The sequence below is a fragment of the Haemaphysalis longicornis genome, unplaced genomic scaffold (genome assembly GCF_048455015.1).
Source record: "Haemaphysalis longicornis isolate Haplotype H1 unplaced genomic scaffold, Haemaphysalis longicornis Haplotype H1 scaffold_13, whole genome shotgun sequence".
NCBI lineage: Eukaryota > Metazoa > Arthropoda > Arachnida > Ixodida > Ixodidae > Haemaphysalis > Haemaphysalis longicornis.
Genome location: NW_027526233.1, coordinates 79,304,195 through 79,376,283, shown reverse-complemented (window position 1 = coordinate 79,376,283; position 72,089 = coordinate 79,304,195). Strand labels below are relative to the sequence as shown.

General features: G+C 47.3%; 1 protein-coding gene and 1 pseudogene across 1 annotated transcript; one reads left to right on the top strand and one right to left on the bottom strand.

Moving 5' to 3' along the window:
- The first annotated feature begins 24,476 nt into the window (after positions 1-24,476).
- Positions 24,477-25,875, top strand: LOC144163906 (uncharacterized; annotated as a pseudogene).
- Positions 25,876-42,264: 16,389 nt separating this feature from the next.
- Positions 42,265-56,269, bottom strand: LOC144163905 (uncharacterized). The gene is made up of 3 exons (XM_077694571.1): positions 54,971-56,269; positions 42,980-43,239; positions 42,265-42,574 (listed from the first exon to the last, which is right to left on the bottom strand). Exons 1-3 carry the CDS (start codon positions 56,267-56,269, stop codon positions 42,265-42,267), a joined length of 1,869 nt encoding a protein of 622 aa, XP_077550697.1.
- Positions 56,270-72,089: the final 15,820 nt, after the last annotated feature.

Genomic DNA, 72,089 nt, shown 5'->3' with positions numbered 1-72,089 from the left:
ACTGTTTCGTCTTAACGTCACTAGCCCAGAATAATCTTCTCTCATCTACAAAGTTCTGGATGTAAATCAACGGTTCCAGAACACTCGCTCCGAAAGGAAAAAGCCTGGAGAGGAGACGCCACGGCATTCCGATCGTCGACGCTCGCCTGCGCACGTCACTTTGCTGACTGCTGCTTCGCCGCCTGTATTCTTTTAGTTGTTAAGAGAGAAAAAGTTCGCTCCAATAAGCTTGTTTTCCTCGAAGACAACTGCGTCGGCTTTGGCTTCGTGACAATACTCTTGACAACGTGTGCGACATCCTGCATGCTAATCAGCGAAGTGTAATGTATGTTCACGAAACACATCTCAATTCCAAACGTACAAATTTCTTGAATAGTTACCTTGTATACCAAAAGGACCCGAATGGCTGCACACACTCTTCTGGGGGTGTGGCCATAATCGCCCGGAAAAGCTTTAGCATGCCACGCTGTCACTCTGAACACTATCCTTGGGGCTGTAGCAATTGTAACAATAATATTTAATAGGTTGATAACGGTCTTCTCCATATACATTTCTCTTGCTATTGCACTTTCGATCTCTGAATTCTAGGCAATGGTCGATCAGTTGCCAAACTATACATCCTAACAGGCGACCTTAACGCTCAAAATTCTCCTTGGGGCTCCACCAGAACTGATGCCAGAGGTCGCCTGATAGAGGAATTTCTTACATCTCCATAAGCATGCCTCTTCAACCAAAAACAGCCTACATACTATAACTTAGGACAGAACACATAGGTTCCGCAGTTTTATTGGTTCCACAGTTCTCTTTCCATGTCTTGAATGGGCGTGGGCAAGGACCCATATTGTAGCGACCACTTCCCCACCTCACTAACATATAAAGGTCAAACCCCATGCAGTCCTTCTTCCCAAAACAGGTTCAATGAGGAAAGAGCTAACTAGAATACATTTACAGAGACATCCTAACTACATCACATATCCATAGGACACCTACACGTTGAAGAAGCTACCCAACTTTTCACTGCGCACATCCTCGACGCCGCCGCAAAGTCCATTCCCCAAGCCTCTGGTGCCCCGCGCAATAAGAGGAGGCCGTGGTGGAATGAGGACTGTAGGCGGGCTCGAAAGGCCCACAACAAGGCCTTGGGTATCCTTCGACGGTACCCCACGTGGGTTAATCTCCTCTTGATCAAACGGGCCAAGATCAAACGGGAACACCTCTTGATCAAGGTGTTCAGAAAACGTCTGCGCCGTGAGGCAAAAAGACAGAGTGTGCACTCATTCAAACATCAATAAACTCATACACCGACACTCGCAAAGTCTGGACACTAATACGATCACTCAAAGGACAACAGACACACAGCCTGCCCCTGGTTAGTACAACAGGGGACACACTGGAACACCAGGCTAACACGCTCGCCAAAACACTTCCCACACATGTCTAGCTCAGCACATTCAACTAATACGTTCATGCCACACAAAACATCTGCAGAGAAAAAGCCTTTACATGACAAAGACAAATCCAAAACTTCTTACAACTTTGAATTCACACTCTATGAGTTGAGGGCTGCCCTGAGCACGTGGAATATTTCAGATCCAGGCGCAGATAAGATTATATATACCATAATATAACACGTAGAACCAGACACTCTTGGGACACTCCTACACATATACGACAAAATATGGCTCTCGGGGCAGCTGCCAAGGTCTTGGAGGGAGGCCAGTTTAGTGACCTTCCTGAAAGAAGGAAAGGACACTTCCTCTCCCTCTAGCTATCGACCCATTGCCCTGACCAGCTGCCTGTGCAAGTTTCTCGAGAAGATGATAAATAGAAATCTCGTGTACTTCTTAGAGCACAATGGTCTTCTCGAGAACTGCCACGCTGGCTTCAGGGCGGAACATCCACCAACGATCAAATGGTTGCGTTGGAATAATATATAAAGGATGCCTTCGTTCACAAACAGATCTGTCTTACGGTGTTTTTTGACATAGAGAAGGCCTATGACACCACATGACGTTACGGCATACTTAAAGGAGCCATGAAGAGAAAACACAAGTTTGGTTCATACAAAAGATTGCCTCGTTAGAATCATGCTGACACCACTTTTAACGAAAGCTTCGCTCAAATAGGCTTTATAATTAGGAAAAAAGGGAATGCCCATGCTCAATTCCCGGATCAGAACCTATGATGTCATTCCAACCAGGTCTGCGATTGGCGGAGGCCGGCACAAGCAGACGCAAATTCGGTAAAGCTTAGAAGCTAGCCGAATGAGCGATTTGCGCGTAAATTAAGGGCACATTCTTCACAAAGCAATAAGAATGGTGGGACAAACAGTGGAAGTTACGAAAGCACATGCAAACATAGAAGTACTGCTGCGTACGGCTGTTGGTACTGCGCGCACAATGCTTGGTTTAGCTGCACACGACTGCGGGGCTTGGGGTTGTCTCAGACGACACTGGCCGATTGACGCAAGGAACGGGGTCTTACGTGACCGTATATGTCGAGCGAGCACTGTTTCAGGGAACTACTATTTTCTCCCAGAACAAGAACAAGCCAGGTTTAAATACAGTCAAAAACAAGCCAAAGGCTTGCCATGGTATGGTGGCGCCATCTAGGTTCAGGAGACTTAAAGAAACGCGGAAACGCCACCGTAGGTTACCTTGAGGCCGGCACTACCGTACAGGGTGGAGACACCCTTTGAATGGTCCCGTGCCGCCGCAATTGGGCCAACGTTCTCAACGCAATGTTCTTGTCGTTTCCCCGATACCTACCAACCCGAAACAGATAAGATGATTCAAACTTCGCCAGTAAACCACGTTGCGGCGATAATTTTAGCGCGGTTTTGACACAATGACTTGATTCGGCGGCGAGCGGTCGACCCAAAATGGCGGCGCCAGCGTATGCGTGTCTGTGCCTTGTACGGAGGAAGCGTGAATCAGGGCACTCTAGGCTGCAGATCTCCTGTGATGTCATTGCAGACCCCGAAAACGAACGATTTAGGGGAAATTCAAAAAGTTAGCTTATATTCAATTATTTCTCAGTTAATAAAGCATCTTTTGTATTATGACAAGTGCTGGGGGCACTACAAAAGACGAAATCTTTCCAATAAAAAAAACTTGCATTTTCTTTTCATGGCTCCTTTAAGGACCTCAAGTCGTTCGGTTTTTTCGGTAATATGTTAAACACCCTTATTCGTTGCTTGTCGCAGAGAACCTTTCGGGTGAGTCGGTAGTGCACTCTCAAAGGTTCACGTGCAAGAAAATGGCGTGCCGCAACTTGGAGGAGTGTTGAGCTGCACACTTTTCATACGTAAGATGAACTCTCTTGGAAACGCAATGCCACCTACAATCTCTTATTCCATGTATGTAGAGGACGTGCAGATATCCTTTAAATCGTGTAACATGTCCATCTGCAAACGTCAAGTCCAGCTTGGTGCCAACAAACTTTACAGCTGGGCAGAGAAGAATGGTTTTCAACGGAATCCTACAAAAAGGTCCTGCTTTGTGTTCTCCAGGAAGCCTGCGGTCCATCCGTACCCAGACATTACTCTTAATGGCGTGTCGCTTCCTGTGAACACGGAGTACAAGTTTTTATTTTTGTGTTAGAGCACAAACTCACGTTCATTCCGCACATCACGGAACTCAATCATAAATGTCTCAACACCGCGAATATTCTTGAGGTTCTCTCCCAACAATCCTATGGTTCCGACAAAGAACTCCTGCTGCACTTGTATACTGCTTTGGTTGTGTCTTGTTTGGACTATGGCAGTGTGGTGTATAGGTCTGCAACTAAAACAGCGTTACGAATGCTTGGCCCAGTGATACACTTGGGTCTTCTTCTCGCTTCGGGTGCTTTTCGCACAAGCCCTGTCGAGAATCTGTATGTCGAGTGTAATATGTGGAGCCTTGAGAACCAACGAACGTACATAAACTTGCTTTACGCTATTAAAATTTCATTGCTGAGTAACCATCCTTTATATCCTGTCTTTAACAATACATCCACATCTATGCTGTTTGTAAATCGGCCATCCGTTCCTCTGACCTTTTCACCTAAAGTGAGAGAGCGAGCCTCGGATCTCAGCGCTTCGTTTTTAGGAGTGTAAAGGTCATCCTTTTCAAATATTTTACACCTTGGGGAGTTCGCCCTGTGTCCTGTGACCTGTCTTTTATGAAACTTGACAACAATCGAGTACTGCGAGCTGCAAAACTGTCGCACTTTCTGCCTGTGCAGTTTAAATACCCACGTGGAGAATTTTGCAGTCACGCTTCCAAAACCTCCACTATGCTCTCCTGCGCAGCTCATGGTCCGTATGTTGAATGCAGCCAGAACCGTTAGAGTGCACACAACAATTTTTGCTGCAGAAGCGTGCGGAATTATGCTGATTGTATGACACATTCTTGAAAATCAGATTCCCAATTCCATCATCTATACAGATTCCTTGCGTATTGTTCGGGCAGTATCATCTCACAAGCCCCCCCAAAACCCCATAGTTAATCTTGCATTTAACACTATCACGTCGGTGTATACGCAAAAACATGAGCTGTTCCTCTGCTGGGTATCGGGACACACTGGAATCTCTGGGAACAAGTTGGCAGACGAGAGGGCTGCTGCTGCTGCACTCAGGAACACTGTAGACATAACTGTACCATATACAGACCTCGAGCCACACTTATGACAACACTTGCGTAGAACATGGCAAACACACTGGAGTGAACAGACAGATAACAAGTTACATGTTATAAAACCACGGTTGGGAACATACACCATTGACACACGCAGCAGACACACGGGAATCGCTTTGGCCAGGCTACCGATAGGGCACACACATGGAACGCACTCGTACCTGCTCACAGGATCTTCAAGACCTAGTGCATCAGATGCCGAGAGGCGCTATCCGTAGTTCACATACTCAATCATTGCACAGCACTTCACACAACACGACGCAAACACATCCCACAACTATTCAGACTACACGTCCCACTATACACAGCGTTTTTCTTGTCTGACTATCCCATGTTTTCTATAAAGTGTGTTTTGAAATATTTAGAAGAAGTAAAATTTTTAGATTTCATTTCATACCACGCATGATCACTCCCTGGCCCTATACACCAGCCTTGCTCATGGTAGTTTTCTGATTTTACTTCTGATTTTTCTTACATATCTTAGTGTTTACGGTTTCACCTCTCATATATAACCATTGTTTTGGCGCTCTTTGCCCTAGTTGGCCTTGTGCCATTAACATCCAACCATCATCATCACCATGAATAAACAGAGCACGCTGCAGATACACAGCTTCTACCACGCAGCCATAACGAAAGCCAATTTGTGACTGTAATAAAAATCGTTTCCAAGATTGAATTCAATATTTGTCGACAAAAGTGGGCAGAAGCTACCCACATTGATTAGACTGTCTATTTACTGTATATAAACTTCCTAGCAAAAGCCTACCAACTTTTTCTCAACCACTGGCCGCCGTGTTTGACCTGGAGCGTTTCTGTATAATTTATACAGAAAGTTTTGTGTAGACTTTAATCTCAATAGCTATTACTAAACGAAGCGTTATTGACAGGTTATTCAAAACGTGATGCAGTGGAAAAGCCGACCATTTGTATATCGTGCTGTCAATACAGCCTAACTGAACGTCGCTATTCTTTCTCTCTAAAAGATCTTGTAGTGGCAGCAAAAATGAAAAAAAAGGAAACAGCAAGAGGTTAGTTTAATGCGGTTCTTCTAGGGATAAGCGTTCACATTTTACGGAGACATACATTCATACCCTCACTTTCTGAAATGTAACATAACAACACAACTCCACCTGATTAACGTACTCCAGCCGAAAAACCACAAACACAATTACGCACATCTTCACCGCACGTTCAATAGCAGTGCACTTCATATATCTATATAGCCGCCAACCACGGGATGCCGATGCCGCGGTGAGGCATGCCTCTCATTGCATGTTTAGAAAACTGCGCGTTTTTATTTCCAAAATACAATAGCGGGAAACACTGGGACATAAACGATTGCACGTATCTTCTTGTTTACGTTTTAGTTGGAAGTTGTAGCCTAACAAAACGGAAAACTCCCATGAGTTGCAAGAAAGCGCGGCGCCGGAACGGGCGCCGCTTTATGGCTGCCTCGTGTTTCGTACCTGCCTCCGGAGGTACGCAAAGAGGGATGGGCGCCGGTTGCGGTTGGTCGAGAGCGGCCAAAGCATCTTTGCCGGCCGGATTAGGTTAGCATAGCGGGTGATTTTCGATTATCGCCGTTGTTAGAGACGCGTCCAGCAGTCTGTCAAGAAATACGTACGCGCATATTTCGCTCCTTTCAACATATTTCGCTCCTTTCATAACACAGTGACGAGCGGTTGCGAGTGGTTGCTGCCACTGGCCCTGCGCTTGTACGGAACCGCTGATTAGCCATGTTCATCACCATGAAGAGTGAAAGCAAGCGGGTCGTGAAGGGCCGCCGCCCGTGTGGCTGTGTGGTGAACTGGTTGTTCCGAGGGAGAAACTGCACGGCTGGAGGTGCGAACATGGAAAGTTGCTCCCTTTTGAGACTTTTTTTCCTTGGAGTGCAGAAGTTTGCAGATACATGCAGAGAGAGAGGGAGAGAGAGATACGTGTGTGTGTATGTGCGTGTGTGTGTGGGCGCGCGTGCGTGCGTGTGTGTGTTTGTGTGTTTAAAACCTGGTTCAAACAAAGTAACGTGTTTTGGTTAAATTCAAGTAAATAGCTTGTCCCCAAATATTGTGAGCCTGTCCAGATATTTAGAAAAAAACCAATGCGAAATAATTCAAATCAACTCTAGAACGGACGAATCATATGTTCGCTTGAAATTCAACTTGCAACAAAGCGTTTCTAAACATTTTCAGGGGTCATCCTACAGAAGCTCTTCAATAGACAAATGCAAACCTACATTCGGTAGGCTTTCTATATACAACCATCAACAGACAAATATGAACGAAAATTAAGTAGACTTTCGATATACAACACTCAAAGACGAGTGTCAACATACATTCACTAGACTTTTTAAAGACAACTGTCAATAGAGTGTAAGAGAGTGGAGAATAGCAATAAAGTTGGTAGGATGTCTACAGAACGTCTACAGATAGTAAAGAAGCATTTTTGTAAGGGGAAGAAGGTACTGTACGCCTTACAAGCTGAAGGAAATATCCACACGAACTATGCGAGTCTCCCAAACCTCCTAATAAGGCTATTGGGACGCTGCGGAACAATTAATGCTTTGGGCAAAGAAAAAACATTCCCCTTAAACATGTCAGCAACAATGAAAGAAATAGAAGACAGCCGTTTTATTTACTACTGTGCGATGCCCGTGAGAAGTCATTAGCTTTGTGCGTAGCATTACACTGTTGAGTCTTCATAAGAGCGCCTGAAAATACGTTAGGGAAATATCTGCATTTTGAACACTTATCGAGGAGCTCTCAACACTGAACCTTGCAAATAGGCTAGAAAGGACGAGTCACACACGATCATCTGACCGATGCTCTGAAGAAAGTTGGTCCCTTGCTCCTCGTGTGTTGCAAACTTGTGCGGGATGCAGATTGAAAATATTCAGAGCCTTCAGAAGCTGTAAAAATACCTGATTTGCTGGAAATACACTTTTTAATTCGCTCAAGCATCAAAGCGGACAGGGTCTAGCACAGGCACTGCTGCCCCTCACATGTGGTCGACAGCGGCGCGAGTGTCGCAGCGGCGCTGGTGCAGCTTACGACAGCGGTGCGAGTCCCTAAGCCGACGTCAGAGCCAGGGGGCGCCACTCAAACATCTCACCGCTAATACCCGAGTTCGCAGGCACGTGAAAAGTTGCTTCCAAAGTGATGTCAGGCTAACGCATACTGGCGTCGGCATCCACAGAGGGTGCAGGCGTCATTTTCTTTCTACAGACGCCTACGCAGGCCGTTTCACTAAATAGGCCTTTTATGATTTGCATTAAAACATTTGTTGTTGGTTGTACTATGCGCACCCGTATTTGTGCGGGAGCGCAGTTTCCCCATACTGCCTTCATCATTTAACTCGATATTGGAGCGCAGCTGTTTGCAGCTAGACTTTCTATATATTTCTATCTCCTTGTCAATACAATTCATAAATAGTACGCCCCAGGCGCGTGAACACTTGCACTCTTCACCTAATCACATTTTTCGGACACTCAAGCGTTATTCCTCGAGCAGTAAAGAATGATGGTTCTGCTCCCATGTTCCTATAACAACCCCCAATAGACATCTTATGCTCATGCCATCTAAGTCCACTTGAACTTACCCTCCCTCTTATCCCCCTTTCCCCAGCAGGCCTACAACCCCCTTCCGAAGAAAGTAGTTTGTCTCTCTCTTTGTCCTTCTGTGTGTCTGTGTGTCTGTCTGTCTGTCTGTCTGTCTGTCTGTCTGTATGTCGGTCTGCCTGCCTGTCTCTGAGCTCAAGGCATTGGATGCTCGAAGCCCTCCATATTGCATGCGCTAGGACTCCACAGCAGCAGATGAAGTCGAACGAAGATTACAATAGCATAAAGAGGAAAGCAGCAAGGCGAGCGAACAAACCGGCAGCTGAATCCACTTTCGCAGTCCGCTTTCCCAATACACGGCGGTAGGAAACAACAGCGGGGCAGCGGGATAGTGGCTGATCCAAGAAATTTGAAAGCCTCAGGTGAAGCGAATCGCCAAGCTAACCGTGTCAAGCGCCCTTTGAGAACACATTTCCAAGGAAAATCGCTACGGTTTAGCCGGTTGGATAAAAATCATGAGATAGTGCTCTCGCTGCGCGTCTCCTCTGTAAGGAGATTTGGTAGCAGCTGTAATTAAGCCTGGACGGATGTCGCTGGGAAGCCTTGCTTTCTGTTTGGTCGGTACGGCCCTTTAGCATTCTTTTTTGCCGTGTCAGAGCTGTACGCTACACATATCCGTAAACAAACTACCGAAGCCACCCAAGAACTTGCTGTGTGAAAGGAGTTTATTAAAAACGACATGTCAGGGCCCAGAAAACAAAAAAATTCAATCAGTTCAAAGCAGTTCGGGCATTCAACACACTACAAACAAATTTCTGTGGTGGAATGGCTTGGTACTGTGAAATCAATTCACACAAGACTTGAAGCACCTCAAAAATATTGCGCAATCACTCTTTCGATGCTCATGTGATACAGACATTGTATTTTAAACCTGGGTACAATTAAAAACGTTATAAAAGGAACGTTTGGCTGTGTCTCCACAAACAAAGAGAAACCTTCTGTAAATTTACGGTCTAAAACATTGATTGCTTTCGTGTATTATTTTTTCAAAAGTGCCACTGCTCCGAAGTCTTTATTATATTTTACAACTGCGCTAAAACTTTGTATTTCTGTTAGCACAGGAACAGACTAATCAAAATTAATAAAAAACATTACACGGTTCAAGATTTGGTTTACGTAAATTTCAGGTTTTGAAACTGTGAGTACTGAAATAATACCTAGACTTTACTATAGACTAGCTCTTGTGCACGTCTTGCCATTTTACATTTTGGTTTTTTTCACAACTGTTGGAAATTGTTACCGTCTGCGCCCACAGGGGTTGTGCCGTGCATGCGGATGGGCTGTGTGAACCATTGGCAAAATGTGCACCGGCTGATGCACGGAATAGGGACTGTACGCCGGAATGTAACCAGACGGTACTTTTCGGCGGTGGCTTCGCCAGTACTCATCGAGCCTGATTGGAGCTTTTTCTATCATTTTTCCAGTGTAGATAAATACACAGTTTTCGTAGTCGTGACTGAGTTCGTCGCATGGAATTAATGAATGAATGAAACTTGCTACGATTTCTTGCGGGTGCAGGTCCCTATTGGTTCATGACACCCAACGTTGCCTGTCGTGGCATCCTAGGTGGCGGCATAGTCATCTGCTTCGTGATTGAGTCATTGTCGGGGACTTGTTGGTCTCCCTTGCGACGACCTTCCAGGTGGTACTTGACGAATGCGGGGAGGTCGGTTTCGTCTTCTAGTGGCGAAAGCGCTATGGTGATTTCTTCTCCTTGTCCTTTCTTGCAACTGCCGACTAGGTGACACTAATGCAGCATTCCCTGGCATTTCGAGCATTTTTTGAGTGGTTGTCCTGAGTAAATGGCATTTCATGTCGCGGTTAGAAGTGTTTCCATTTGCGCTTGTTTCAGTAAGACCTTTTCTTTGGTTAGGTGTTTGTGTGTGTGCATGGTATAAGGTAGCCGTCCGGGAGGTGCCGTAAATGTTTTAATGTTTTTCGCATTTGTTGGATGGGATATCTCTGGTTTTTTTTGCGGCTAAAGTCATCCCAGATTCCGGTTTTGCGGGCGAGTCTTGTTTGTTCTTTCTTTATTCGAGCTGGCGGCAAGATCAGGTACCCAGTAGAGTGGGCTGGTTCCTTGTATCTTTTCATGAAGCGTGTCTGCTGCTGGGGGTATTCGATTCAAAGTTTCAAAGTTTATTTCATAAATACAATAATGCACGATTACACAATGTAAGTATACAAGAGGAGGTCCCAAGGTTCAAACCGCGGGGGGGACCAACCATGCTTCTGCAACAAAAAAAGCGAGCATGTAAGAAGACATAGTTGGAAGTTAGCAATCCATTAGGACATAACGGTAAAAAAATTCTGTGGCGATTGAGAAACACCTCAAAAACAAACAGTAGCAAAGTATACATACACTTTGGCTCAAATCTATGTACCACACCAAGCAAACGAAAGAAAACCATAAAAAAAGAAAAATAAAGAAAAAGAAATTAAGTACAACACATTTTCTTTAGAAATAATTTATACATGTGAATACGAAAACAAACAAAACCGAGAGACCAGAAGTGTTCTTGACAAACAAAACCTGTAATATTGGCTTAGTAGAGTTCCATTTATTCCAATAAATGCATGCGTAAATATTTTTAAAGAAGAACAGGTATTTGGAGTGTCCAAGTCAGTGATTAAAGTGTTCCAAAGGCTTGTTGCGGAAAAAGGGATAGTTTGTTTTCCATAGCTCATTCGTACTTTGGTCAATACAAGGCTATTTTGAGACGCAAAAAATGTATTCTTGAGGTTGAACAATAAATGAGGAGGGAACATGTCGAGTATAAGGTCATTATTTAAGGCACAGAATAAAGTGCATATAATTTAGAAAGCGGAAGGATATAAAGTTGATGAAATTTAGGTGACGACGGTGATAGACGGGGCGAGTAAGTAATAATACCCATGACCTGTTTTTGAATCTTTTCTAACGAGCTAACATGAACGCCTGAACATTGTGCGCTTCCCCACGATGAAATGCAATAAAGTTACTTTGAATCAACGCAAAATACTGACATTTAAGAGTTCGCACGTTAAAGAAATGCCTTTCCATTCGAAGGGAACATAATCCATAAGCAATTTTTTCGCAGGTAGAGACGACATGAATTTTAAATGCGTGTCTATAATGATACCAACGAAAGAAACTATAATGATAGCAAGGAAAGAAGAATCGAAATCGTTTGAGAATAGATATACAATGATGAGATGGCCGGCATTTTTTTTTCAGCGGAATAGAAGGGTACGAAAAGGTGCGAGGGGGTTGCCACGACCAGATCCCCGGGACAGGAAAGTTGTCCTAAGCAAACCTTCAGACGAAACAAAGACTCTTCCTGAAATCCGAAAAGAAGCTGTTATACGAACGACCCACCGTCATGAATGGGAAATAATTTTCGGTACCAAACTCAACCCGTCCACTAGGTAGCCGCTATGAGGTCTGGCCGGTAGGCACTGCTACCGCAAGGCGAACACGAAGTCATCATGCGACCGCACAACGACCTACACCGAAATGACGTCGGAACGGCAGCACCGGCGATGGCGCTCAGCGAAACGGCGGAAGCACCAGAAGAAATTCCAAGTGCCAGGACAGTAATCAATGAGCCAAACCATAATACCGCCATTGCGAGTACACCACACGCTGAAGCGGCCTTGTACCTGAAAACCTTCGAGCTGTCCACATCAATGTGCAAAAGTGTGAAATATCAGCCTATCTGGAGAGTCCAAGAAACCCAAGTAATGGAGTTATTCTCCAAATTGAACAAGGGATCAAAGAGGAAAAGCTGCTAGAGCAGATACGGGCGGACAGATACAACGTCACCCAAGCGAGGATTTCATCACAAGCGAAGGCGATACTCCTCCCCAAACCATCTGCTACTGGGGTGCATGCATTGGATGCTCCCCTACATAAGACACACTCTTGTATGTAGCGTGTGCTGAGGATGGGACTCAGGGCGGACGTCTGCACGAAATCACCAGCGGGAGCACGCGGTGACTGCGGAGAAAAACGTAACCCGCAACAGCTGTACACAAGCGAATGCGCCATCTGTAAGGGAGAACACTAAACAGGGTCGAAGGCTTGTAACCGGCGATAAAGAGCGTGTGCAAAACCGAAATGAGCCAGTGATAATGTTGCTTCAACTACGCGCACCAGGAAAACAGGAGTGGTAAAAAAAACCTGATAACCGCACGGTCCATGTCTAAAATAAGAATATTATCCAACACATCAACCTTTACAGAACCAAAAAGGACGGCCCAGGTCGGGCAGAAATCAAACTCAAAAGCGAACTGCAGCTAACCAAACACATAAAAATAAGGAAACCCTCAGAAACGTGAACTTGGGGCGCAGGTTATGGCTAAACCAAACCATCTCCAACCGCAAGCCATTACGGCAACCCTGCCTTCCTCATCCCAATTCACTCAATCCATAGAAATACCACTTGTTGCCCAACCTTATACACAAGCTGTGCCAACCTTATCTCTACAAACACAACACATACAAATCTCGCTCCATACCCAACCACAAATGTTCTTAAGCGTTTCTGGCACAGTCTTTACGTGTTCAGAGGGCAAATCCAACAGTTTTCCCACCTGTACAGACGCATTATGGGCAAACCAAATGAGCATGATGACCACAAAAGTAACCAACTCTTATTCGTGAAAGAAAACACCACGAAAACCGAAACGAATTCTCATGCCAGGCAAAGGTAAAAAACTAAAGGGGATAAAGATGTTCCACATACGGCCGGGTAATTGCAGGGGCATTAAACAAACACAAACAGCATCTCCTTTATGCCCAAACAAACCCCACACCCACAGGCGTTACCTCCTTACAGGAAAGCAATGCCGAAAACAACAACGGTTTCAAGTCTTTTCCGGGGACAGATAACACCAAAGCAACTACTTTCGTACAGAAAAAGCACACAGCACCTGAGCACAATATTGACGCAACAGGTATCGCCAACTCAGCAATCGAAATGATTCCTGGGAACAAATCCCAACAGTAAAGATTGTTAATGTTCGGTTACCCGAAGTCTGGTGCAGATCAGGAACCGAATCACCCTGGCTCCGGTTGATTTGACAGGAGGCTCGCAGGGTGATGGTGTTGAAGTTCTTGGAAATGGTACCTAATTGACGAAGTCGAGGCGCTTGTATTCGATAAAGGGAAACGAAGAGTTTATTTACATCTTTTGCATTAGAGTATCTGGATACATGAGTGACGAAAGGAAAAGACTTCGAACTGTAGTTTGAAGTTAGCTATAAGTGCGTACAAATCGCTCCAGCTTCTGAAAGTTTGTCTAACTCTGCTATGCTAGGAGCGCACACAAATCGCTAGAGAAACGACGGCCGAGACTCTGTCCCTGCGGCGGGACCCGTTGTTCGATGCACAGCTGCAGCTTAAACTTCCGGCGTGATCCACAAGTCCCCCTCTCGCTTAGGGGCTCACAAATCACAAACTAGCTACAGCGGTCGAGGCTCCTTGTCTCACCGGGAACTGCGTAGCTGAGAGCTCAGACAAGAACGCTGTTTTGCGGCCAAGTTCGGCCTTATAACACTTCAGTATTACGCTCTCTCGGGCACACCCCTTTTGCGTTCCTACCCATGATGGGAGGGTCCGAATTCACGTACGAAGCTGTCACTAAATCTGAATATTCGAAAATGGGCTACCATCTTCGGGCCGAGGGCCTGTACGCGAAAGAGCAAGCATGCGGCGGTGAGTACAGATGCCTTCGAAGGGAGGAGATGAAGGGCAGCGGCTACCGAAAAGAAGCCGTTCTCACGGTGGCACGCAACAAAGGAATCTCGCGGAGAAGCCGCCGCCACCGAGGGGTCGGACAACGAGAATTAGCCCTTCGTTGTCCGCTACGCGCCGAATCCCCGGAACTTGGCGGCACTTCCTGCCTTCGCAAAGGCGATTATTCCCGCGGCATTTCTCCATCTAGACAAGCCGTCTCCCGAACACACCGCAGCAAATTCACGAGGGCCACAGTGTCGTGTAGGCAGTGCTGTGCCGCTGGACCAAGTGGAGGGAATCTACCCATTCATACGCGAGGCCGGGGTGCCTAGCCACTGACCTCATGAGTAGACCTTATACCAACCAACTACTTCGATACTTTTTTAGCCCTGCAGTTATAACAAATACAATATACACCAATTACCCAAGGCTACAGCCAAAATAGCAAATTAAGACTCATAATTGTAGTGGGGGACTTCAATGCGGCACATCCCCAAGGGGGTACCCCAAAGAATACATTACAAAAGGAAGACATGAAGCGCCGAGTCTGCTCAATGTAACGCTGCGTACCGATTCCCAATACCCAGCCAGAATGGGAACAAGTATAACGAGGGAAACCTGTCCAGATCTAATCTTAACTAAAAACGTAACTGAGGTCATCTGGGAAAACGAGGAGTAAAACCTCTGTAGCGACCATCACATACTAATCAGTAGCATAAAAGAAACATTACCTAAACTAAAGATCAGAATTAACAAAATAACCGCTGCGACGCTGTCCGTAAGGATAGATCTACCGAAGGTCAACTCATTCAGGATATACCGGAGTGGACAATGAAAAAAACTCGGATGTAAAAAGCACACGAGGGACATCGTGCGTAGGGAAGACATCTGTGATATTATGGCAGGTTCAGGGGAGTAGTTGGAGTGGCTAAATAGTTACGAGACAAGGGGCCAAGATGCGACCGTGGAAGCCTTTATGCCTGAAAACAAATAGATGGAAAAGTAATGAGGGCGACGCTGTCCGTAAGGATAGATCCAAAGATAGCCAACGCATTCAGGATATACAGGATTGGAGAATGAAAAAAAGTGGGATGCAAAAAGCACGCGAGAGAGATCATCCGTAGGGAAGAAATCTGTGATATTATGGTAGGTACAGGGCAGTAGTTGCAGTGGTTAAAGAGTGACGAGACAGGTGACCATCATGCGACCGCGGTCATCTTTACGCCAGAAAACAAATACCTGGAAAAGGAATCAGGAAAAAACGGATAAAGAAGTCTATACGTCCCTCGTAGCGTGAGACCACACGTTGGCAGCAAGAAGAGTTAGAGTCAAAACCCCACGGGAAATTCGACAAGGAAAGTTCTCGCAGTTTTCGTGGCGGTGGGCTGAAGTACAAGCTGCCGTCGAAGGCGACTGCCGCTGGAAGTTTTTATCGTTGATGCGGCGCGGCCCAGGTATCCGAGCACAGTCATGGCGCCGTGATCACGCCGCCGTTGATTAGCCCGAAAAAGCTTGTCGGCTGGGAACACGGGCACTGATTTTAGTAGCGCTCCCGCAATCCAGGCGACAGCCGCTAGAACTCAGTGCATTCGAAGGATCGGCGTACCCGCAGTACGGTCGGTGCTGCTGTTCCGACAGGGTACCTCGGGGTAGACGATCCGCCAGTTCCTCTAGATCGCTTTTCAATTATTCTCCGAACCCTGTGACTTGTTCATCTTCTTCTTTGCCTCTCTTGTCTCGAGACCCCTTCGAATCTTCGCTTCTTTCTCTTCACTCACAGCCACCCGCGCACTTGCTGCGTCTTTTTCCAGTGATTTCTTCTTGTTTCCCTCGCTCGGGGCACCCTATAACAACATCCCATGAGTTGACAAACGACCACTTGATCTCTGGTATGCATGCTGGAACCTAAAAGAAAGTTGGAAAAGGTAACGACCCTACAGGGAGCTCAAAATTAAATTATAATGGTGAAGATAACAGCGGAAGCGATTCAACACGTGAGAGAACTAAACACACAAAACTGGGCAAATGTCTGTAACACTCTAGAAGGTACGCTGTACATGTCCCGAACATTGGCACTGCTTAAACTACTAGCCGGCCCAGCACCGAGCACCAAGCAACAAAAAACGTAATGGAAATAAGATTATACATCATTTCCCGCGAACACACGAAGAACTAAAAATACCACTAAGAGAGAACTATCTCCGAAACTTCACGCAGACTGTGCCGCAAACCTGCACGTACAGCGGCGTCTCCAACCCAACCGTTTACGGGCCAATTACGAAAACGGATATCAGGAAGGCCCTTACTAATTTAACAAAGTGTACTACCCACTGCAACTACGGAACATCTTACAAATTCCCTAAAAGCGTAGTCTAGAGATATAAAGGATTAAGTACTAAGTACTACAATAGCCGCTGACTAAGTACTACAATAGCCACTGGGAGGAAGGAACTCTTCAACCCTAATGGCAGAACACGGCAATGATACTTCTACCCAACAGGGTAAAAGATTGTCGTAGGGAACATGAGGACATGTTAGGTCCCTGTTTAAAAAAATAATGGAAACACTTTGCCCTGGATAAACTGCAGAAGTACTTAGCGACCAAACACCTTTTTCACCATAACATACGGTTTTATGCGAAAGTTGTCAACGCAGTACATTTCACTATAAATGATAGAAGAAGTTCTAAATGCAGCTTTTTTTGCAAATCAAACGGTGATCATGCCCCTACATTTAAAATAGCAATTTTGAAAATGTCACCCACCAAGCAGTTCTATCCAACCTTAAAGTCCTAAGCTGCGCCGTTAGAATGTTTAATTATGTGCTTGTTTTCGAATGGGAACGGAGGGCCAGAACAGGAATTGGGGGAATACGCAAATACACAAAGCACCGAATACAGGCACACCAAGAGCTCGATGATTTTTCCGATTCTCATCACCGTAGCAATGCACAATTTTCCAGAAAGCCTAAGCAAAATACCTAATAACGGACATGCGATGTACGGCGATGATATTGTTACGAAAGACGATGAAGAGGATAATGCAGCGTGGTTTGTGATCCCAGCCTACTACGACGAAGAAGAGCTGTGGGTGCGGGCTGCCTGCGTGGGCTCAGGCTTTGCCGCCAGGTAAATGAGCTGTAAATACATCGTTCCACTGTCTCATCGTTCATGTCGTCTGTATTGCCACCACCAAAATGTTACGTGGCGGCAGGACAATGATGAGGGGAAATATGGGCGATGAAGAAGTGATGTATTTACAAGACGTTGCCGCAGGGCGATGCCATCTATTTACTTGCGGCCATGATCACTCGGGCCAGCCTCACCCTGTTCGTCGTCTTCTGTGACGGGTTATGGTGCTATGGGGGCATTGATAGGTGTTCCGTGACATCCCCCCCTCCCCGGCGGAGGACGACCTCCCGGTCGAGGCCAGGGCAACGACAGGGCGGCGACGCGAATGAGCAAAGCGATAAGAACATGTACAATGAAGTCCTTGCCGTCACTGATGATGGTGATGGTCGCGATGAGCACCGGCCCCGGAACAGCTGTGACCACCGCCGTCCCCACGAGGCAGCGTCCAAAGCTTTCGGAGAAGCGCCGGATATCTGGGGGGGGGGACGTCGTCGTCTATACGTCTGGTCGTGGCAGGTCAGTTCGTCAGGTGTCTGCGGGGCATGGGCAGGGGACATGGGGCTGAGGAATGTCGCGTCCGTGGCTCACCGGGGCTGGGGCGGGCCGACGCTTTCCAAGAGCCAGGATGAGATCGCTTCATGAGCCGAGACGGGGTGAATCTCGGGGCCGGGGTGGGAGTGAAACCCGCACCCTCCACCAAAATGTTACGTGGCGGCAGGACAATGATGACGCGAACCATTGGGACGATGAAGTGATGTATTTACAAGATGTTTCCGCAGACCGATGCGATCTATTTACAAGCGGCCATGATCGTTCGGGCCAGCCGCACCCTTTTCGTCGTCTTCGGTGATGGTTTATGGCGCCATGGGGCATTGATAGGTTTTCCGTGAAAATATAACCATGTGGATAACCACGTTGTCCGGCGGAGAAAAGGAAGAACTAAAAATAGCAGACACGGCCCTGCGAAAGCTTGCCTGCAGTGTGCTAGGTGTAATAATCAGAGTTGCTCCAAATTCTAGAAAAAGAAACCCCAGGGAGCGTATACGCACCGCTATCTCCCATGAAAATCAACCTACACTGGAAACATATCCAAAAAATAAAGACCCTAAATGCTGGCGATGAGACAACAGCCGGACAATCATTTTGCAACAGCGTTCAACCATTTTATAAAACCAATAGAACAAGCACTACGATTGATTAACCAAGTAACCAACAGAAGGAAGCGTAGGAAAGAAAAGGGCATTGTAAAAATTGTCACCGCTGTCATAATTTTCGAGTAGCATACGCAGCATCATCCCTATGTTTACCAGAAAGATAATCAAAACCGCGCTAGGACTTCCCCAATTGACGTAAAAGCAGAAATTTAATGAACTATCAGCAATGTGGTCGAAGAAATAATAGAGGCGAATAGAATCGGCCAGCTTCAAAGGGTAAAGGGAACCTGTATCGCTTACCCATTACTACTGGAAATGTATTTTGAGATAAAGCCTATTGTCCCAGAAATCTCCTCCCCCACGTAATATTAAAATCCGTTTATTATCACCGAAACTACGCGCGATGAGACATCGCGCATAAAGCGGCAACTCCACGCACGCGTTCGCTCGCAAGATTCGGCGCGCTGGCGCGCTCATGCGTTCAGGGCGCCTGTGAAGGGGGAGGGTGAGCAACCACATGAGAGGCGCGCGAACGCTCACCGCGCAGGGGTGTCCACTGCGACTTCACTGGCTGCCATCGCACGTGAACATCACGGGCAACGAGGTTGCAGACGCCTTGGCCAAAGGTGCTGCTCGCCAGGCAGGGGTTCCAGCCTCCCGGGATGTGGTGTCATTTGACGCTGCAAGGACTATCCTGGCACGAGTGGTGGAGGCCAAGCATCCAGATGCCCGAGTAGTCAGTGGGCAAGCCCCACGGGTCTTGCCCGGACGCATTAGCAGAGACGCCCGGTCGCTCCTTCTTCGCCTGCGGCTCAATTGCTGCAACGTGGGAGCGCGCTTGCACCACCAAGGCCGCCGAGCATCCCCCACCTGCGCCGACTGCCCAGAGCCCGAGACGCTAGAGCACTTGCTGTGCTCTTGCCCGCAGCACGACACCGCAAGGACACAACTCCGGGCCGAACTCCAGCGACTCGGTGCCCCAAGCCACAAGCTAGAAGACTTCCTGTTCCCCACGGGACCGGACGCCATCCGACGGGAGGTCTTCCAGCACCTAGTCAACTTCCTGGTTACAACAGGACTAGCACTGCGTTTGTAGCCATCGAGTCATGGACTAAACGAACGTGATATAGACTATCTCCCACTCTCCTAACGCTCTCCTCTTCCCCATTCTGTCTTCCTATCCTTTGAAGCCCCAATCCCCTTCCCTGGACTGGGTCGTATGAGGGTGAACTCCCCGTTGAGTTCAACAATATCCCCAGGCCTTTTCTCTTCCCTCCTTTGTTAATAAATCACCACCACCACCACCGTGCTCGACCGGCGCAGCCCAATGTCGCTAGACCACACTGGCCTGAACTGCCTGGTTATAGACACAAATGCGCACTACCAACAGGCCGCAAAATAGTTACTAAAACGCATTAAAGCATTTCTTTTTTATTTTGAGACACAGAAAAAACTGTTTCTTGTCGATGCGAACTATTGCCACGACATGACATACACACACAGCAGCCGAGCCTAGTCACGAGTCAAGAATTCGAGCCGAACCGGCAGTTTTGTTTACTTGGTAGCGCATTGTTTCGACATCGCCCCCTCTGGTTTTGCTTGCCGCTCTTTCCTAGCCGGCTTCCGATTATCCTGCTTTATCGAGGGAAAATGGTAGAAACGCTGACTCGCAGCCATCCGTTCCTGCTAGCTACGCGAGTAGCGAAGGCAATCGTCAGAAGGGCGACAGCGAAGGCAACGAGAGCACCGATGCTGGGTGCGGCCTGTCTTCTTGGCGCGAAAACAGGAAGGCCTGTACCACACAGCCATGAGTAGCGTGTTGCTATTTCGCAACGCATTAATGCTTAGCCCTATTATTATAGGCATCGTTATCAGAGTAGGTTAGTCACAACGGAAATTTTTGATAGTGTTTTCTGAGAGCTGTATGGCGTCATGACCAACAGTAGGGTGTACACGTTGTAAGCGCTCGCTTCTCGTCTGTTGTCGGCGCTTTGTTTGCGCGAGCGAAGCATTCCGCCGCATTGCAACCCGCAGCTAGCGTGTTCCTTTTCGCACGAAAGAGGTTAACCAATGTGTGCAGCGCTAAGAAAACGTTTATTGCGCTTGATATAAATTAAAATAAAATTCCAGAGTGCTCTAGATGCCCCATTTTATACACCAGAGTTTGTAGCGGCGAAATGAGCAAGCTCCCTTAAAGATAGTACCTGTGCATCGTGTAAATGCATGATAAATCATCTGCCCTTTTCATAGGCTATTGGAGCTGGCTCACACAGTGTACACCCGACCAATGTTTCACCAATATCACGGGAGCGTCGACCGTTCCGCCGATCAGCGCCGTATGCTGGGTTATACGACAAATTCGGCGAGAGTAACCGCATGCGCACTAAGCGAAGGCCGCTGCTGCAGCCGTCTGCTAGGCTTTTCTAAGAGCCGACAGCCACCCCATACTGCTCTTACCACTCGCTTTCACTTGCCCTCTTCGCCCCGTTAACGGCGGGTTGGGGGGCAGTGTGATAAGTGAATAAAATAATCGGGGGTGGTTGTCTGCTCTTGGAACAGCCCATTACAAGACGATAGCAGCGGCCTTTGCTTAATGCGCATGCGGTTACTCTCGCCGTGTTTGTCGTATCACTCCATCATACGGCGCTGATCGACGGAGCGGTCGACGCTCCCGTGATATTCGTAAAAAATTGCGCGGGTGTACAAGTAACGCAAATGGTTTTCATCTTCAACAGTACAGTTTCCTTCTCCCTACAGATGCGTCGAATGCGGGAAGGCGACGTGCAGTTTTTTTTAATTTTACCGCATTACAGCCACGCTGTTCGACAAGTTGCTGGGCTTTGTTTCAGCGGACTTGACACGGCAGCAGTTCATACGAGAGCCCCTAGAGTAAGGCGAAAGGCTTGCAATAACCTTGAGGTTGGTACAGGTTGCCTTCTGACGCTGATGCAAGAACATAAACATGTCAGTGGACAGATCATAGATGCATACGTCAGCTTATAAAAATGGCTTTTGCATTTGAAATGGCAAAATGGGCGTTGCAATTATTCATGCTTTCTCCCATTGGCCAAGTCTTCAAAAGGTTTCACAATAGAGGCTATTCGGTGTCAGAAAGCAATGTTGCCATTTCCTGGTTACCTAAAGAGGAAATCCTGTTCAGAGTTTGCATGTTATCAAACACCTTTGTTGCACCTGTGCTGGCCATGTATTGTGAATCGGATGAGAAATTACTTTTTCTCTGTGTTGCAGCTACCTGGCTTCAGGGCAGTACATCTGCAACGTGGCCCTCGCCTACTGTGTCGGCGTTGAAACTGCATGGAGAAGCATTTACGTGACGTGTAGAGCCATTTGGGCTCGCCTCAAGGACCACTTTATGAAGGTGGGGAACATCAGAGCCTGTATCAAATTTTCTTTCAGTGAATGGTACACTTCCTATCTGCAGTACCAGCAATTCCTTCGAAGGCTCGGTGTTTAAATGAAAAAAAATTTATTATTAACAGTGCCTAAGGCAATTGTGATTAGCAAATACAATATACCCCTATGGGCTTTGAAAGCCTGCTGAACTATGTCTGTTTGATTACTCTGGTTTTCAAAATGCAGTAATCACAGCTTTGTGTTGTCGAAATAAAGTTAAATTTATGATCTACGCCGACGATACCACTTTTAGAGACTCTGGTTCTAATTTAGATCGGATAATTTTAAAATGCAATGAACTTCTCAATAAGATATCATTGTGGTCCAAAATAAATAAACTCAAAATTAATCCCAATAAAACCAAGGCCATCATATTCCGTGCTAAAAACAAACAAGTTTCCTCGTCTTACCACCTTAGTTATGAACATCAGCCTGTGGAAATTGTCAGTGACCACAAAATTCTAGGGGTATATTTTTCTTCAAACTTGAATTGGGACACTCACATTGATTCTCTTAGTAAAAAGTTATCTGCAGTGACAGGGGTACTGTCGCGCTGCTGTAGTATTCTTCCGCAGCAAGCAAAGCTTCAAATTTACTATGCTTTATTTTACTCACACATAAATTACTGCAACCTGGTTTGGGCTACCACAACTAAAAGAAATATCAATAGGATTGTCACTATACAAAAAAGAATTATACGACATATATCAAATCTTAAACGTACCGACACGACAAAAGAGGCATTTCGAGTGAATAATGTACTTCGCGCCGATAAAATGTATGAGTTTCGATTATTACAGATCTTTAATTGCTCCTCACCTCAAATCGTTAATTACCTGTCATCTCTTGCATCATTACAACATTACTCATCGACTGTTAAAACACGCTGCACCGATATATGGGCTATACCACATTTTCGTACAAATTACAAGTTTCAGTCATTATCTCATAATGTTCCCTTGACACTAAATAGACACCAACATACTTCTGGGTACAGTAGAAAACAACTTCGAACATACATCCTGCAATCGTAACTGAACCTAGCTTGTTTTTACTTCTGTATTCCTGGCCTTTTGTAACTCAACCTAACTGGTTTTTACTTCTGTATTTCTGTCCTATTGTATGTTTACTGTGTGTTTGGAATCGATTATGCACTGTGTTCTGAATCATGTTTTTTCCTACATATTTCTAGCGTATTATTTTTAATTTTTATTTACAGTGTGCTTGAATCTCCTATTGATTTTGTAAACTATTCATTCTGTTCGTGGCCTGTTTCTCTAATCTGTGTTTCCTTCATCTAATTTTGATTATCTTTGATTAAAATTTGTAGAACTGATTTGTTAAATTGAAATCGTGTTTTATTTTTGTTTTGTTTTTCTGTTAATTATGATTACATCTGTGTTACGTGATCCGTCCTCCATGCCTTGTAACGGCTTCCTGCGCCTTTGTCAAGCTGCTCGAGCAGCTTTTAGCCAGGAAGTCGTCCAGATGCTTCTGGGAATAAACTGAACTGAACTGAACTGAAAAAAATGCACTGCGTTGACCGTGTGCAACTCGGCAGCAAAAGTGACACCATGCCTTCAGCATGATTGGAAGCTTCCACCTTCAACAAAATTTTGGTTCACCGTGCCGTGGATGCATGCCCAAAGAGCATGCACAAGAAAAAAGTGAATGTCATTTTTTCACATTGCACCTAACATATTCAGCTAAAAATAGGTCTGTTCAGCCTACAAGTTTGTTCCTGGTTTCAAATTTATTCCAGGTACCAACCAAGGCTGACTGGGCCAAGATTGCTGGCGACTTCACCCGGCATTGGCCAGTTCCCAAACTGTTTGGGGGCTGTTGACGGGAAGCACGTGGCCATCACCTGCCCGCCGAAATCTGGAAGTACTTACTTCAAGTACAAGGTAAGTCACTCTGGCCATTAATGCAACTTTTCACTTTCCTTTACCCTCAGTATCGGCCATATACTGAAATGGGCAGCAGTAATGCGGGAGGGGTAGTGTGCCCTTGTGTGCTCGAGAATTTTTGGTGGCAACATAGACAGCCAATGTGCACCACCCATTTGTAGGGATGTGGTGACAGTAGCGTAACTGTGACCATTAAAAAAGAAATGTGGCTAAGTGCAGTGGTAGAAAAAGTTGTCTTGGGTATTTTCGTTTCTGTAAGCTTCCATACTCTGTAATGCAGGAAGTTGCCTAAAATTCTTCACCCCTCTCTTCAAGTACCTTTTAATTTAAAATGCTTGGACAACGTCCAGAGCTTTGCCCTGCAATGCTATACTTTTTTTCGTATGCACCACTTTTGAATGGTGCACAGGGGCTCTAGAAAACAGGGGAGGGATTGAGAAAGAGAGAGACAGGGAAGGGGACTGAGCTCGCAGTTTGTCAAAACGAAGGAATACAGCCCCGTGGTCTAAGTCGTTTTGCCAGAATACTTCATGTATGCAGTATTCTTCTAGTGCTCCGGCAGGGGCATTGGTACTTATGACAGCTTGATTTAATGCCTAATTTGAAATTTAATTTCAACAGAGGTGTTTTTCAGAGCCCTTACAGCTAAATTAATTATCACTGTGCATGCCAGAAATCTTTCAAGATGAGCTGGTACAAATAAACGCGTGGCAGCACAGGTGATTTCAAAGTAAATTTTGTCGTACTTTTCCTTTGTAATCGCTTATTATTGTACGTCCCACCTACACTTGCAACTTTACATGTGCTAATGTTTTGTCTAACGCCTACTGCTGCAGGGTACTTTCTCCATTGTGCTCATGGCCGTGGTCGACAGTTCTTCGAAGTTCGTACTGATCGATGTTGGGGCGGAGGGCCGCCAGAGTGACGGCGGAGTGTTCAATAACGCAGAGTTTGGGAAGGCGCTTATCAAAGGGCAGCTCACTTGAACAGCTCCCAGGCACCACAAAGGTTCAGCCGTACGTTTTCGTCGGGGATAAAGCGTTCCAGCTACGGCGTGACTTGATGCGCCCCTTCCCAGCTAAACTGCTTGAAGACAAACGAAGAGTCTTCAATTACAGACCAAGCCGAGCACGGTATGATATCAGGCACTTTCTTTGGGTATGCAGAGCCTGCAATACTCAATTTTACAAAAACACCGAAAGCACTTGAAATAACGTTTAATAGACACTTGGCATCATCACATCGATGAAGAAAAAAAAAACAATGAACACAAAATACATAGCTCAAAAACAATGGCTCCAATTTGACAATATAGTGCATATAGTCAACCATGTAGCTCAAGAACAGTTGCTCTAACTTTCGTACAAAGCTGCTGAGCGAAAACAGTTCAGAAGAAACACATCTAAAAATATAAGGGGCACAAAAAAAAGCTCACCACACTTAGTACAAATCATCATTATGACAAAATGATCCCGGAAGCGCAGGTCAAATTGAGGTGTGCATCGTGGGCAATGTTCGGGTGGCCCATCTCAGCAACAAGTCCCCTTTACCCAGCTCAGAAAAATAGGGCATGCGTAGCAGCTTGCGCGACTCTTGAATAACCTTACATTACAAACATAAATGCCCATTTCAATTAGCTGTTCACGTTGCTTCTCTAGAAGGCCGTACAGAAATAAGCGAAAAAGATTTGTTTACGTACATGTAATGAGCACAGGGCTTTTAACCTTAAAAACGCGAGCTCATGAGCACTGTGCTCAATTTACATTGGCATTCTTGTTGCTGCAGTTTCAAAAATAGTCTGCAGAATCGGCTCCGAAAGTTGGCTTCCTGAAACCTGTTTCGTACTATTATTTCATTTTACCGGCAGGTGTGCAGAAAACGCCTTCGGCATCGCAGCGGCCAGGTGGCGCATACTGCTCCGCACCATTCAGCTCCTTTCCAAGAGTGTGGATTATGTAGTGAAGGCAGCATGCGTACTGCATAATTTCTTTGCTGTCCTGGAATGTGGTTCCAGGACGGTGGAGGCAGGGCATCCAGCAGATGTCGGGGCAGGAGCATGTGGACCCCTGCTATTTCCCGCTTGAAGAAACCCAGTCAGGGAACTTCAATACAGAAGCTGCGGATGCCAGGACGCTTTTCTCGGCCTACTTTTGGAGCAGCGCTGGAGAGGCACCGTGGCAGTGGCACCAGCCAGGCGTCTCCAAAGAAGGAGCCCTCAAGCGCCTGCAACAGCTGAGGCTGCACCCACTTTATTGAAGGTAAACTTTTCCTCGAATAGCAAGATGCTCTGCATCACGTTTACGTACCATGTATACCCTATCTTCGCGTGTATTACCTGCCGCTGCATATAATCCGCACACCCAATTTCAGCCCGCCGAAAAGAAAAAAAAATCCTCGAATATTGCCCGAACAGTTGATACAGGAAAGGTGGCTAAGACGTTGCGCTGCTGAGCACAACCGCTGCCATGGAAATCTTAGTGTTACTGCGCAGGAGCTTCACGGCACAACGGGCATTGCCGCGAAGCTGCACTAAAGCAAAAACCCGCGTAGTATCCGCACCCCTATATTGCCGCTGATATTTTCGCATTTTTGGTGTGGGTAATACGTACGGAAATACGGTACTTCAACTCTTTTTGCGCCATGCACATTAACATGTCTTATTTTGCTTGCACACGTTGTCGGCCATGAGCTACTAAAGATATTTAAACTTTTTGATTACTTCCATGATCTTAATCCGCATGTCCAAGTGGTGTTCTTTTTTCACTTCTCTCATCGATCACTAGCGACAGTGCGAAATGGTGATGGTCATTCTGCTCGTCTAAACTATTCGTTAACTTTCCAAGATGCTCTATCAGCAAACTATCATCATCGTTTTTCCTTTTTTTTTGGGGTGGCTGCATCGCCGACATGCTGGCAAGGCTGGGCTCGTGGCTTTGCAGTGAAGACGCCGCCGATCGAAGTGATTCAGCCGCCGTTCTCAGCGACCCCGGTGCGGACTCACTTGACCTAAGCGACGACGACGACTCCGGCAGCAATGGGGAGCACTCAATCGACACTGGAGGCGCCGGGTAGAAGTGGGTATGGTCACTTGTTTGGTCGAAATCGATGTCCTCAAATTGGTTTTGGGAAATCCCTCTCAAAATTCTCTCCGCCGTCTCCTGGCTCCCTATTTGCCTGGCATTCTTCTTGGGAGGCTAGAAATTGCCAGAAGTCATGCACAGTAACAATAAGGGTGAATGTTATAAAATGGTGTCAATGTTGATCCTGAAAAAGAGCTGTGTTCGTTGGCGTGGATGCGTATGCACAGGACTTGTATGCTTCACACTGTTAAGCCCCTTTTGTAAAGAGCTGAATACCCAGAGACACCGAGTTTGTCCAAAGCAGGAGCTCTTAATTCTGTGGAGAGCAACTGAGGCCGCAAAATCTGCCATACGTTTTAACTACTTTGACCGTCTTTATGTTCGTCACTGCCACCGGGAAATCACAGCACGTCTGCATAAAGGCTGTATTGCAATCTGGAAATGTTTTGAAGGAGTTCGCGAAGACCAATCATGGCCACGTTGAACAGGAAAGGGGAGGGAATCACGCCTTGCGGCCTCCCGTTGCTCCCCAGTAGCAGCGTGTCTGACTGGACCCCCCCTACGACGAATATAGCTATGTGGCCCGAAATAAAGTTGCCGGCCTAGGTCCATTTCCCCTCGGTTTGCAAGGACGGCTGTGTGCTTTATCTAGTCAAAGATTTTTGTTACGTGCAGTCTAAATGTAGCTCTAGTATGTAGTGGTGAGCAGTGTGCTCAGTCTATGATGCCGTGCTTGAGTCGAAGCATCACATCTTGTATTGAGAGTTTTGGCCAGAAACCTATCACAGCGTGTGGAAATAAGTAATTTTTTATGTGCCTAAAATTACGTGTTCTACAAGCTACCCGCCTCATGATGTGAGAGATGTCGGCCTTAAATTTTATAACTGAAGCTTTTTTGTCCGGTTTGGGAATCATTACAACCTTCGCAATTTTCCAGTGTTTGACTTCACCATGTTCAAAGCACACATTCATGTCCTGGGTGAGGACTATGAGAGAACTCTCGTCCAGGTGTACAATTTGTAATATTTTGTTAGTAATGCCGTCTGGACATGGGGTGCAAAGTAGGGTCTCAGGCATTCATGAATGGTAAAGTATCTCACATTTTCTTTGCACAATAAAGGACGAACGTTTAAAGAAACAAGGTATTTCTCGCGCTGTTGAGTTATGAGCTCAGCACCTTTGGCACCACTCACTTCTGGCTGATATGTCATGTATATATTTCCTACATGGTTCAGAATTCCAAGAGGATCACTGCTGCATGTGAAAAAAAACTGCTGCTTGCTTGATTAAAACCTTCATTACTGCAAGTTTGTGTCATTTCTTCATAAAGGTTCTCCAATGAGTGACCCCACCAATCACTGAAGGCAACAAAATTCTCACTTCTGTTGACTGTACCCGTATAATCAGGCAAGTTTTAATTACTATAGATTTCTAGTTTCGGAGCACTTGCAAGTCGCACATTGCAGCTGAGGCTTTGATACTGTTCCAAGCGATTTTCAGCTTTCAATCGCGACTCTGTTCTAGTGTGGGAGCGCGGGGCACGGACAAAAGTGTATGGAAAGTGAATAAGTGCAGGGAAAATACGTATCAGCAACAAGCACTCCGTCTACGCCCTTGCCTTGACTGGTGGCATATCGTGTAAAATTCTGTAGCGTATTATCAGCTTCCACAAACACTGCCGCAACGCTCACATTCGCAAGCTACGACGCGAAAACCACGCTAGCTTTTTTTTCGCTAGCTTGTAATGACTCTAAAAAGCGTCAATATACGCGGTGTCGCGCAGGAACAGGAGCTGCTTGTAGTATGGCGTCGCCGTCTCTTTTGGCGGATTCGTCGGCGGAGTCGTCGGCGCAGTCGGTGCCCATGCCACTTTGTTTTATGGGCTGCGACGTAGTAGCGCCGAAGCTTGTCCCTCAGGAAGTTCCACCGCTTCTGTAATGCTTCGATGCACTCTGCGTAGACGAAATGAAATGATCAGCTGCTGCTTTCAACTGCCAAGCCGACGGAGACACGCCGTACGTACCTTCGCTGAATTTTCCCGTAAACATTGCAGCGCATACTTCCATCCACAAGGCGGCTTTGAGCTGCCGGTTTTTGTGGTCTTTATGCTTGGCCAGCCACAAAGACGTTCGGCTGGCCACGCAAGAAATCACCCTTTCGTTGTCAATTGCTTTGGGCATAGATGACGCGGTCTCGTAGGCGGCCATTGTGGATGACGGAGAGGACCGGATGGCGGAAGTTGCGAGAGAGCGGCGTTTGATTGGCTGCTGCCGATGACGCAACTTCTGGCACGCGGAAAGATATCTGGCACAGCCAGATCTTGCCGAACGCGACGCGCTTCGCCTGGCGGGACGTTTCCGGCCGTCACGTGGTAGCGCATAGGCGCGTGAGCGCGTGGAATCTATCGCGCGAACGCGTGCCTGGAATTGCCGCTTAACGGTTCCCTCTCACCTTCACTGCGCACAACGCGACGAAAGCTGCGCGCTCTCTCCGGAAGGAGGAGGGGGCGGCTCGGCTCGCGGCGTTTTATTCGGCGGAGTTCGATATATCACAGGCCTGGAAGTTTCCTCTTTTCTGGGCTATATAGAGGGGTTTATTTCCGGTATGGTGCCACAAAAAAGAAGGCAAGGCTGCCTTTTCCCAAACACGCGCTCAGTCTTGTAGGGAGCATTTCAAGCAATAAAGGATTGTTGTCGAGTGATCTTTTTAGAAGTGAAGTATTTGGTTCGTCATTTGAACTCCGGCGGCACTCAAAACAAATAAGAAACGCCAAAACAGTACGTACAGTTTCAAGCATACAAAATGCTCGTACGCAGCACCGACGACTTCGGATCATCAAAGGAAATGCGAGAAATAAGCCGCAAAGTTGACCAGCCACAGCAAATAGGACTGTCATGATCCCGATGACGTCATTGAGGCCTTGCAAGGGGTGCATAGTGAGCGAAATTGAAGAGAGAGCGGTCAATTTTTCCGCGTCTTTGACTGCGATTTGAGCGCTCACCGCTTAACGTGCGCGTTTATTATTTGGTTCACGTATTCCTGGCAGTGTAGTCCAAGTGATCTAAATGTCATTGAGGTTTACATGCACTGGTCGAAGAGGGTTGCAGAGTTCCTTTGAAAACCAGCCACATGGGAAGGAAAACCTTAAAGCGACGGGAATACCGAAAACATGACACCATGCATACAACCACCCACAAGATTCTTCATTGCCTATCCAGGGCCCTCGAAGTATCGCCCAAAGTAAAAACATAAACCCCACACTCCACCACGGTCGAAACTTAGAAAGATGCCGTAATATCGAAGGAATATACCTGAATCAAAAGAACACGTGGTACACAGATGCAGCAACACGAGTACCAGTGGCCAACCGCCATGTGTGCGCACAACCCGCAAGCCATCTGTCCCACATCTGCGCGGACGATGTACGAAGGATGTACGGAAGGATGTACGAATGCACGTGGTATCTGTTTTGCAAAATGCCTGCAAGTAATTGGCCAGAGGGCGCACCGGGAAAACAGCCCACAGATGAGCAATCGGCTACAGACAAAATTATTCAATCAAATACTATGGCCCCTGGCCATCAAACTCTAAAGGGCAATGAACAGGCTCACGCCCGTGCTCCCTCCTCCCTTCCAAGAGCTAAAAGCCCCCAAGAAGATGTTCATGTTCTTGTTATGCCCATATATTCCGAAATACTAAGCTACTGCAAAGCAACCCAAAATACATTCCGACCTTCTTATTCTAAGTTGCGAAGACGGGATCAAACAGCACTCTGTTCAACACAGACGAACACCTTCACCCACCTCTCCCGACTACACAAACTTTAACAAACCCAATACCCGAAGATGTGCGACAAGTGCAACCAACTAGCCACCCTACACCATACGGAAGCAGGGTGCCGCAAACACCCTCTAAGAGGAGGGAAATGGAGAGAGGCACTGTCCATCTCCGACTCGACGAGCAGTGCCGAACGATCACCAGAACAGAATCTCTCTCTCTCGCTCCCTCTTTCTGAAAATGTGCAGATTATCAGCAGAATGTCAAAGGAACAACACGGCGTAAAAAATGTGGTCCCCATCTTAGTGAAAGAAGCGTATTGTGATGAAATTAATGTAGGTTACCCAATATTCTAGAGGCAGTAAATAGGGAAGTGGAATTACGAAATATACAATTGTAAGATTACAGTGCAGGTGTTCAATTACCAAAATTACACGTGTTTATAGAATGCTACTCAATACTTGTGGAAACAATTCATTATCGTGGAAGGGCAGAATATCGGCAGAAAGGCGGTTTTATTCTCGCATATTTTGGAAAGAAAAGCGTAACCAAAGCATTTCGTGTTACATGCTTGCACACAAGCCTTGTGGTTATGGTCAATGCGGTGTGATACCTGCCAGGGCTGTTAAAGCAGTTCATCACGAAGAGTAGCATTTATTTATACCTAAAAAAACTATGCTAGAAATGTATCGTCAAGAGGCTAAAAATGGGAGGTCAATAGTATTTCATTGAAGTTACACATGCTTTCCTGCTTTCATTAGAAAGAATTCATTAGAAAAAATTCAGTAACGACTGAGAAATCTGTACATTTATTTACATCGGGCAAGTGATGACAAATATACCTAACGGGGCTCAATGAATACTGCAGTAGCCACCGCCGGGAGGTTTCCTCTGCTTATACCCAGGAGTCAGGGTACAACGTAGCACTTCTGCCGGTGCATTATTTCACCAATACTTCGCGCACCCTTAAAACCTGCACTGCAGTACTCTAATGGACTGAAATGGAAATGGAATGTACAATAGCGATGAAATGGCATGTATAATAGGGAATGCAATGGAATGTAAATACAGAATGAAATGAAATGTATAATAGCGAGACGTGTTGAAAAGTTTGCCTTCCGTATACGACAGTTATTTAGGTGAAATTCATATGGCGACACCCTGCATCCTGATTAAAGGTTGGACTTAGTCTGGACTTTCTCAAAATAAACTCCAACAATTTCTTGGCAAATCCAATAGTATCGCTTTATCCACTTCGCATTCTAAAAAAAAAAGAAATGCGTACAATGCGGTTCGATAAAAATTTTGAAACAGAGAAATAAAAACGCAGACATCTTAAATGTGTATAACTAGTATTTCTGCCTCTGTGCATGCAAATACAGAATATTCGTTTTACAAAGTTAAAAAAAAACGGTTACGCTACAATTCCCACTGTAAGCACCATCACACAGCATCAATTAAACAAAGTGTTTGTTTATTACTTACTGGCATGCAATTAACGTGGATATTACACCTATAACTGTACATTTGCTACATCGCAAAATGATGACAAGAAAATTACACCATCTTCGCACGTGGGAACCCTGAGGGGATGCCCAGCCGTGGAGTAGTGGCATGCTAATTGGTTGTAGAGTAAAGACACGTGTAGTAGCGTAATAAATGTCTTCTTTATTTATCGAGTAGTGGGGAACGTTTTGCGGATTCTCGTTCTCGAGGCGAGGTATCCGCTGTTCGACGCTGGCGTTTCGAAGCGTTGTCACGTTGCCGAACGCCATCTGGATCAACTACTCCCCACTGGCGTTTCAAAGCGGCTTCTAGTTCTCGAGGCGCGGAATCCGCTGCTCGACGCTGCCGTTTACGTTCGGCGTAGGGAACTCTCCTCTGTGCAGCCTTGTCTTCGGAGGTAATCGCGGTTCTGACAGTGTGCTGGCTGGCGCTAGTTGAAGCTTTGCAAGCCAGTTCGCTGGCGGAATCGTTGGCGTCCATTTGCAGCCATCGGACGTTGCAGAACAGAAGAAGCAACTAGGCGGAGCGCGGAACGATTTATTTGCAGAGCAGAGGGAGTGGAGAGGAGGAGCAACGCGCATGGGCGTGATTGGACAGCACAGGGAAGGGGAGCAGAAGCGCGCGCTAGCGCACAGGTGGTGTGGAGAGGTGGAGGGGAGAGAGAGCGGCGTTATGATAGCTGTTGTGGAGAGGAGGATAGGTGCGGACGCCGGACAACGGAGGGGCGACTTTGCAACGGATGCTTTGCATCTAAAACTGGAATCGGGCGCGATGAGTACAGTCGGAGCCACCGTCCGCGACTCCGCTATGGTTACATTCAGTTGTCGAGTCACACTAGAGTCCTTCAGCCGGCGCAGATATCCCCAGTGCTGCATGCCGCCAATCGTCCTGGCTGCTATTTGCTGGGCGCAGACATGCAATTTTAAATGCAGAGCATTTCAGCAACTCACGATGTCACCCGCGTTGGCGTCCGTAGATCGCGTCCGCATCGCTCCCCCTACACTATATAAATACTTGCCGGCGCCAGGTTTCGATCCTACGACCCTGCGGGGGGAGCGGAAGGTGCACGGTACTCTACCAACTGAGCCACAAAGCCGACACAGAACAGAAGGTTACGAACGGCCTTATATCCTTGACTCATTCAACCGTCGGCCAGAGGTGCGCCCTCTCCCCCGCGTCCTCCTCGCCTTCTCTCCGCTCGCAACGCCCTCTCTCGCCGCGTTCGGTTCGGGCGCACAACAGGTGGGGACGTGCGCAACACCCTCTCTCGCCGCGTTAGGTTCGCGCGCAAGAACAGGTGGGGCGCTCGCATCGCGCTCTCTCGCCGCGGTCGGTTCGCGCTTAAACCACATATGTCGTTCGCGCGCGCTGCGGTCGCTAACATCTGTGGCGTGATCGTGACGTCAGCATCACGCATTCGCGTGGTGGCGATTTCGGCGCTATAACACTCTCTCGCGAGGGGCATTGGATTGGATTCAATTGGATTGGCTTGGATTGGCTTGGATCTGGATTGGATTGGATTAAAGTGGATTGTGTTGGATTGTGTTGCGTCATAGCCGCGCCACGTTGCGTCATAGCCGCTCCACGTTGCGTCATAGCCGCGGCAGGGAGTTCACGGCACATTTCACCATCGACTTCATCGACAATGTCTACGCTGAAAGACAACAATTACAACAACAACAACCAATACGTAATCTATATGACTTGCAGGCGCGCCCCCCCCCCGCAGAAATGCTCTGCATTTGATCGTGCCCCTCGCGAGGGGGATGTTTTTTTTTTCAACCTCCTAGGAATTAAACCAGTATGTAAAATGGGGACACATGTTCACGAGCTTGTCTCTCCGTATATGCCAATTACATATTTGTGAGTGATAGATCGGCCAATTATATCTCGCTAAACCTTAGATTTCTCACGGTCTGCATTTAGTATAAATAATATCGCCGTCGGAATTTTTTCGGACCCAAAAATAATTTTGAAAATTACTTAATCATTAAAAATAGGTTTGTAAGAATAACATTCCTGCTTACTTTAAAAATGCTAAACAGAAGCAATAAAAGGAAGAAAAATCTGTTAAAAAATTTTGGGGTTGTTCAGAAGCAGACTAAACTAATTTCTACAAATTATAATTTTGTGTCTGCTTAAGCTAGTGCAATAAAACAATCAAATCCACAATACGTATCTCTCATGTATAGGTATTCTGATTGGTGTTTGTCTGTGTACAGTTGTCTGGTGGAGAAGCTGATTTGGGCAATACATGTTAGAACATGTGTTAACCTTCTTAGTTCGCTTCCAATCAGGCACATTTGTCGTGTGTTGTTTTTAATGTCCTGAGTACTTGGAAACTGATTGGAATTTGTTTTTTAGGGCAGCGATGTTAACAGCAGTCGCTGCGTCCTGATATGTGCTATCTTATAAACTTTCAAACAATGAGTTGTTTATTGGCTTCGCCAGTTTGTTTTTGGCAGTGTATAGCTACAGCAGTGACACCACGATGAAATATTGCTAAAGTGCCGTCCCGACAGAACCCAAAAAAGGACGTCCGCACGACGAGGAGGACAGAAGACAGGCTTGATTTTTGCGCAACCAGCCAAACCGTTATGCGGTGCTTAGGATCTCCGTTCTCGAAAACGTTTGTCGCCTTGTCGCCTGACTCGGTTTGCTTGACAATCCGCTTCATTTTAGGCTTTCGAATGTCTTTAATCAGTCTCCTTCGAGCTTCGCCGCAGTGCGTTCATTGCTGAGTAAGGCTTGTTGTTGGGCTAGTTGCTATCGGTAGTTGTGCATGGTTGGAAAAGCGCATTTTTGTAACACAAGGGACAGACGTAGAGCGAAAGAAAACCAAACAGAACGAGTGAGGCGCCTCACTCGTTCTGTCTGGTTTTCTTTCACTCTACGTCTGTCCCTTCTGTTACGAAAAAGCGCTTTTCCAACCATGTACAACTAGCGTTCCTTGCGTCGGGTATTTGGAGAGAAAACGGCGGTGGTAAATTAGGCTGCCGGTTTGTTTGCCCGCTTGGCTGCTTTCTGCCGCTGCCTTACTTCATCTGCTGTTGCCTTCGATTTAAGCGGCATGAAACATATATAAAACACTCCGCGCTGTAGAATACTGCGCTCGTAAAGAGAGAGAGAGAGTGAGAGAGAGAGAAAGAGGAAAGCCTATATTGTTGGGGGGGGGGGGGGGGGGGGTTCAGGCCTGTTGGGGAAAGGAATAAAGAATTGGGTATGTTTGGGTGGACTAAGATGTCGTCGGCGGTTATCTTCTGGGTGTCGTTATTACAAGAGGGGAGCAAACCAGTCTTCACTGTTCGAGCAATGCGGGTTGATCACCGCCGTGGTGGCTCAGTGGGTAAGGAGACATGCTGCTACGCCCAAGGACACGGGTTCGATTTCCGGCAATGCCTGCGCTTTTCTGATGTAGGCGAAGAGCGAAAACACCCGTGCTTAGAGTTAACGCGCACGTTAAAGATGATTCCTATGTCGTGGAAATTAATCCGGAGGCATCCACTACTGCGCGCCTCATCGCCGGTGAAGCGTCAGCGCGTGAAACTCTGTAATCGAATCAATACCTCTTGAGAGCCCGAATAACATCCGAGGTTCGTGGTAGTGTCTGCTAACCTCGGATGTATTGTTTCCGAATTCTGTTGACATTGCAAGCAAAGTGTACAGAAAACTAGACGTAACAAACTACTCGGTAACACTTAAATAAGTAATGATGGCAAAAATGGGGGAAACGACGCTCACGCGAAATACTGGGGCGCTTCGTTGATAGGGGCTCCAGTCCGTCATTCGAAATCATCAAAGGCCCGTCGAGTGAAAAACCAATGCTCACAATGGTGCGGAATCCGTTTCGGATTGTCGACGTTGTACAAACGATACGCTGCGTTCCGAAGTCCCAATGAAGTCGCTGCGCCAGCGGTCGGAGGATCAAGATGCAGCTGCGCCTTTAGGTGAGGCGTTTAAAGCCGGTCACGGTTCTGCAGGAGCGGCAGAGGGAGAATAAATTCCTAAAGAGAAGATTTAATGTTCTCACTCATTGTGTCTGTAATGCGGAAACGGTGAAGGGAAAGAAAAAACTGCCTCCGGTAGTCTGAGTCGACCCTGGGTCCTTTGCGTTAGGAAGTTGGCGTCTATCCTATTATTCAATTTCAACACGGGAGAAGCGGTTTTCGGAAAACCTAGATGACAACGCTCCGTTAGATGAAAACTGCCATAATAGAGATTCGCGTTCAACCATCCTCGTCATTTCACCGATAGGTGCATGATGTTTTATTAAAACGACGCTTTCTTCTTGGGACAAATGGACGTCCCTTCAAATATGTTGTGTGTTTATCCATGTACCGTTTTGGCGATTGAAAAGCGCTGAAAAAATATCTGGACACACGTTGCGTGCGTTAAACTGGGATTCCACTAGTCCCAAAGCAGTTCCTTCAGAATCTGCGAAAAAAAGAATGGTTCTTTGAAAGACACTACACGCGTCCATCACGTAGGAGTAGATCAATATACCTTTGTGTCATAAACCACGTATCAGTATACATTTACATTGTTCGCAGATGCGTTTAAGTTCTGAGGGAAAAATTGTCACATGCGTTCATTTTTCAGTTCCTATTTAGGGCTTTGACATTTTAACGATTGATTGGAGGCACATCTAATGACAAAAACCTTTCGACCATTTCTCACCTTTCTTTTGGAAGGTATGGTAAAGTTTATTTTTATATTGGCAGGTAATTAGCAAAAGGTATCCTAATATTAGAGCGTTAGCATTTCTGCGAAGCACGTGTCGTTTCCAACGACATAGAATGTCATACCAAAATAGTAAAGGGAACTCTGGCGCTACGGCCAGGCGAGGCGCGTTTCAGCGAGCTTTCTGTCATTTACCGGGGATGCAGGTTCCACTTGTTTCTGGCATGGCTTATGGATGAGCGGAAAAGTTCTGGCGGCTGCAAAAAGGGGACCATTTTATTGAAAAGAATATTTAAATCAGATAAATAATTATAAAAACAACGACGCTACAAGATTTACTCGTCTCGTATTATTTAGCAACTTTATCCCGGGCCGATAAGAAAAAAACATGTTACATCCTTTTTTAAACTTGGTTTGAAAAACCAAAACGAAGTAGCGTAGTTTACCAAGTAGCGGAAGCGACGAACATCCCTCACCGCTATGGCGGTGACCGCGGTGTAACGCGACTCCAGCGACACATTTCTTTCTAGTATGTAATAGTATGAAACTCTCGCCCTACGCAGCGTACGGGGAACCTCTATCAAAGTGGCCCCTCGGTTTATCAGCCGGTGCTGACGACGGAACCGGTCAGCAGACCGGGTAGGAGGCGCTTGGTGGCCACAGACATAGATCTCGCTCATCAAATTGCCTGAGACATGACCTTGTAAACGTATGAGGGATGCGCCCTTTGGCCCCATACCACCTCGCGTGGCGATGCCTTAACACAAAATGGCTCTCCCTTTCCTCACCATGGCGCAGTGCAGGAGGGACCTGAGCAGCTCATGTCCGGTAAGTTAATGATATCTGATCGGGAGGGCCCGAGCAGCGCGGATTGCAGTTTTGCTGTGCTTTATGTTGGAAACCTGACATTGTGCCCACAAATAAAAATGTCGCTTCAGATAATACCATGAACAAAAGTTGTGCGGGGCTGTTTTGCTGCGCTGTGGGCAGTGTCGTCCTTACGCACGTGCGGGTCACTGCAATTGTTCTCCGGTTAGCGGGGGGAAGGTCTGGAAAATGAACGAGTGACCGGAGTCTGCTGAGAAACGGTGCTCCGTCAAAAACGCATCAGGTCATTCTCCTCACGTGCTTTTAATGGAAACGCATTATGCCCTACCCGGCGATGAATAACAAATACATATGTTAGTAGTAATTGCACATCTTTCTTTGCTCTCGTTTCTTCGTCTTTAGGCGCGAATTACTTTCACAAGCGAACTAGCGACACTTCGCGCCACAGCTTCCCCGGAATTGGAGTGCTCCATTGCAGGCGTGAGTCTCTTCTACACATTTGCCGTCACATTCAGCAAGTACGCCGTAGGATGTCAGTGCTGGGCTCCCTGGGGGACTCTTCTTACAACATGCTCAATGTTTCGAGTAAGCTGGTACTCTGATAACAGAGGAGCATGCAGACGTTAACAATTGCGTCATATTCGTATCAGAAGCGTCGGCGTTGTGCCAACGACACGCTGAGTTTGGAAGACACAGCGTTGTCACAGCAAAAGCCTTATGTGGATCAAGATGAAGCTGTGCTTTTATGTTAGGCATTGATTGCTTTGCTTCGCTTTCTTCTGATAGAAATGGCAACAATTATACGTCAAACTGCGTACAACTAATGAAAAGGTTGAAGGAAACATTGGAAGCTGTGTTGGCTCGAGGGCAACTTTCCGGCAACTTTTCTATGGCATCTCTGAAACTTCTTTTGATTGGCGGCTCCCGACCTAAGCCATCGCAAAGTAACGTGACTGGGCGATTGTAGGGATCTTCCCTGTCGCTTTGATCCTACCTTGTGAATGGTAACGTGGAGTTAACACAATTATAATTACGTTTTACGCGCATTCCCATAGTATGTCCCTCCTACCCATATGAAGTGACTGTGGCGCGAACGTTGAAATAATCACAGTAATCCTTGCGGTTTTTTATTTAACGACATGTCCTTTATGGCTTAAATTGATCTGAGTGAGGAACTGAAGTGCAGTTCCCTCAAATTAATTAATGTTCTATTTTTATTTTTGGCCCCTTCATGACAATCCTGTCTCTCGCGTCACGCCAGCGTGTCTACATCATTTCGTATAATTTCCATCGGGACACCACGAAGGGCAGGGCCGCATCACCCTCCACCACTCTCCACATCTCTCGTCTCCTAATGCCCATTTGTTCGGGATTTCGGCTCACGTTATTCGACCCCAGGTGGACAAAATTAATCCGAAGCCATCCAATACGTTGCGCCTCCTCACCCGTGTGACATGGGCGTGTTAAAATTTAAAATGAATGTGTCAATATTTTGCGTGCACTAAAAACCAAACTCCCTTTAATAGATCGATTGGATACCACGTCCTCCATATTTACAAGCCAATACCTGTATATCTGCCCTCTTGTGAAAGTCCGTGCATCGCATACCACCTTGTGTGCCAATGCCCCGGCCGCACTACGCCCCTTCCTTCCTCATCCCCAGTGCAGTGAGGGTGCGAGCTGACAAGCTCGTGGCCGGTAAGTCAAGAACATCTCATCGGGCACGCCCCAGCAGCGGCGGCATTTCCCATTTGCTGTGCTTTATATGGCTACCCAGACTATGTATGGGCAAATAAAAATGTCTCTACGAAGAATACCATGAAAAAACTTGTGTATAGCTCTTATGCTGCGCTTCGAGCAATTATGTCCTTCCGCGCCTGGAGGTTTTTAAAACGTTTGTCCAGGTAGCAGGTGGAATGGCACAAACATGAACCAATAACTGCAGTCGACCTAGGAGCGGCTGTCCGGAAAAAAATTCCTTAGGGCACTCTGCTTAGGCTCTTTCATTGCAAAAGCAATTAGCCCTATCCGGCGATGAATCTTGAAGTCAATCTTTACTGCTACATCGTTTTCGCGCCTCTTCGCTTTCCTTTCGTAGCCCTTCTGCGCTCAAATACCATATAGCGACAGTTCGCACCACAGCTTCCTCAGCATCAGTGCTCTGTTACTGGCACGCACCTGTTCTACGTTCATCCGTCACGTTCACCCGACCCCCATTATGACGTCAGTTCCGCACGCACTGGGGGTACTACTGTTTCACCACAGCCGACGTTCCCAGTAAGTCCGTTCAGCTGGTACTTTGAGGCCATGTTCAAATCCCCTGTAACTAAAATGCGTTTTTCGCTCTTTACAGAGAGAGTCATTTTTTGTACCGGGCAACAACAAACAAACCGGGTTTTCACAGAAAAAGGCACTCCTGGGCTGGACTGGAAATGAATTTATTTCAATAAAACCTGCAGTGGGCTGGAGTCAGTTACGACCCCCGCCCCGATGTGACCCACCGTCGCATCTTCGCTGTGGCCCTACTAAGCGCAAGCTCCTTTGCGGAGCCCGTGCCTTTCGAGTGCAATGAAGACCTTCTGGATGGCTCATGCTTGGTCCGTCTTGTTGGTTGACACAATGGCTCTTTGTAGTTGCGCCCGGTATTCTTGAAAACTTGCGCCGTCTTGGTCGGACGCACAATCCCACATGACGTGCCACCGGTTGGCCGGCCCTTTCTTACTTACGCTGCATTGGGCATTGGGGTATTCGTCGGGATACATGTGGTGCAGCGCTGCCAGTGACGTGACCCGCGCCGTCTCTAGCCTTCTGAGATACGTTGCCTCTTCGCGACCGAGCGCCCGGTGGGGCGGCGGATATGTTCTTCTCATCAGCCGCATGTTCTTGAGTGCTTCGCCATAACCCCTGGTTCTGTCTTTAGTCTACACCCACCAAGCCCCCTCGGGATGACTCTTTACACTGGGTGCGCGGTGTGTAATTACGTTTTTCTCCCTCTGGGTAGCCTCGTTGTGGTTCGGGGTGTACGGTGAGCATCCGCCCGCGGGCGCCGGGATTCATCTGATTTGAATTGTTCTGTCTTCTTGGACACCCGTTTTCTCGGTGATCTTGGCTGCCTTGTAGCTCACTGGGTAGGTTGTGCATGGCCTCTTGCGAGTCGCTCACGATCGCATCGCAAGTGGCTTCGCACATCGCCAAGGCTTTCGTGATCTCTTCTGCCTCGATGGCGTTCTCGCACTTTGCGCTCACTGACTTGGCCACTCATCCCGTTCTTGCGTTTATGGTTACCATCGCGTACCTGCCGTGGCCATAGTCTGCCGCATCGACGTACCGTGTTCGCGGGTCGTTACTGTAGTGGTCGATTTTGTATTTTTCCCTTGCGCGTCTTCGTTCTTGATTGCGTTCTCGGAGCAAGTTCTTCGAAATGGGACTCACTCGCACGTTCTCCCGCACCTTTTCATCTAGGTGTTGGGGTTGTCTCCCTGTAATCTGGTAGCCGTAGCCCAGGGTATCGAGGATTTTCTCCCCATCCTGGTCGCTGCCAGTCGTTCTCGTTGTGTTCCTAACTGGGCCTTGATGACCTCATCCACCGTGTTGTGGACGCCAAGTTGCAGCAGTCGTTTGGTGTTCGTTGATTCGTTCAGACCTAGTGCCCGTTTATACATTCCACGGATGGTACTGCCTATCCGGGCCTGGTCGGCCTGCGTCCACTTGTGGTACACGGTGGTGTATGCCAAGTTGGTGATCGCGAAAGACTGCAGGAATCTCGCTAGCCCCTCTTCGTGCATTCCCGTCTTTTTGGTCCATACGCGCTGGAGCAGCCGCAGGGTGCTTGCCGCATTGGTCGCCACTTTCTTCATCAGCTTCGCCTTGTTACTGTTGCCGTTAATAAGCATGCTCAGCACCCTGATCTACGGCACTTCTGCGATTCGCTGGCCTGTCCTTGTGATCAGCTCTAGGCAAACGCACTCCCTTGGGTGCAGCGGCTACCGACCCGCCTTGCGAGGCGAGTACACCAAGAGCTCTGACTTAAACCGGGAACACTGGAGCCCCGATCAGTCCAACGGGTCTTCGATGACCGAAATAGCCTTCTGGAGCCTTCTCTCGATACCTGCGTGTGTGCCGGCGGCCGTCCATAAGGTGATGTCGTCTGCATGAATGGTGTGTAGAATGCCTTCGACGCGCGACATCACTTCGGCTACTCGGATAATGACAATATTAAAGAGCAGCGGTGAGATCACTGACCCTTGAGGCGTGCCAACGCTGCCTACGTCTTGCTCTGGTAAATCGATCTCTCCCGCATGAAGCTCCATCTTGCAGCCCGATAGGAAGTCTTTGAGCTATTCGTAACTCCTCTCTCCCACGTTGAGCCTTGACACTTGTGCCAGGTTGGCCGAGTGCCTCGCTCGGATAAAGGCGCTCTGAAAGTCTAGGCCCAGTATAATATTGCTGTCCCTTGCATCATCCTCGATGATTTCTTTCTTCGGTTATAGCATCGCGTCTTGGGTGCTCAAGCCTCTCCTGAACCCGATCATCGATTCTGGATACAGCCCCTCTTCGAGGTACTCCGGCCATGTGTTCGCCAGCATGGGGTCCAGGACTTTCCCCACCCACGATGTTAGCGATATGGGCCGCAGATTATCAGCGCTCGGTTGTTTTCCCGGTTTTTGAATGAGTACTGTTTTAGCTGTCTTCCACTGTCTCGGATGTCGGCCACTTCGCCAGCATCTGTTGCAATATTTTTTCTGCCCTTCGACCGATGAGTCGTCGAAGTTTCTCAGAGCCTTGTTCGAGTCTCTGTCTGGCCCACTGCCGATTTGGTGTTCAGCTTCCCCAAGGCCTTGGACACATCTGGCGCCGAGATGTCCCGGTCCAGCCTGGCGTTGTGGGTCCCTGAGTATCCTGGGTGTTGTTCGGCCATCTTCTGTGGTAGATACTTGGCCCTCATCTTTATGATGAGCTCTGCTCTGCCAAGGGTCTTCTCGGCTTCGCGCATGACCTGCGCCATGCGCTTCTGCTGGAACGACCTGGTTTTGGTCTGGTCAGGCAAGTGTGTGATCAGATACCAGACCTCACCCTGGTGGAGGCTGCGTCAATGCAGTTACACACCTCGTCCCACTGCTGTTTGCGCTTTGTTTTTCAATCGCTCGGTTTAGCTCCGCCACCTTCTTTCGTAGCTTCCTGTTCCATCGCGGCTTTTTCCAGCGCTCCTTGATGGGCCTCTTCGCTTCTCTGAGGTGCGCCAGTCGGCTGTCTAAGCATGTAATGTCGCTGGTCTCGATCGCCTTGGTCGCTTTCGGGACTTCCATCTTCAGTTTCGTCGTCCGCGCTTCAATGTCGTAGATGTCGAGCGTTCCCGGGTCGTCTCTTCACTGCTTGCGGAGGGTGTCCCAGTCAGTACATTTGTGTTCGATCTTGCATCCACCTGTGCCTGCCAGTTCGATATCTAGTATTAATGATCGCTGCCCAGAACCTCTCCAGTGTTGCCCCACGTAACCTCTCCTCCGTTCTTGATGAAGGTTTGATCCGGCGTCGTGTCCCGTTCAGTGGACGTGAGGCCCGTTCGCGTAGGTTGCTTGGGGTTCGTGATCAGGGTGTATCCTTGTTCCGTCGCGTCGTACATCAGGTCTTTACCCTTGGCGGTGTCTCTGTTGTACTCCCACGAGAGGTGTGGTGCATTTAAGTCGCCCCTCACCACGAGCGTGGTTCTCTTGGCCAGGTTACTCGCTGCTCTAAGCACTGTCTTTATATTCTGTCGCCACAAAGTTTTGCTTAAAATTTGGAAGGACCGACAACGCTTGCAACAGAGGACGTTTATTTCCCATGACCTGTTTTCTTGCTGCTTTCGCAAACATCGCATCGTATTTCAGAACCGTCAAGTCGTTTAGGAAAGAGAGTGCGTGGATGCGCCCCAGCTCTCTAACTCTTGCCCAAGTCCACTTTTCAATGTTGTCTCGTGAATTCATCACCTTATTTCATTCAGCGAAGCCCGCTTTTATATACCCCCACCAATGCGAGTAGGTGTGAGGTTGTCAACTTTATTTAGTCCTGCACAAAATCCACTACTATGTCTTTCTGAACAGACAAGCAGTAACACAAGTTAATGTAGCGGAAGGACTGACCGGGCAGTGAATAGAAGATGCTGACCCGCTCCAGCATCGAGCATCGTGAGTTGTTAGGACGTTACTGTTTTGCGGCACTGTAGATATATGAATATACCGGGGGGACAAGGATGCACGTGCACAACTTTTACGCATTCGAGCATGATTGAATACCAAATAGGTCCTCACGTTACTCGTTGAACGGTAAGTGGACTGTCTCACCCAATCAGGCAACCGAAATTGTGTTCAGACACCTGAACCATCGGGCAGGCGGCAAGAACCGATGTCCCCGGATCATTAGGTGGAACTAAACAGCAACGCCCCGTCCTTACCCCATCAACAGAAGAACGTATTTCATGCCTTCTCCGTTTTTGTAATACTTAGTGGCGTTTACTTTATGCAGTCTGCGCAGTTTATCCTGTTTGTGTCTCAATGTACAGTCAGAGAGCCCAGCAGCTCAGGAGGGCCTATTGCAGGACGCGGAGAGAGAAAAAAAGGGAGAACTTTGATGAAGGGAGGAACTAGGAACCACTAGTGTATCCCACCTACCGGGTCTCGAAATGGTTTCGGGAAGCTTTGTGCATAGAGACATCGAGCGAAATCGGAGAAATAAAATCTTGAAGACCGACACACCAACAGATGAGTGAGTGGTTGAGTGAGATATAGGGAGGGGGGGAGCTAAGGATGCGTGAGGGAAGACAAGTTAACCGGCTATTAACTGCTTTATTCCGGCTGCTCGTTGTTACTTTCCGCTGACGACAAATTCTAGAACTCCTTTGCCCGAGGTGAGCTCGTGATTGACGCTTAGTGTGTTAACGCCCAGCGAGTCAGCGCGAATAATAAGTAACAAGTTTAGCAGAGCACAACGGAATGCATTTCAATTTCGTACTGCTAAGGGCGGACACAGCTGGCGGGGAAAAACATTAATCTGTTGATGCGAGCGAGTCGGTACTTCATCATGGGAACAGGTTAAGCGCCAGGCACAATTGTAGGAAAGAAAACAGACAGGAAAGGGGCGTATCTTTGAAAACACATCTTTGTGTCATTATTGTCTACGATACCTTAGTTTATTTCCACTGCTTTCTGGGCGAATCACCACGCGCGGCAGTGCTCAATAAATAAACTGGTCGTAGAGTGTAGGAACGACGAATAAGTGTGTGAAACCAAGCTTTTGAGTAGGGGCATTTGTGGCACTAGCCTGAATATATAAAGCAAAACGGGCTGTCTCAAGGCGTGCTGTCAGTTGTGCTCTCTTTAGTGTAATAATAACTCACGCGGTAGTCATTGACATCGTCAATTTATTGCTGTACAAACGTGAACGATGCAAAAATTAGTTTCCCCTCTCGCAACCACTCTACCTGCGAAAGAAAGTTAGAGCAAGGAGTTAACGTACTTTTAAGTGGACAATGCCAAAGAGATGGGAACTTAATCATGTCAAATGTACTGTACTTTGCTACTCGCCCGACGTTTCTATCTCTATTATACCTGTACCCCTGTTATGAACAAAGGTCTTAATCCTTCGTCTTAGACAATACTAAAGAACTTAGCGTTGAAAAACAACTCAAACAGAATTGTTAAAACACTGAACCTAGCGGAAGCCCTGTGCCTTATACAGGGTGCCTGTAGCTCCTCTTTATTAGCTTGATAATGTCTTACCTGGACTACTGGATGTTTCCCTGTTACCATGAAATTATGGGTCATGGCTAAGTCAATTTTCGAGAGACGAATCACTGGAAGTGCACGACGTATGCTTTTGTGGTTGTGATGGGAAGCCTTGCAATGCAGGAATGATATTTGGCAGTTTGGATTGTAGTCAAGGGTGCTTGAAAGGAACAAACGAGTTTTCTGTTCGCAACGCAGAGCAAGTTTTGAAGAATGTGTGGAGTGACGGCAGCATTTTCCACGTCTTCCTAATTCTTGATCTTGGCGGTACTCGGCACTAGGAAACACCATAGATTAGGCAAAGCCGTGGCCTGAGGCTTTTTCCCCAGGAAACTGAATTTTTCCCGCTCATGACCTCCAATACTCTTACCCTGGTATGCGACAAAAATTGTATATGCTCTGCATTAACCTCAAGTGAAAACGCCGCCAGAAAAGCCGGAGCGGCATGCCGCTTAGCAGTCAGTATAGTGCCAGAGCCAGAAATCTACAACCTATACACAAATGGAACGCCATGTTACATTTACTACAAGTCAGGCCCACTAAAGCAAAATACTTGCTCGTCCATCTTCGAGAGTGGAGATATATTTCCTCGCAACGCTGCGGAGACTGATAAGGAGACCTCACGTCTAACTGCGCAGCTCGCCACCTGCGTCTACCGACTCACCTGGTCGCATATCATCTCTACAGGTTTCGTAACTTCAGTAAACGATTCTGCGTGTTATAAAATAGGGTGTGCAGCTAATGCAGGGCAGCAGAAAGAAAGAAATGGGCCAAAGCTGACGAAATACGGACTGTGGTGGACATCCGAAAGGATGGAGGAAGAGAGGCAAAGTGCTGCTAAAATCAGCTAACCAGACCACTGCTTTACTTACACATCCCTAAAAACGGCAGGGGTGGTGCAGGAGGTACGTGCGAGAAACGCTGTGTTTCGGACTTATAAAACTCGATCAAGGCGTTCGAATTGATCCTCGTCTCATGTTAGCGAAAGGAGGCAGCAGATACTCTTGCATTCTGTCAGAATCACCATACATTTTCAAATATTTTTTCCCGACCGTAAACTTCGCGTTGTACTTTCTTGGGGCTTCCCTCGCAGCAGCTACAGTTGCAAGCATCTCAACGCTACACTGAATCCCAGCAGGCATGCTCACGCATCCTATACAATCGAATACCCCTGAAATGCACACTTCATGAACAGTTACAAGGAACGATCAGAGTCTACTGGCTACCTGGTCTTGATTTGATGCAGGTTAAGGAAAAAGCAAACCGACTCACCAGGGATACCGTGCTCCGGTCTCCCTGCAGTCGCATCCAACTGCAAAGAGACCTTATCCCAGCAATATCAACACACTAATAGATCTGCGCCACATCAAGAAAGCATGCTATACGTGTTGCACACACACACCTTACAAACAAGAAGAGGTCGTAGGGAAGGACGCGCCATCGCCTACCGTCCTACCCCCAGCACAAACGGCTGTTTATTAAATAGGGCCACTCCCACGATGTTTCGAAACACCAGAAAGTGCTGGACCAGCGTCACCTATTTGGGAAGTGCAACAAGGACCAGGACAAAATGGCCGTAAAACTTCGGCATGGGTGCCGGCCTCTTAGACTTCGTCCTGCGCTACTTGAAACGCCGTCCCAAGGGAGACCACAAAGCCCCCGACAATGACTCTCCCCACGACACACAGCCCTAGGACGCCACCTATGAAGTCACAAGATACAACCTAGGGTTCCCCTGAACAGAACGGACCTGAACCAGCCAGCAATTATAAAATACAGCTTTCAATCGTTTATTAATTCCAGACGACAAACTCTATTATAAATACGAGAATTATATTTACCTACAACGAACAAATGGTAACAAAAATTTGTAATGGGGCCCGACGAGGACTGGCGTAGCCACCGTCCACAAATGTTTGCTGTTTGCCGTCCAGCGACGAGGCACTCTTGAGTCCGTCACGCGGAGCACACTTGCCAACAGCTTCACGATGTTAGCCAGGCCAGCAGATGCAACTGTAAGGGCTGCAGAACAAAACTTTATAACTCGGGTGAATGAAATCGAAATATAAAATATCGGGATATGTTCATGAGCTTGCGTCACGTGTGTGGCAGTTATGTATATGAAAGTGATATTTGGACAGCGTGTATTCTGTGTAAAGCGTGGATCTTGAACGTTGTATTTTTTTCTAAATATATATGTCTGCTTTAATATTTACAAACCCACTATTGCTTTCCAGCAATGTAAAAGTAATTAAAACAGAAACTTGCAACATACGAAAATACTGGTAGATAAGATTAAGGAAGTTAATATTTTCGGTTTCGTGCATGCATATTCCACTGTTTTCTTTTCCAGAGTTTTCAAGTGCATGTTGCCCCAAAATACGTGCAAGAGTTACGCTTGGTGGTGTCGGTAATTTGTCGGTAAACAAAAAACCTAGAAATGTTTTGGTTCCGTCCAGACGAAACCCATTTTTCTAAGTGCCCCGACTTTTATTCATACGGAACTGCAGCGCTTTTCTTGAAGCTGCGTATGTAGGAAACACACAACACGCTTCCAGAGCAGTATGTTATGATTATTACCCCACGGGACAAACCGTACGCGTTGCTTAGGAATCGCTTGCTCGAAGGGTTTTGTCACCTTGCCGCTTGACCCGGTTTCATAGACGATTCGCGTCCCTTGAGGCTTCCAAATTTCTGTGATCTCTCTCCTACGCGCTGCACCTTTGCGGGTTCCTGCCGTCGTGTATCCGGTAAGTGGAAGGTGATGGTGGATTCCGCTGTGGTTCGTTCGCTCGCCTGGCTGCTTTCTGCCGCTAGCTTTCTTCATATGTTGCTGCGATGTTACAGAGCATGCAATATATCGAAGGCTTCGCGCTATAGAATGCCTCGTGCTAAAGAGAGAGAGAGAGAAAGCGAGAGAGAGACAGAGAGAGAGAGAGAGAGAGAGCGGAAGCTTATATTCGAAGGGACGGCTGTAAGTCTGTTGGGCAAAGGGGGTTAGATAATAGGTTAAGGTGAAATTCCCCGAGACATATAGGACGATAGTTTTTTGGTGGTCGTTATATGGGGAGGGGGGCAGACTTGACGATCTGTATAGGTACGGCACGAGCAAGAGGACTTGATAGTCGTAATTGTGCGATTGGGTGAAAAGGGGAGTGCCCACGAGCCTCGGAAGGATTTTTTGTAGAATATGTTAACATGACCAAAAAAGTGTATAGAAATCTAGCCATAAGCTGCTCTTTGGTAATATTATAATAATTAATTATGCCAGAAATTAAGGAAACTATGCCCACGCGAAATACTGGTGTGCTCCGTGGAATTAACCTCCCGTCCTGATTTCGGAAGTATAAGAGGCCACCGTGTGAAAAAGTCGCAGAAAGCGTTTACATATGCTAAATTGCATCGAAATTGTAATTGGCTGCTAGAGGGATTATGGGCCAGAATGACGTCCCCATGGGCAGCGACGTGCCACGTTGCTGAGCACGTGGGTATGCGCGTAAGCGGTGCACGCGCCGTTGCATAGGAGACTTCCAAACTGCGGAAGGCGCATACCTGGTAAGTGGGAGGCAGGTTGAGCCTCCCTCATTTAATATTGCAGCAGTCACTACGGAATCATGGCATTTGGTAAGGCCCACCACCCCACTGACTTGCAGCCCTGTATCTGCTCCTGCTCTTCTCGGAACTGAGGATTATTACTGGACTCATAACGGCGGAATAATCGCTTGGGGCGCTGTTGCTGGGAGTGTTGCTGGGTCCCTTCATAAACCAGCCACATGGGCAGGGAAACCCGAAAGTGACTAGGATACCTATTACACGACACCGTGGACACAACCACCAACGAGATTCCTTATTGCATATCTAAGGCCCTCAAAGTAGCACCCACCTAAAGACATGAACCCTACACTCCACCACGGAAGACAGTTAGAAAGATGTGGTAATATCAAAATGATATGTCGGAATTAAACGTAGACGGCGTGCACCAATGCAGCCATTAAGAGAACCAGTAGCATAGCTACCATCTGTGCACACAACCTCTGTGATATCTGTGCGACATGTGTGCGCACGCAAAGGATGTGCGAATGCACATTGTATCTGACTCGCAAAACCCCTGCAGGCAATGGGCGAGAAGGTGAATCGGGAAAACAGCCCACAGATCAGTAATCGGCTACAAACGAAATTATTCAATCACATACCATGGACCATTGGTCATGAAACTCTAAGGGAAATCGACAGTCTCCCAACAGGGCTCACGCGTATCTTCCGCGAACTATAAGCCCTCAAGACGAGTTTGATGTTCCTGTTATGCCCATATATTATGAAATTCTAAGCTACTGCAAAGCAACCCGCAGTAAATTTTCACCTCATCCCAAGTTGCAAAGACAGGATCAAGCAGCACTCCGTTCAATCCCGACGAACATTTTCTACCACCTCTCCCGACAAGACAACCTTTAATCAACCAAACACCCGAAGCTGTGCCACAAGTTCAACCAACTAGCCACCTTATATCATACGAAGAAGGGGCCACAAAATTCACAACCACCCTCTAAAAAACAGGAGTGGAGTGAGGCACCCTCTATTGCCGACTACGACGAGCAGTGGCGAATGATCGCCAGAACAGATTATCTCTCTTCCTCCCTTCCTCGGTCTCTCCCTCCCTTCCTCTCTCGGTAAACGTGCACATTATGAGCATAACGTCACAACGACACCACGGGGTAAAAATGTTGTCGCCATCTTTTATCATAAGCGTACTGTTATGGAATTTATGTAGTTTACCCCGTATTCTAGAGGCAATAAATATGGAAGTGAAATTACAAAGCATACGAATGTAAGATTACAGTGGAGGTGTTCGATTATAAAAATTAAACGTAATTATAGATTTCTACCGCATACTTGTGGAAACAATTGATTATCGCGGATGGAAACAATATTTGAGGGAAGACGGCTCAATTCTCAGGATATTTTGGAAAGAAACGAGTAACCAAAGTATTTCTCATCACATGATTGCACACAAACGCTGTGGCTATGGTCATTGCGGTGTGATACGTACCGAGGCTGTTAAAGCAGTTCATCACGCTGAACAGCATTTTCTTAGAGGTAACAAAAAATCTAGGGTAGAAATGTATCGTCAGGAGGCTAAACATGGGAGGTCAATACTATTTTTTATTAAAGTTACGCATGCAGTAATGCTTTCATTAGAACTAATAAGACGAGCTCTCCGGGATCGGAGTGGTTATCGGAGCGTGTGCGCAAGACGGTTGTAATTGACTTCCCGCGATAAAGTACCCAACAATGGTATCTTTTTCGAAAATCAACAGTATTGCCTGGTGAGACTGCTATATTGACAGCGAATTCGTTTAGAAAAGCGTGAAATTTCCTGTGAGCCGTTACAAATACCAAGACAATGCCGAGCACGCGAATGGGAGCGCATCCCTTGCAGCAACCGACCAGAGAGTTAAAAAAGCGAGTGAGTGAGTGCATAACTTTATTGAGCCCGAGACGGGGGTAAGGGAAGAAGTGAGATGGGAGTCCCCTTCATTCTTCCCCCCTCAGACGGCGGCCAGGAGTCCTTGCTCCCTGGCGGCGTCTTCGGCCATCTGGACGGCCCGGAGTTGAACGCCCGGGTCTGAACTGAGCAGCACGGTCTCCCACTGCTCTGAGGAAGTGATGTCTAGTGCTTGAGGTGTGGTGTTCACCTTAAGGGGGCAGGCCCATAAAATGTGTTCAAGGTCGGCCCTTGCTGAACATAATTTACACTTGTTTTCGTATAGACCGGGGTAACAATGACTGTACGTCACCGGGTTCGGAAAAGTGTAGGACTGAAGTAGACGCCATGCTACTGACTGCCACTTTCCCAAGGTGCGATGAGCTGCGGGATATCTGGCCCTCCCTAATCTGTAATGGTCGATTATCTCCCTATAGGTCACCATGCGGTCCCTACCCCCCGTGCGAAACGATGCCTCAGGTGTTTCTGGGCAGTCTCGGAAGCTTAGACCTCGAGCTGCCTCGTGAGCGTTTTCGTTCCCCGGAAGTGCAGAGTGCGCTGGTGCCCATATAATTTGGACCCCTCGGAGTCTTAATTCTTTGAATCCTCTAAGGATTCCTTGGGCCTCGGGTGAGATCCTTCCCTTTGTGAAGTTTACAATTGCAGATTTGGAATCGCTTATTATGTATTTCGCTCTTGTAGAAGAAAGCGCCAGTGCAATGGCTGCCTCTTCTCCTACCTCCGGAGTGTCCGTGCGGATCGTTGCGGAGGCAATGCAATGGCCCTGCCGATCGACTACTGCCACGGCCATGGCGTTGTGTTCACAGTACTCGGCCGCGTCCACGTAGACCACGTCATCAGATCGTTCGAATCGCTTTTGGAGGGCTTTGGCTCTTTCATTCCTGCGTTGTAGGTTATGCACGGGATGCATATTTCTGGGCAGAGGGGTTGTGTATATACGTGCCCTCTGCTCGCTAAGGATATCCACCTTTTTTCCTTGTTGAGCCGCATAGGTGATTTGAAGCTCTTGTAGAATGTGTCTGCCTGTTGCGGTTTTGGAGAGTCTTTCTAGCTGTGCTATTTTTTGGGCTTCTACAAGCTCGTCTATGGTATTGTGCAGCCCCATCGCTCCAAAGCGTTCATTTGGTGCCGTAATTGGTATACCTAGTGCCTGCTTGTAGGCTCGCTTAATGATGTTATTGATTTTTTTCCTTTCATCGGCCTTTAGTGCCAAGAAGGGCGTCGCGTAGACTATGCGGCTAAGAACAAAAGCCTGCACTAATCTGACGAGGTTACCTTCTTTCATACCATGATGCCGGTTGGCAATTCTGGAGATGAGGCGGACTGTCTGGTGTACACTCGTTTCGAGAGCCTTTATGGTCTCTGTATTGCAACCATTGGCCTGTATGCGAAGACCAAGGACTCTGGTGCTCTGTACCATGGGAATGGGTCTGCCGTCCGCATATAGCTGGATATTGGCAACATCGCGGTCTCGTTTGCAGCCTCTCGTGGTTGGTCTGCAAATAAGCAATTCAGATTTTTGTGGCGAGCAGCTAAGTCCCTTGGGGGTCACATAAGCCACTACCACGTCTATCGCCTGTTGTAGTTTTTCTTGAATTTCTCCGTCACTGCCACCGGCAACCCACAGTGTGACGTCATCAGCATATATGCTGTGGTGCAGTCCTTCTATTTTGTTTAGCTGCTGTGGCAGATTAATCATGGCGACATTAAAGAGAAAGGGAGAGAGAACAGACCCTTGCGGCGTCCCTCTGCTACCAATTTTGATCTCGCCAGATTCCAATCCTCCGATAAGTAGTTGTGCAGTCCGCCCCGAGAGGAAATCTTTGACATAGTCATAGACCTTTTTTCCTACCTCAAGCTGGGCGAGGTTGGAGAGCACTGCATCATGTCGCACATTGTCGAAGGCTTTTGTTAGGTCGACGCCTAGTACTGCCCTGGTATCTAGTCGTGAGCACCCGCCTGAATCAATAATTTGGTGCTTAAGTCGGAGCATAATGTCCTGAGTTGATAGCTTTTGTCGGAACCCTATCATGGTGTGGGGATACAGATCTTTCTCCTCCATGAATTTGTTGAGCCTATTGAGAATGACGTGTTCCAATAGTTTGCCTACACACGAGGTAAGCGATATAGGTCTTAAGTTTTCGAGGTGGAGTTTCTTGCCTGGTTTAGGAATGAAAACAATCCTAGCTGATTTCCATTGGGGTGGTAAGGTTCCCCTTTCCCAGCAGTGGTTCATGTACTTGGAAAGTGCGTCTATTGAGTTGTCGTCCAGATTTCTAAGCATTTTGTTAGTTATTCCATCAGGACCCGGGGCAGACTTGGTACGTAGGCAGTGTATGGCATATCGCACTTCTGCTGCAGTGATGGGACGCTCTAGTTCTGGATTTGGTGGTTCTTTGTAGGGTGGGAGAGTCTCTGTAGGGTTAGTACCAAGGTAACGGTTTCTGATTTCTTGAATAAGTTCGTCGTCTGTGCCCTTGTATTCATGCAGTATTTTACTGAGATTGTGTCTCTGAGTAAGTTTGCTCTTTTCTGGATCTAGCAGGCATCTCAGGATGTTCCACGTTTTCGCGAGTCCCATCTGGAGCTCCATCCCATCGCAAGTAGAGTCCCAGTTTTGACGCGTGAGTTGGTTGGCGTAATCCTCAATATCTCTATTTAGTAAGGCGAGCCGCCTGCGAAGGCTGCGGTTGAGTTTCTGCTTATTAAGGCGTTTTTCAAGGCCCGCCTTGGCTTCCCACATGTGTAGTAGCCTAGAGTCTGCTTGATGTATGTTGGCTTCCTCGGGTATAATTTTGGTTGCTGCCTGGACATGTTCATGAATATCTGATGTCCATGCTGCGATGTCCTCTATCACTGCACAAGTCGAATTTTGTTCAGCAGCCCTAATTTGCCGGAAAGTGTCCCAGTCTGTGATTTTGAGTTGCTTACCTGTGGCCCTAGTTGGCGAGGATTGGATGGTAGTTCTTAAAATGCAGTGATCACTCCCTAGGTTTTCTTGAGTGTTCAGCCATGTGACGTTCCGTGTGTTCCTTGTGAATGTAAGATCTGGTGTGGTGTCCACGCTAATACTGTTGCCTGTCCTTGTGGGGTAAGTAGGATCAGTGACCAGGGTGAGGCCCATCTGTTGGGCATCTTGCCAAAGCTGCCGGCCCTTGCTGAGGTCCTTCTTATACCCCCAAGCAGAGTGCGGTGCATTAAAGTCACCCACAATAATAAGTGCCTGTTTTCGGGCTATGTCTAAAGTTTTGCGAAAAAGATTTGCAAAGCGGTGCTTTTGGCGGGGGCTGCTGTACAAGTTAAGCACAAAAAGGCTGCCCTCTGCGCGTTTTTTACCCGATAAAATTTCGACGAGGACGTGGCCAACGGTCGCAATGCCAGTATCGTGTTGAATGGCCGGGATGTTACGTTTAACTAGGGTAGTAACGGTTTTTTTGGATTCACCCGAGTTCAAGTCGTAGTACGATTTATAGCCTGATAATTTAGCCTCGCCTCCCGTTTCCTGGAGAGCGATTAAGTCTGGCGTCTCCGGTTGCTGCTGATTACTTAAAAACTGCCCTAAATTTCCCCGTTTTCGTTTGAACCCGCGGCAGTTCCATTGCCAAATGACGTACATATTTGCATTGTTACTCCGGGCCATAGTGTCCGCTGGTATTATCGAATGTTCTGGCACCTTCCCCCATGTTGGGCCTCGAATAGGGCTTGGATTTGTATGCGCCTACGCCTGGTGTCTGTTGGGCTATTGTTTGGGCGTTTTCAATAGCGAGTACCCTAGTGTTCAAGTTTGCTAATTGCTTGTTCACCGACTCCGCAAATTTGGAGAACATGTCTTGCAGTTTTTCGAGACGAGCATCTATTTTTGTTTCTAGCTCCTCGATAAACTTTTGCGTTGTCGGGTCACCGGGTTCAGTTCCCGCTTTTCGCTTAAGGGGCGGTGCATCCGCCTCGGACTCGCACCTAACTTCTACTGCTGCATTAACGGAAACTGGGATTGGCGTAACGGGTTCAGCAATGGGGCCGTTAGGTCGCGCTGCCGGTGGTGGGAGGTTTTTGGCCTTGAGTTGGGCATTCTCTGCTTTAAGCTGTTGGTTTTCTCTGATAACTAACTCAAGCATTTGCTTGATATGCGTTAGCTCTGCTTCAACTGCAGAAGGTAGCCCTGACTTAAATTGTGTGTTGTATGGAGCAGTTCGGGAGACCGTGCTGGCCCAGCTCACCTTGCTGTGATCCACCATAGACTTGTCGTTGAGTCTGGAGCGTGAGGCAGAGCACGACTCTCTGCGCTTCTCCTCCCGGTGACGAGACTTGGAACGGGATCTGTGCCGGCCTCCAGTGCTCTCCTTCTCTGCAGCTGGCGGAGGGAGTCGAGGAAACGAACCAGAGCGGCTCCTCTTCTCTGCGATTCTTGCTTCTCGGTGGTGCCCTTCCGGGCCGGCACCGTTGTCGGTGTTGCTCCTGTCCGTGGAGCTTTCCTTGGGTCTCGAACCACGATGCTGTTTCTCCCACTGACGTTGTTTGAGGAGAAAAGGAGTCTTAAACCTTTTACGGCACTTCTTGTCACCAGTCGTGTGGCCTTCGCCACAGATTGCACAGTTCAGTTCACAAACATGATTGTCTGGTGGGTTCTCGAGATTGCAGCTCTTGCAGAAGGGCTTGTCCGGTTGGGGGCAAACATCGGCGCGGTGTCCGAGTCGACCACAGCTCGTGCAGAATTCGTGCTTCTTCTTATGGAGGAAGCAGCGATACTCTGCACCTCTATAGTAGACGTAGTATGGGACGCGGCGGCCTTCGAAGACGATAATGACTGAGTTCGTTTTGCCCATGCGTCGGGCCTGTAAAATCGCTGGGTTCTTCTTGTAGACGAGGCTGCGTGTGATGTCGTCAGCGGTGTCATAGTCAGGAATATTATGGATCACTCCCTTGGTAGTGTCCTCCGGGGGGGCGGCGTATGCGGTGATCTCGTAACTGTGCTTGCCGAAACAGAGCTGTCGGATTCCGTTGTACTTTTCGGCGTGGGCCATCTTTGGGGTGCTGACGACTATGATGTTTTGTTTGGGGCTTGTCCGAAGTAAATCGTCTTCGGCTTCTTCCTTCTTGATTGCTGCGGCGGAGAGAACACCGTCTCTGATCTGTGCGTCATTCAATTTGGCGACGTCTAGTCCGTCCCGCGGTCGGAGGACAATCTTTATGTCCTCTTTCGGCAGCCGCGGCTGGCGCGGCAACCGTATTGCTTGCTTGCGCTTTGGCTCTGGAGTCTTGCTGACAGATGAGGCACTACCGGTGCCTGGTTGCCTCTGAAAGTCGTTCTGGGCTAGGTTTAGCCGTGCGAGTGCCTTGCCACTTCTTTTCCGGTGACTCGAGAGCCAACCGGTATCATTTTCGAAGTCTTCGGGTGAAATAGCCTCACCCTCTACTTCAACGACGTCCATATTGCACGACGAAGAAGCCAGCGGCGCGGTTTGGTGCGGCGTCCTCCCCGCGGTCACGTCCGGAGGCCCCGTGGCGCCCGGCGCCATCGACCAGGCACGGCGGCGGTTCCAAAGCGCTGGTTAGGGTTAGCTTCCTGCGGCGTGGCCGCTCGGTGAAATGGGTGTAAAAATCCTACCGGTGGGCCAGGATTTGTCGGAGTTGGTTCCTTGAAGACCTGGAAGACTTCGGTACCCGATGACAGAGCTTTCAACAGGTTGGTCGTGAAATTTACGCCACAAAAGGGAAAGATCTCAGAGCCCATGCGAAGCACGTTTGCTTGCATGCGCGCACGTGACGCTCCTCTAAAAAAGCGAGAAACAATGATTCTTTTGAGTGCGCGCCTCGCAACGACCGCGCAGTGTCCCCGGCGCACGTTTGGCTTGCAGAGTGTATTGACCTATGGGGATTGGCCAAGATCGGCGAAAATCTTCACCATTCGCCGTAATTGCCGCTAGAACTGCTCGGAACGTGAAAGACACGTTATAGGGTACGCCCCTCCACCATGATGTCCAATGATTATTGCTCCCAAAAAGAAAATCCCACACTTATAGCAACACTACTGTAGCAAAGTTGGTTAAGGCAGCACAGAAAAAGCAAATCGGCTACAACCGTGGACTCATACCGTCGTGATGACACAAAGGTTGTGTAAAGCTTCGATACCTCCAAGACTTAGGCTATGTTTAGACTCCCGACGAAAAAACCATAATGTTACCTCTAGACGTAAACAAAAACGGCGTGTCACGCAGTTTCGTTGGCTGAAACGTGAAATGACGGCATTCTTTACGTCTGTACGACAACTGCGGCAACAGTCTCAATCCGGCCTTTCGCTTTAGTGTAGGTTTCCTCGTTTTCAGAACTGCCGCTTTCTCAAAAGTTTTTTTTCCCCAAAAATTGGTCCCAAAAATTGGTGCAATTTTCCTTTACAAGCTACACGAGAAAGCGCACCTCCCTCAACGCAGATGTTCTTCTTAATAACTTTCTAGGGCGACATCCCTTCGCGGCAACGGTACTGAGCATTGGAATATCCCAGGATAAAAAGAGGTCTGCCGAGGGCAGCCCTGAATAGCGCGGTGCAACAGAACGAAGCTAGAAATAACCGCACTCAAACAGGTTCATATAACATTAACAGCGGCGGCACTGCCCATCGAAATCAATTAATAGGAAAATTTTCTGATACACAAATATTTTTTAATATCGCAGAAACACAATTTTCAAGTTATGAAATTGTCCGCGAAGGCTTTTTCTAACTAACGCGGGTAATGATTGGGCTGGAGATAATGTGATGGAAACTAAAATAAACCTCGTTTTGCAAGCGAGGATACACTATTTCGAGGATGGCAAAGGACACGAGCTTTATCTAAGCATACTGCGACACGGTACGCACTGCTGACATTCTTGGTACAACTTGGCGAAAGAAATATCCAAGCGATACGCTCCAACACCTAGCACTAGCAGGTCCGCCAACGTCAGTGCAAATGTCCCGAGGAAAGAACGAGCTCACATTAAGTACGATGTGGACGCGGCTCGTCTATGACACGCTCGTAGCGATGACGGCGCAGACGGCGCCGACGTGTTTCCACACATTGCGCGGCCAGGGAGAAGCTGAACAGGGTAAATCAAAGGAGTCGGATCCGCCTCGCGACTGGTCACGCGGCGTTAAGTCCGTAGGTGGTAGCACAGGCCGACTCAGTGCTGGCCACTACGCCAGAGCCTTTGCGACGACGCCCGAAAGCGTGGCGGTGGCTGGCAACGACCTTGCCTCGGTGTACGACGTACACCATGCGTCTCACACTGTTTCCCAAAGTGCCGTGCCCCCTTATATCCACCTTGCGTCTGGGTTCAACATTTTCCTCGCCCTCTCGGCCTGCGCCTCGCTCCGCACCTCTTCTTCCTCTCCATCAACCGCAACCGCTTGGTCTTCGGGGCTTCTTCTGCTTGGCAATATAGGATGCTAAGCTGTTACGCGGCTTTCTGGGTATTCTATCACAACCTGCATACCCTGGATTAGGGCCGCTTCACATTTGCTGGTTTTTGCTTCACCTACTAACCGCCGTCCACGAGGGCCATTCGGTGGCGATTCTTTGAAGATATTTTAATGTCAGGATCGTACGAAGCGCATGGGATCAATAGGATCTGGCCACTGTTGGCGCAGGGTGCCGACGAGACGGCGGAGAACATGAAATGCACTAACGTGGCTATGGCGGAGTACTATAACGTAATTTATGTTTTGCACCTTGTTAAGACTCAAGAAAATCCAGGGCTGGCTGTCCGCCACTCCTATTTTTTTCTACCCAGTTTCTCTAACCAGCATACTTTTTGGTGTCGAACGCAGCAATTATTTCCATCTTCGGAACCACCGTATCTAGTTTTCAGTACGTGATGTATGGTACATCGACTGTATGTATTATTCCCTGTTACCGAATTCTCGAGTACTCTGTTTTTTGAACCTTAATAAGATGGAGCACGTTTGGGGCGGTTTTCAACTGTTGGCGCTGCATATAGTGAATAGCTTGTGTAAAACAGTATCAAGTTTTTTGCCATCTTTTTTCATTTTTATGGCCTAAGGGCACTTCCCGGCATTACACAGTGGTGTGGGGAATAACAAAATGACAGGGTACACTGGACTGTCACGAGAAAATACAGGGGCTACATTAGAGCTTAGACTGGATTTCAGCACAAAGGTACAATGTACAGAAAACTCCACGTACAACATACACTGCTGTTCCAAAATAGCACAACTTATCATTATTAACCAAGCAACACAAATATAGCCAAAAAATATCAGGGCATACGACATACTAACATGTATTTGTTACACCCACAAGGCTGCAACGAACGCGCTGATGAATAGTCGCAATATTGCTCGTGGAAAAGCATCTGATGGCTTTCGGTAAGTGGCACTTCGCAAAAGAATGGGCTCAAGCGGGTCAAGTTGACACATTAACCTGGCGTAGTGCAAATCGCGTGAAGCATTGCCCACCTAGCCTTTTTACAGGCTCCCTATAGCCTTGCAGCGGGCTTCAGGAGGGCTCCGAGGCGAAATGGGTGACTTGGGCATACGCTCAGAAAACCGGTATTAGAAGTCGAATTGGTACATCACATCACACGTTTGCATTTTCGGAGGACTTCGTAACGAGAGAACCACAATGGCCTCTTTACTTTTTTGGGCCCAAGTTGGTCCTAAATAAACGCCGTTTATTGAAGTTTCCTTTATTTGTACGTGACAATATCCGGTTCAGTGAGCTACTGTATATCCTCGATGAAGAGCGAAAGGCACAAATGCCACTCCTCAGGCAAAAAGTTGACATCTCATCAGGCAGGCATTTCCTCGTCGTTCTTACGTATTGTGTTTTTCTCACGTCTGACTGAAGAAGTGCTTAAATACAAAGCCATTAGTGTTCACCCTCTGGCAAGATCTGGAGGAAGGATTGCAGACCTTCCATTTTACTCGCGCGTTGATCTCACTTCTTACGTTACTTTTTATTTCCCTCTCCCCCTTGCTGTCCACAACAGGTTCCTCCTCACTTTGTCAATTCTCGGCGACACTCAGTCACCACATGTGCAGTTTTCGAGAAAGCCGGGGTAGTAATCGCCACGGCACCCCGATGAAAGGCCGAGTGAAAAGGTATTTCCCACTGGAGGTATGGTTGATGCGATCGGTAGCTAACGTACCTTCTTAGAGATGCTCTTCCGGGCTCTGGGCCAGGACCTTCCTAAGGTGAGAAAGAGCAAGGAAGGAAAAAAGCCAATAAACAAAAAATAGAGACAAAATAGTCCCAAATAAATCGATTCTCGTTAAAAGATCAAAACGTCGAGATGATGTGATCACACTACGGCGCCTTATGCTTGTATAAAAAAAACGCGACGTGGTGGAGCATAATGGATGTACATCTGCCCTATATTTTACCAATATTACGGGATCGTCTACCGTTCAGTCGATCAACACTGTATGATGGAGTGATATGGCAAACTCGGCGAGTGTAGCCGCATGCGCCCTAAGCAAAGGCCGCTGCTACCGTCCTCTGCTAGGCTGTTTTAAGAGCAGACGGACACCACCGATTTTTGTTATTTACTTATAACACTGCCTGCCATACTCGAAATTTTTCTTCAAGACCACGCACGTGGCGCCAACTGAAAACAGTGTAATCAGAGTGGCCGAACGCACCTTACGTTGAACGAACTTTGCGCTCGGCAATTCTGATTGCTCGGTTTTCAAATGGCGCCACGTGCCTGGTCTTGAAGAATAATTTTGAGTATGGCAGGCAGTGTGATAAGCAAATAAGAAAAATCGGGGGCGGCTGTCTGCTCTTGGAACAGCGTAGCAGATGACGGCAGGAGCGGCCTTTGCTTAGTGCGCATGCGGCTACTCTCGCCCAGTTTGCCGTATCACTCCATCACGCGGCGCTGATCGACCGAACGGTCGACGCTCCCGTGATATTGGTAGACTATTGGGTAGACTTCGTTGACTACGTCAACGAAGTGCCCAGCTTGCCAGGCGGAACAAATAAAAGCACACGTTTCGTTGATAACAGATATAATCAGACCATTCTCCCACCCCTGGGCACATAATTAAATGAAAGAGCTGTGGGCTCTTTAACTACGAAGGTGCGTCCGCTAAGCCGTTGTTCCGATGGAAACGTTCTTGCAGGTTTCTGTTCCCGACTCATGGCGCTATTCAAACGCATGGAGCCTGTAATACAACCCGGCGTTGTAAAAACATTCGTAAGCTCTTGAAAAGGCCACAAGGTGTTACACTCGGCCTTATATAACTGAGCAAGCTTTACAAGGGCGTACCGAAAACGTTTGGCATCCATACATAAGAAGGTCAAGCGATGGAAAATCAGTGAAAGCACGATTCGTGAGAGCACGGGTGGAGCGGCCTTGACGAGTGGAGAGAGCTGCCCTTAAAGCCCTTCCGACGTTACCACATAGATATCGCGTCGTAGTGCTGCTCCCCATTTGCGAGGGGCAAAACGCCGAATGTATGTGGTGTCGTAAAGTCCTGTGACTTCAGTCAACGCATGTGATCGTTGCAAACTCTGGTGTGCAAGCAGTGGAGGGCGGCGAAGGGAAAGGAATTGGAATGAAGCTGAGAAAATACCGACAGTGGTGAACACCTGAAAGAAGGGCAGCAGGTTCCAAATACCGCTGCAAAAGTGACGAAACGGGACTACCCAGGTGGTTGTAGACCCCGAAGAATTGTTGTGGCACTGTAGAATGAGCGTGCGTGAAAGGCCGTGTTAAGAACCTTTGAAGCTGTAGCAATGCGTGAAAATCGGGTAAAGGCTGAAGTTCGCGAGGGGTAGAGAGGCAATGCTTAGGGATTCTTAAACATACGACAAACAATTTTCAGTTAATTTTTCTCCGCCAGCTGAACCTCGCGTTGTCGTTTTATTTGTGCTTGCCCTCCCAGCACCGCAGCTCCGACCATGTGACCCCTGCTGCAGCGCCGAGTATCTGACCCCTACATTGAGTCCCAAAACGCATGTTCGCGCATCCTATGCAAACGAATAAAAATTGCAGCCCGCACGCTTCAGACTCTACAGTGTACCTGGCCTTGCTCTGGACCAAACATTAGGACCAAACTGGACCCAAAGCTTCGTGCAGATGTATGAAACCCCAGAAAGATCCTATCTTACGGAAACCCGCTACACTAAAACATCTACGATACCACACCAATGCTTACCTTAAACTACACACAGATAAATAATCAAAATCAAAGAAACACAGATCTCAGTGAAACAGGGGCAAACAGCAACCCCTCTCACCACAGCAAGAATAGCTGTTTGCTAAGGAAGCCACAGCCACGACGGGAATACCAGGGAGTGAGGGATCAGTGTCACTATTCGGAGAGTACATTGAAGAACGGGGAAGATACCATCCTACGTCGTTTGCGAAGGAAACCTAACCGCCCTCACCGCTTTCTTTACGCACCATCTGGAACACCGTCGCAAGAGAGACCAACAATCCCCCGAAAATGAATCAACCCAGACCACACAAGAATAAGACATCGCCTAAGAAATCCCGAAAGGCAATCTTGCCGCCCCATGAACAAAGTGGACTGGCACCACCGAGAAATCACTAAAAAAAGGTGTAATGCGTTCAGGCATTGCAGCGACGAACTCAGTTATGACTAAAAAAACTGTAAAATTTTGTACATGGACACAAATGATTAAAAAAATCTCAAACTGGGCCCAATGAGTACTGGCGAAACACCGCCGTGATTTCCCCTCTATCTACATTCTGGCGTTGATTTATGCAGCCCATGAGACCGCCTAGGGCTACTGGGATGGGTGCAGACTGAGATTTTTTAAACCAGGTGAATAAGAAACTTATAGTTAAAGTGGCAAGCCCTGTTCAAGAGTTGGTTTTTTGCACAATCTAGTTGTTCATTTCGACTGTATAGTATTAACGTGCCTTTACACCAAACCTCAAACCTAAACAATATTTCTTTTTTGTACAGATATTGTGGTTTATTTTTGTCTTAGTTTATAATTTCTGTAAAACCTGTCTAAAACAATCAGTAAAATATGGGTGTTAAAAAATTAGAAATAAAAATTCACTGTTAATATATGTTGATTTTTTTTCATTTGGAGTAATCTTTTTTTATAAGTTTGCAAGTGTACGTTGAGAATCTTACTGCCACGTTCTCTACCTCAAATTTTAGATAAGTAGTTGTGCATGTGGGTAATGGTAAATGTCACTTAAATGCACTCATTTATTTGCGTATCCAATGTCTAGGATACTCGGGCGCTAATTTGATTTGTTTTTTTGGGGGAGGGGGGTTTAAGGCATGGGTGTTCCCTTAAGTCCCTGCGCCATGATATGTAATTTGGTATAAATGCTCTTTACACAAAGCAATTTGTCGGGTGGCCTCGGTGATGTGTTTTCGGATCTGTGTAGCCTACACCACTTAAACAATGGTAAAATAACACTAAAGTGCTGTCAAAACGAAACCCAAATCACGAAGCGCCCCCGACTTTCATCAAGACGGAACTGCACCTGCCACTGAAGCTGCGTCTATAAGGAAGGCACAACATACGGCCAGAGCAGTATATCTTGATTTTTACACAACCAGCCAAGCCATTGCTTGGTAACGCGCTGCTTAGTAACTGGGTTCTCGAAGGGTTTTGTTTTCTTGTGCGCTGACACGTTTTGCTTCAGGATACACTTCACCTTCCGGTTCACCGCTTCACGATCCGTTAAACTGGTGAATGTAGATGTGGTTGCCTGTATGTATCTCACCTGGCTGCATTCTGCCACTGCATCACTTCATCTGCTGCTGCAGAGTTATAGCGCTTGCAGTATATGAAAGACTTCGCGCTATGTAATTCCTCGCGCTTGGAGAGAGAGAAAGAGAGGGACCGTGAGACAGAGAAAAGCCTTAATTGTTAAGGGGGCTGTAGGCTTGTTGAGAAATGGGGGATAAAGAATGGTGTAAGTTGAAGTGGACTAAGATGACGTGGGGTCACTCTTCTGGGTGTAGTTACTGTTTCTTTGTGGGTTCTGATACAGACCACTGGACTTCAGTTATATGGGTTTAACTGGGTTTATTATAAAGTAGGAAGAGAAGCGTATACAAGCAACTACATGGCAGCAGCACAGAAGAGACAGTGAAGTACCGGACAGGGCGTGGGCGTAACTCGATGCCGTCGTATGCTCGAGGTTCACCGTGCTCCGCCGCTGGGAGGTCGAGAGGAATCCAACTCGTGGGGCATGGTATTGGGGGTTGTTCCCGCCGGCGGCTTTCATACACCGTGGGTTGGGCACCGCCGTCTACGATCTTGGCTTGACTGCGTGGCGCCATCTGTTAGTTTTTCACGTAACATCTTTCCTTCTTTGAAAAAGCTGTCCACTTTATCCGACGACAAAGTCTAGCAACCTCTTCGGGAGCATACTGGTTCTTCGGGGTCGGACCGGAGTGCATCCCTGGTCAGATGTTCTTCCGTTTGAGCTGATTGATCCGTTGACTTCTGTAGTCAAGGAGTTGGGTGATGCTCGGCTTGTCGAAGCTTGGTTGTTCGACGTACTCGCAGGCTGGTCAGGTGTGGTTCATCTCGGCTGGCTCTCATCAGAAGGCTTGGGTGTACTTCTAATGAAGACGCGATTTTTCCGCAGGATGCTGTTGCCAATTTTCACCCTGTATGACCTTGTTTGACCTGTATGACCCTGTATGACCTTGTATGATCTTGTTGAGAACCGTTCAGTCACAGTTGCTCTCTCCCACGTTTTGCGTTTCTGTGGTTGAACTGTCACGCTTTCTCCCTCCTTCAGGATTGGCAGAATCTTAGCTTGTTTGTCATGATGAGAAATTATCTTTCTTCTTCTCTCTTTCATCTGGTCCTTTACATTATCCTTGGTTGCAACAGTTGTGCTTTTGTCGGTACGGTTGTTCTTGTAGGCCGGCCCATCAGCAGTTGCGCCGGGCTTGCATTCAGGCCTTGCTAAGGGGTGTTTGTGAAGTGCAAAATTGCCATCTGCAAGTCTGATTTGCGTTCTTCAGCTTTCTTTAGCAGCATTTTTGCCGTTTTCACTGCTGATTCTGCCTTGCCGTTGGAAATTTGGATAGGCAGGACTCGAAGTTTTGTGTTCAAAGCTCCAGCTCTTACCAAAGTTCTGGAATTCTGCCCATTGAAACTGTGGTCCATTATCCGTGATGAGTAGTTGCGGAATCCCGTGTCTGGTGAAGTGAGCTTTATATTTCATAATCACGTTGTTTGAACTCGGAGATTTCAGTTGATCTACTTCCCAAAAGTCTGTAATAGTACACTCTGACTAAAAAGTTCTTGTCCTTGCACTCAAAGATGTCGCATCCCACTCATTCCCATGGGTAGCTCGGTTGCGGGTGCATAATCAGAGTTTCTCGCTGCTGCTAGATAGCATGCTTTTGGCATATCTCACATCTTGAGATGAAGACTTTCAGTTCTGCATTGAGTCCTAGCCAGACGACGCATTCTCGAGCACGTCGCCAGCAGCTCTCTATTCCGATGTGTGACGCGTGGAGCTTTTTTTTATTTCGGCTCGCAGCGACGTTGGAATGACTAATGGCATTCCCTTTTTTCATCTGTGATGGTGAAGTACATCCGTTTGTGTTGAGGTACTTGATATTTTTCCTTCGGCCATCCTTACTGGGTTGTCGCTGTCATTCCTCGCATTGAGTCGTCATCTCTTGTTGCATTTCCGATTTTTTCCTGCGTTTCTTTAGGCATGGGCAGGTGACTCACTATGTTGATGTTCTCAATTTCTTCCTCACTGCTGTCGTTTCGCAGAAATGCACGAGACATCCTGTCGGCCCATTGAAGTTCCTTGCCTGGTAGGTACTCGATGCTTATGTCGTACATTTGGTTTCGAAGAATCATTCCTTGCAGTCGCCGTGGTACTTGATCGAGTTCTTTCATGAGAATCGACTGAAGTTGCTTGTGATCAGTCATTATCGTGGTGGCTCTTCCAAAATAGTACTGAAAAAATTTCTTCAGTGCAACGACTATTGCCAGTATCTCCTTCTCAATCTTCGCATAGCGGATTTCTGTTGGTGTCAGCGCATGGCTTGCAAATGACACTGGCTGTCGGCTCTGGAGAAGACCTGCTCCTAGTCTCGTCTCACTTGCATCACACTGAATTTCCAGGGGTTTGAGCACGTCGTACTATGAAAGTACTGGTGCTTTGGTTGCTGTTTCCTTGGCACTTCAAAGTGCCTGTTCTTGTGGTTTTCCGCAGTACCATGGTTCTTCTTTGATCGTAATCTTTCGCAATGGTTCCATCCCCCACGAGATTCTCTCTAGAAATCTGGCGACATAGTTGATCATTCTACAGAAGCGCTGTACTGCCATTACATCTGTTAGTCTGGGCATTTCTTAAATTGCTTTGAATTTCTGTGGGTGGACTTACAGTCCTTTTTTTGTTACAGGTGTGCCAGGAACACTGTTTTCGACGTCTTCAATTGCGTCTTTTCTTTTTTGAGGCGTATTCCCATTTGCTGGGCTCTTTGAAGTAGTCTTTGCAATTTTCGGTGATGGTCTTTTGGCGCCTCTTTGTCTGTTCCGCCGATGCCGAACACCAGGACGTCGTCTGCGACGCAGATAACTCCATTGAGCCCTTCACGTGCCAGTTGAAGTCTCTTCTGGAAAATTTCATTGGTCACGGCAAGTCAAAGGGCAGGCGAAGCCATCGATAAAGCCCTTGAGGTGTTTGAAACGTTGGCATGAAGATTCATTCTTCATCGAGCGAACATTGCCAGAAGCCCTCTGGCAAGTCAAGGGTTGAGAACGCTTTTGCCCTGGCCAGTTCAGGTAGCATATCTTCAAAAATTGGCAGTGTGTGACGTTCCCTTCCGGAGCCTCATTCAATGCCTGTGGGTCGATGCAAATCCTTATTTCGCTGTTCTTCTTTGTTGCTATGACCATTCTGCTCACCCATTGTGTAGGTTCCGAAACTTTCTTGGTTACTTTCCTCTGCTCTAGATTCGTCAAGGCTGTGTTCAGTTGTGGTTGAATGCTCACAGGAACTCTGCAGTTTGTTATCGCTTTGGAACATGCTTCGGCGTGTGTCACCAAGTGAAACTTTTCCCGCAAGTGTTCCTGGAGAGTCTGCAAAAACATCTGGCTTTTTTTCCACAATGTGACGTGTGAACTTTTCATCTGAAGGCTCATCAATCCCGGCCACAAGATTGTAGTCTATTGTTGTGAGGCCCACCTTCTAAGCTGTCTTTCGGCCAATCAGCGGTGTGAGGCCTCCCTTAACAACTAGAAATTTCACCTTGCGCTTGGTCCCATTCCTTGCTGTCGTTTCGAGTTCCCCTTTTTCTATTGCCTTAACTGTGCCGCCATTCTATGTGTCCAGAGTTGTTACGCAAGGTTCCAGTTGCTTTCGTGTCAAGTGCCTTCTCATGATGACATCGACAGCAGCTCCACTGTCTACTTGGAATGTCACTTGTTTTCAGTTAACTTCCAGTGATGTGTAGACTGCGCTCGTTTTCTTTCTGTCAACGACAAGAATATCATCTTCTTCACCGCTTTCGATCTCTAACCCAGCTATAACTTTGCGACTGTTGCATACGGCCGCAAAATGGTTCTGCTTTCTGCATTTGCTGCATACTTGATTCCATGCAGGGCAGGCTGCGTTTTTGCGTGCATGGCTGCCACCGCAATACTTTCATTTCTGCAGAGTAGGCTTCTATGTGTTTCTTGCTTTAGTGGTGTTCTCGCTGCCGTTGCGAGTTGCTCGATAGGTATTCTTTTTCACTGCATGCACTTGTCTATCGCTCTTCGCTCCCTCTAAATGCTTTCAGTTGGAATTGTGTTGCTTCAGGATCAAGACACACCTTCGCAACTTTCTCTTGAGTTGTGTCCTCGAGTTTGAGTATGTCGGCAAGCGCTTTTTCGTCATGTACTCCTCATACGATTAGGTCGCGGATCAAGCTGTCTCATCGGGCCGAAAATCTGCAATCGCGCGCTTTCAGCTTTCAGTACGTCAGGAAACTGTCGAGTTGTTCCTCTGGCTGCTGTATGGGGGAACGGAAAATGTAGCGCGAATAGAGTTCGTTGTGCTTCGGTAGGAAGTATGTGTCGAGAAGGTTAATCACGTGAGCGAAGTCAAATTTTGGTTTCGGTCTTGCAGGGGAACGTACACCAAAGTTCGAAGTGTTGTATACATCAAGCAATGCTGGTGCTCCGATGGTCCAGAGATGAGCTACTTGCCGTTCAGCCGAGGCGCTGGCAGTGTACGTTGCTTTAAGGTACAGCGTGAAGGCTTGGTTGAAGATGCGTCATTGTTCCGCTGCGTTGCCCTCCGAGTGAAATTTTGGTGGTGCTGGAATCTTATCCTTTTCTTCGCTTGCGGAACAGCTGATTCACAACTCAGACACCATGTTTCGTTGTGGCTTCTGATACAGAACACTGGACTTCGGTTATATGGGTTTAAATGGATTCATTATAAAGTTGGAAGAGCAGCGTGTACTAAACACTACATGGTTGCAGCACACAAGAGAAAGTGAAGTGGCGGACAGAGCGCTGGCGTAACTCGATGCCGTCGTCTGCTCAAGGTTCACCGCGCTCCGCCGCTGGGAGGTAGAGAGGAATGAAACTCGTGGTGCTTGGTGTGGGGGGTAGTTCCCGCCGGCGGGTTTATTACACCGTGGTTTGGGGCCCTCCGTCTACGCTCTTGGCTTGATTGCGTGGCACCATCTGTTCGTTCTTCACGTAACAGTTATAGTAAGGGGAATAGACCTGTCGTTCTTTACTGCTCGAGATATAACGCTCGAGAGTCGGAACAGTGCAATTAGGTGAAGAGTGGTAGTGTCCACGAGCCTCGGGAGTACTATTTGCGAATTCGCTTGACATGTTCCCAAAAATGCATACAAAATATAGCCACGCCCAGCAAGCTGTAATAATGCCATAAATGAATAAAACACAACGAGAGGAAGTACGCTCACGCGAAATACCGGTGCGCCTACGACAACGAACCTCCAATATTTAATACAAAAGCATTAAAGTCCCATTTTTTGAACAGGCATGCGTAGGCATTTGTAGAGGCGAAGCGACACCTACATCCTCAGTGGACTCCGAGGCCACCATGCACCACCCTGACCGCCCCTTTGTATTCCAAGGGCCACGTGGCTATGAATGCGGGTATATGGGCCAGCTGAATATACGCGTCGTTTCATAGGAGCAGTACTGATTTCTGAAGGCGCAAAGGTAGGGAGGGGGAAGCAGATAACGCCAGCCTCGCTTAGCGGCGCAGCAGTCACCAGTGAGTCAAGACACTCAGTGACGTGCATCCCATCCCTCACTCCCAACTCTGCAGCCGATCCTGCTCTCATGCCTATTCCACTCGCTGCAGCCGATCCTCCTCAGAATGGCGGCCAATCTATTTCAGACGTGTCGACGTTGTGCCAACCAAACACTCCTTTCTAAAGTTAGAGAAAATTCACTGCATCAGTGGTGGGTGGATCGATATGAAAGTGCGCCTTTATGTGGGGCATTTAAGCTTTGTTCAGTGGTGCAAGGGACAGAGTGAGAAATGAATTTTTGTAATAAATACAAAGTTTCTGTAGTGGACAAATGGCGTCCTCTCAATTATATAATTAATAAATACAGGCGGGTATCAGAAATTCAAAGTACAACAGTGTACCTCTGTGTCATAAAGCAAGTATCGGTATACATTCAAATTGTTCACAGATTTGTTTGCTTAGAGCGCGATTAATTATCGGATGACATACTGATTGTAATGCACACATCACGTATACCTATCGCAAAAGGAATTGCAGTGGTCAGAACAATATTGCACTGACTGAGCGTTAACTAAAGCTTACATTAACAAAAATGTTGGTAACACATTTTATAACATGACAGCTAACAAATTATTCAGGGTGACCGAATTACCCAATTCATTGGTAGTATTTATGCGGTTGTTGTAGGGTTCTTCTGTATTGTTACAAATATAAAAATGTGCGCCATCGGTATTGAGCGCTGGTATTTGAACGCACCTGCAGGCTGGCGTAAATTTTAGGCTTCAACGTTAGTGTGATGGGCGATTCCATAGCGACGATTGCGATTTCAACCTAAAAGGAAAGGGCAGAAAATATATCCCACCCTCACATCTCTTGCGGTGGTTTTGTGAATAGTCCCTAGGGCAACATAAAGTCTGGGCGAGAAGGTAGGTGGTAAACTATCGCCACTTCACCTGCTTTTGTAATATCTCGTAATTGCTTAAAGTTTGCTTTGCAATTGCGCCACTGCCCTTGGGGAAAAGCAGCCTTTTGAAATTTTGTTTGTACTTTGATTTGACTGTCGTTTTGAACAACGAAATGTTTTTTTTTTTAATTTCAGTGATAATTCACTCTTATCGATCCAGATCGCGAACCGGTTCGGTACGTGATTTCCTCGAGCCAGAACTGAACTGGAACAAAATGATTTCGCCTGAACAAGAATCTTAACTGAACAGGTATTTTTTTCGGTTCGACTAACTTTATATATATATATATATATCCATATCCATATATATATATATCTATATATATGGATATATATATCCATATATCCATATATATATATATATATATATGAAACAAAAACATCTAACAATGTAAAATCCATCAGAGTTTTGCAAACATTTCAGCAAAGACACTAGCCTAAGTCAGGGGAAAATCTCTCTCTCTCTCTCTCTATATATATATATATATATATATATATATATATATATATATATATATATATATGTGACGTCCCGCAGATGGATGGTGCTGGCAGTTGGCCGGAATGGGAGATTAGCCACCAAGAGACGGTGCGGTGCAATAGTGGTGGACGAGGAAGAAGAAGTTGTTAATAAAGGTGTTGGTTCGACGGACGCCATGTCTCCTGCGTCACACTTGTCGACAGGATTTACCGTGCAACCCCGCATCATGACAACATCCAAGAAAGCCATCACGATCCCCAAGTACTCGGGAGCAAGCGACGATGTTCCCTTTGACAAGTGGCTCCGACTCTTCGAGGTGAAGGCTGCGGCCGCTGCATGGACCGAGCGAGACAAGTTGTGCAATTTCTCCGATTACCTTGAAGGTGAGGCCTTTCGCTGGTACCTTACCGAGGTGTTTGACACTGGCACAGCTTGGGAGGACCTCGTTGCATGCATGACCGAACGGTTCTCAAGCGCCATCGCGGATCCATTCCGTCAGTTCATTCATTGCCGCCTGAAATCGGGCCAGAGCCTCAAGGAGTATTACGATGAAAAAATGTGTCTGGGACGCCTCGCTGAACTAAAGGACGCAAACCTTATATCAGGGCTCATCGACGGCCTTCCTGCTGAAATGGAAATGGCTCTTGCCGGGCTTACTCCACCCACCCCAGCAGCGTGGCTTTCAGCTGCGCTTAGAGTAGAGGCTGCTATGAAGCGAGCTAAGTCGCACCGCGTTCAACCAGGTCGACACGCACAGATCAATGCACCGAGCGGCAATTCCCATCAGCATCCGCCTAATACGCCAGTCCGAGCACCCATGTCCGAATGCAGGCATTGCGCCATGGCCGGCTTGCCACGACAGATGCACTGGCACAATGAATGCCCACGACGCGCAAGCATTTCCGCCCTCGCTACCAACCAGGGAAACGAGGAGGGCGACCCAAAGCTATGTTAATTCACTTTGATGCACTCATTAACGGGCACCCAGTCAGCGCTACTCTTGATACCGGAGCCACAATTACCTGTATCAGCGAAGCAGTGCTGACAGCCCTTCGCCTACAAATAATGAGAGATTCATGCATCACTGTAGATCAAGTAACATCATCTACCAAAATTTAGGTCGCGTCAATATAAAAGTACGAATCGGAAAAATCACCAAGGAAATAGAAGCGCACGTTCTGCAAGGAATGAAGAGCAATCTACTTCTTGGCTTGGACAGCGCCTGCCTCTTCAACTTGTTTCTAGACCTCGACACCCTGACCCTACGCCAAGGAAATGATGTCCTCCACTCCCAACGCCCACAAGTCCGTTACGTGGCTGACAAAAACGCTTGTGTACAGGAACGTCAAGCTTCCGATTTGGCCCACCTAAATGAAACTCAGAGGTCTGCACTTAAGCAACTTCTCCACAAGTATGAGAATATTTTTTCCAAATCACAAACTGACATTGGGTGTATCAGTAGGGAGATGCATCGCATTCCCGTCACAAACAACGTCCCCATCCGCAGGGCTCCCTATCGATGCTCAGAAGCCGATAGCGTCGAAATGGACAGACAAGTCAGCGACCTTCTCACGCAAGGCGTATACGGCTGTCTACGTCTCCGTACGCTGCCCCGGCACTTCTGGCAGAGAAAAAGGGAGAAGGGCGCACACGTTTCTGCATAGATTACCGCAAACTGAACGCATAGACGGTGCC

What these genes read in the sequence shown, in the direction of transcription:
- LOC144163905 (XM_077694571.1), bottom strand. Translation starts at nt 56,269, where the DNA reads ATGGCGCCGGGCGCCACGGGGCCTCCGGACGTGACCGCGGGGAGGACG. An exon ending in CTATGGTGGATCACAGCAAG is followed by an intron (nt 43,240 to 54,970) that starts GTGAGCTGGGCC and finishes TTGTGGCGACAG; the next exon opens with AATATAAAGACAGTGCTTAG. An exon ending in AAGAACGGAGGAGAGGTTAC is followed by an intron (nt 42,575 to 42,979) that starts GTGGGGCAACAC and finishes GCATTGACGCAG; the next exon opens with CCTCCACCAGGGTGAGGTCT.